The sequence below is a fragment of the Papaver somniferum genome, chromosome 4 (genome assembly GCF_003573695.1).
Source record: "Papaver somniferum cultivar HN1 chromosome 4, ASM357369v1, whole genome shotgun sequence".
Taxonomy (NCBI): domain Eukaryota; kingdom Viridiplantae; phylum Streptophyta; class Magnoliopsida; order Ranunculales; family Papaveraceae; genus Papaver; species Papaver somniferum.
The window spans coordinates 32,723,139-32,795,227 of record NC_039361.1 but is presented as its reverse complement, the minus strand read 5'-3'; the positions used below and the strand labels follow the sequence as shown (position 1 = coordinate 32,795,227).

The 72,089-nt window shown below is 36.6% G+C and overlaps 1 protein-coding gene and 1 pseudogene across 1 annotated transcript; both read right to left on the bottom strand.

The window, feature by feature from the left end:
* Positions 1 to 36,100: 36,100 nt before the first annotated feature.
* Positions 36,101 to 41,342, bottom strand: LOC113272300 (annotated as a pseudogene).
* Positions 41,343 to 42,295: 953 nt separating this feature from the next.
* Positions 42,296 to 50,814, bottom strand: LOC113275089 (kinesin-like protein KIN-UB). The gene is made up of 19 exons (XM_026524525.1): positions 50,421 to 50,814; positions 49,024 to 49,124; positions 48,779 to 48,901; positions 48,237 to 48,422; positions 47,872 to 48,093; positions 47,562 to 47,718; positions 47,214 to 47,363; positions 46,930 to 47,018; positions 46,396 to 46,599; positions 45,628 to 45,744; positions 45,130 to 45,264; positions 44,902 to 45,033; positions 44,460 to 44,598; positions 44,248 to 44,340; positions 44,043 to 44,168; positions 43,793 to 43,918; positions 43,541 to 43,684; positions 43,138 to 43,266; positions 42,296 to 42,829 (listed from the first exon to the last, which is right to left on the bottom strand). The coding sequence occupies exons 1-19, from the start codon at positions 50,629 to 50,631 to the stop codon at positions 42,669 to 42,671; spliced, it is 2,745 nt and encodes a 914-aa protein (XP_026380310.1). The 5' UTR covers positions 50,632 to 50,814; the 3' UTR covers positions 42,296 to 42,668.
* Positions 50,815 to 72,089: the final 21,275 nt, after the last annotated feature.

The window sequence follows — 72,089 nt, the reverse complement described above, 5'->3', positions numbered from 1 at the left end:
TTTTCTTGTTTAGGATGCAAAAGGTCAAGCAAGGAAAAAAAAGAATTATTACTTCTCCTTCAAAACCTCCTCGTGTAGGCGACAAAATCTTGACTGCAACAAATTGAAGAGAATTTGTTGAGCCGTGAACGGAATGATTCTCAGGGTCCACCTGAACCAAGTGATTCAGATGAAACTCCAGATGAAACTCCAATCAATTCCATCTAGCAGAAGAGGTAATGATGATGATGATCAAAGGACTCCGGATGCTAGAGTAGGTAATGATGGTGACGGGTGTTAGAGAACTGCTCGGTCGAACTTGCAAGCTTTGCTATCTCAAGCTTGTTTGTCAATGTTAGTGATCAAAAATATAAGTCTTGATTTCTAGTCTACTTATTGTAATGTCTCGGACTAGGATAGATTGTGTAGTTGAGCATTAGACTTCACGACGTTCATCAATTGAAGACGAAGAACTACTAAGGAGAGCTTGTGGAACTTCATCAACAAAAGGTATCTGGAGACTAAAACTCATCTATCACTTGGAAAGTCTATTTCTACTCTATCTCATATATTGAGACAAAAGTCGTGTTACTATATAGTATTCGATTATGCACATTTGAGATTTCGAGTTGAGTTTAACTCGCTTACATATTTCTCGAAATATGTAATGGTAAGCTTTCGCTTCAACCAAGTTCATCTTATATTCTTGACGAAAGTCAAAAGAAGATCATGTGAAAATCGTCGAGTAACATTTTACATGGTATGTGTGATACAATTATTTGGTGTAGACTTGGAATATTTCGTTATGATTATTTCAATAACTTGAAAATTTCTTTGATGCTAATAGTTCGTGAAAAACAGGCATTGTCATCCTCTAAGAAAGTTTCAATGATTGAAATAGAGTTTATAACACTTAACCATCATTGGATTATAAACATAGTATGCGTTCTTGTATTATGTGATCCATGACCGGAACTGTAATATGCATAATCGTATGCGTACTTGTTAGTTGTGAAATTCCGAGTACCTAAGTACACATACCCGTACGCGTACTGGCGAAGGGTTTGGGTCCGGAAACTTCTGCTGGGTTTGGAAGTATGCGTACCCGTTTGCATACTAGAGAACCCAAACTAAGACCGGCTACTTTAAGTGTGCGTACCCGTTTGCATACTTGAGTGGTTAAAGTTCTAAAATCGGTTTGTTCATGAACTAATACATTTATATAATAAAGAATGCATTCTTTGCAAACCGTGGCTATAATGTTCATGAATTGATTCGAGTGAATCAAACGGATTTTGCTTCAATTGTGTTCTTGTATACTTCTATGAGAATATAGCAATTGAACAACTTTATAACTAGTTTCATTTGATTCATTTAAACTAGTTGCGGTTAAGATGAATAAGGTTGATATGAGAGTGTTCATATAGCTAACTTCGGTTAACTACTGTTGAGCCAACATAGTGTACACGTTTAGGTACGATTACTCAAACCTAAATGAAGGTACATTTCATTTGTGTATAACGGTTGAAAGATATTAACTTGAATCTAATCATGTTTTCATCTAATGGTGAATATTGAATACTTTGTTACCAAGGTAACCTAGATTGCAAACCCTGATTTGAAAACTATATAAGGGAAAACTCTAGCAACTGGGAAACCTAATCCCCACACCTCATGTATGATACTAGTTGCGACTAGAGTCGATTCTCCTTTAACCTTAGGTTTTTCACGAAACCCTGTAGGTTAACGACTTAAAGACTTCATTGGGATTGTGAAGGCAGACCGAACTATTTTCTCTGTAGTTGCATGTTCTGATCTTACTTATACTATCGTGATTGAGTATTATTTTTGCTAAGATTTTCTTGAGATTTATCTCTGATAGGTAAGATTAAAAGTAGTCACAAATATATTCGTCTCATCGTTTGATAATACTAGGTTGTTTTCGGGAATATAAGTCTGGTTTATCAATTTGTTCATGTGCACCTTGATTTATCGAAAGACGGAACAAAACTCGTAGGTATTTCTGTGGGAGACAGATTTATCTATTCCATTAGACTTTTCTGTGTAAGACAGATTTGTTTATCAAGTCTTCGACTTTGGGTCGTAGCAACTCTTGGTTGTGGGTGAGATCAGCTAAGGGAATCAAGTGCGTAGAATCCTGCTGGGGTTCAGAAACATAAGGAGCGCAACTGTACCTTGATCATTGTGAGATTTATTAGGGCTCAACTACATTCCAATCTGAAGTTCATTGGTAGTAGGCTAGTGTCTGTAAAGGCTTAATACAGTGTGGTGTTCAAAGCTGGACTAGGTCCCGGGGGTTTTCTACATTTGCAGTTTTCCTCGTTAACAAAATTTCGGTGTCTGTGTTATTTCTTTTCCGCATTATATTTTGTTATATAATAAAATACCACAGGTTGTATGTTAAGATCAATCAGTTCTTGAATCCTACTTTTGGGTTGTTGATTGAATTGATTGACACTTGGGTATTGGTTTGTGATACCGTCCAAGTTATTTCTCTTATTCAATCGGGCTCGCAAATTCCTATTTGCTGATTGCAGATTGAATTGAGGAATTGAGATATAAACTCTTTGATACACTTTTCAATAGATTGAGTCTGACTGTCTAGTTGATTCTCTTGAAAGTATATTGGAGTTTGTCTATTCAGATTTCCGAACGACATATTGGGTGTGGTTGTTAGACCCCCGTTTTTTCAATTGGTATCAGAGCAGGAAAACGCGTTTAAGACCTCATAAGTCATGTGTTTGTAGCAATCTGATTTCTGTGTACCTAAGAAGTATCTCACAAACTACATACATCGAGATGTCTTCCAAAGTTTCTGATTATACCAAAAATCTTGGGTTTCACTCAAAGGATAACTCCTTAGCAGATTCTTCCGAATCCCGAGGGAAAAACGAGAAAATTGACATCATATCAGAATCTGAAATGGAACTCACCAGATCGTTAAAAAAATCTGCTGATATCATTGATTTCCAAGGTTCTAAAATCAAGACTCTTGAAGAAAAGAATGATCAGCTCACTTATGAATTCGAGAAATCTCTTGAAAGAGAATGTGAACTCTATTGATTTATTGAATCTCTCTCTAACAATATCGAAAAATTGATTCAAGAAACTACTCTACAACATTAAAAGATTAATATACTTGAATATATTATTAGAGAGGACTCAATTAGAGAAGAACGTTTAATCAAGGCTCATTCATCAGAAATAAACAGTCATCATGTTGAAAAGGAAAACTTGTTACATCTCTTCGATGTGCCTAAGAACAGTGTAACACCTTGAAAAAGGAAAACTATGTTTTGATGAGTAAGTTATCATATGTACCTCTTTCTGATATTCCCAAGGCTTTACCAAGCGTAAAGAAAATTCCCTCCAAGGAATTATCCAATATGAAGCACTTGCAAAATTCGCATGTGCCGGAAAAGGTTATGAGTCAAGGGAATTGTGTTTTTAATCCACGATGTTGTTCCTTCTGTGGGAAAAAGAATCATTATGCTCTTCATTGTTTTGCTAGAAAGAAACAAATTTCTGATATTCATAATTTGCTTCTTTTTACAGTCAACAGAGTAAATCGTCTGACGACATCTACAATGAGTTTCTTTCCTACAGAAAACCATAATTCTTATAAAAATGGTCCCTCTTCAAGAAATATTCACAGGTTGCAAGTTCCTCTTAATGGTATAAACTCTTGTGCCACTAATGAACACATTCCTTGTGGTTACAAGAATAAGTCTGGAAAGTCTAAGTCGAGAAGATGGAAATCCTTCAACTTTTCCCTTCTGGAACCGATCTCTAGAGGTCCTAGACTTTGTCCTCAGAAAAATCCTTCCAGTGGATTTTTTAAAGGGTTTATGAGTAATTCTTATGGAATTAGTTATAATCAATGGAAAGAAGGGAATACACGATACATACACACTAAATATTTGTACAACTATTCTCCCATAATTCATTGTGAGAATACTTCTCACTCCTTTACCTGATTCCAGGTAATTTCATCCTTGTATCTATCTTGAGAGTTGCAAGGATGATAATTATGGGAGTCTCAAGAATAGTTGTATGTTTTTATGCGTCTTTATGTTAATTATCCGAGTCATTCGATCATGCTGATCGTGTCTCGTGCTCTAATTTGAAGTCAAGTTTTCTAAATTATTGAGCCATGTTAACAAATATTGTGTTTTCTCTTGTTGAATCTTTTCTAAATCCATTCTTCATCTGTGACAGGTCCACGAACGTCCGTGTTCTCTTCATGTGAGTTCATAGGGTTTCCATAACAAGAGATTCCTTCTCCTGTTTATGAACATATATATTTTATATATTGTGTTGATACATCCCTAACAAAAAAAATTATATGGAGAACTCTTCAAGAACTCAAGAGATTGTGAGCCTTGACATGGAGGAGGACACTCAAGGACGTTATTCGATTTAATAACTTGTTCTGAAGAAGATGCTTGCAAGGAAAGAGTACAACTCCTGGATTGATGAATCTGTCAAGGATTTAACTCGTTTTCAGTATGATTCAAAGGTCGAGTTTGTGTTAGAGCATTGCTTGGTCGAACTCGCATGTGTTGCTATCTCAAGCATGTTTGTCAATGTTAGTGATCAAAACTATAAGTCTTGATTTCTAGTCTACTTATAACTAAGTCTCGGACTAGGATAGAAAGTGTAGTTGAGCTCAAGAATCCATGGAGATCATCATACAAAGACGAAGAACTACTCAAGGAACTGGTGGAACTTCATCGACTAAAAGGTATGTGGAGACTTGAACTTATCTATCTCTCAAAAGTCTATCTACTCTATCTCCTATCTCGAGACAAAAGTCATTTTTCTATATAGACTTTGATTATACACATTTGCTATTTCGAGCCGAGTTTATCTCGCTTATCTATTTCTCGAAATATGTGTTGGTAAGCTTTCGCTTTGGCCAAGCTCATCTTTACTAGTGACGAAAGTCATGATACGTTTCAATTACCTGAAAATGGCTTTGATGAAAAATGGTTTGTGAAATAACAATCATATAACGTCCTTTAAGAATGTTTCAATGATGAAAATGAGAGTTTAGATTATATGACCATGGTTGGATATAAACATTGTGAGGTAACTCATACATGTATAAGTCCTTATTCCTTGAACCAAAGTATGCGTACTTTGCTGCTCAGGAAAACTGGAACAAGAGTCCGCGAACCAAGTCCGCGTGTTGTATACCGATAATTTCTGTTGAAGTTTGTGAATTGAAAACAAACTTATTTCGGGTACTTAAGTCCGCGTACCAGTCCGCGTACTTAAGTTGGTTATTTTTTAAAAACGATTATTCGTGAACTTAAACTTATATAAACTAAGGAATGCAAGTTTGCAAACCGTGTCTATAAAGTTCATGAATCAATTCGAGCGAATCAAATCGTTTTTGTTTCAATTGTGTCTATTATAAAGATCTAAGCAATTGAACAACTCTCTAACTAGTTCATTTGAGTCATTTGAACTAGTTGTGGTAAAGAAGAATATGGTTGATATGAAAGTGCTCATATGGCTAACCATTTGGTTAGCTACTGTTGATCCAACTAGATGTACATGTTTGGGTACGGTCACACAAACCTAAAAACGTGCATTTAATTTGTGTGTAACAAGCTAAGTTTCGATCTAACGGTTGAAAGATATTAGCTTGAATCTAATCAGGTTTTCTTGTAACGGTGAATATTGAATGCTTTGTTACTAATCTAACATTGATTGCAAACCCTGATTTCAAAGACTATATAAGGGAGAACTCTGGCAACTGGGAAACCTAATCCCCACACCTCCTGTGTGATACTAGTTGTATTAGCTAGAGTCGATTCTCCTTTAACCTTAGGTTTCTTCTCGAGACCCTGTAGGTTAACGACTTGAAGACTTCATTGGGATTGTGAAGCCAGATCGATATTACTTTCTTGTAGTTATGTTATCTGATCTAGCTGTTTCTATCGTATTTGAGTACAATCGTAAGATTGGATTGAGATTGATATCTCCGATAGGTAAGATATAAAAGTAGTCACAAACACCTTCATCTCATCGTTTGTGATTCCACAATATCTTCTTTCGCTAGTCGATTAAGATTATTGTGAGGTGATTGATAATTCTAGGCTGTTCTTCGGGAATATAAGTCTGGGTTATCAATTGGTTCTTGTTCACCTTGATAAGACGGAACAAAAACTCGTAGGTATTTCTGTGGGAGACAGATTTATCTATTACCGTAGACTTTTCTGTGTGATACAGATTTGTTTATTAAAGTCTTTGACTTTGGGTCGTAGCAACTCTTAGTTGTGGGTGAGATCAGCTAAGGAAATCAAGTGTGTAGTATCCTGCTAGGATCAGAGACGTAAGGAGCGCAACTATACCTTCGATCAGCGTGAGATTGATTGGGGTTCAACTACAGTCCAGACCGAAGTTAGTTTGTAGTAGGCTAGTGTCTGTAGCGGCTTAATACAGTGTGTGTTCAATCTGGACTAGGTCCCGGGGTTTTTCTGCATTTGCGGTTTCCTCGTTAACAAAACTTCTGGTGTTTGTGCTATTTCTTTTCCGCATTATATTTTGTTATATAATTGAAATATCACAGGTTGTGCGTTGAATCGATCAATTGAGAAATCCAACCTTTGTTTGTTGATTGAAATTGATTGATCCTTGAACATTAGTCTTTGGTACCGTTCAAGTGATTTCTCTTGTATTCAATTAGACTCGCAGATTTCTATTTGCTTGAGTAAGTATTGAATCGAGAAAGAGAGATATAACTCTTTGATATACTTTTATTAAGATTGAGTCTGTATGTCTAGTTGATTCTCTTAGAAGTACATTGGAGTTAGTCCATACAGATCGATAAGCGAAATATTGGGTGTGGTTGTTAGACCCCCGCTTTTTCAATTGGTATCAGAGCAGGCAAACACGTTTAAAGACCTTACAAGTCTGTGTTTGTAGCGATCTGACTCTATGGACAAGAGTACTATCTCTGATAAACGCATCACCAGAAATAAAAGTCATGTCTCGACTATATTTATTAAAGAGAAAGATTCATCAATCTCAAATATAGACGAGCTTAGTGTTCGAACGAGACAGACAGACACCGACATGTGTCATTTCGATTACCCTTCAAAAGAGTCTATCTCTACTAATGAAAGGGAAATAGCTAAAGAGAGTAAACTGATTCTAAATCTTGTTAGAATCCAAGCTGATAGATTTAATCGGTTAAAAAAATATGTCGACGTTCTTCTTGGTGTAGTAAGAGACTGTAATTTCAAAGAAAATACTGAAGTTCATTCTTCACGTATCGTTCTCGAGGCAAGCCTCAAAAAGTATGCTTTGGAAATTGAACATCTCTTGAGTAACTCTCTATTCAAAGATGCTCTAAGCAGTCTAATATACCATGTACTTCTGCTGCAACTAAAGAATCCCCTTGTTTAGAAGTAAAATCAGAATCACTTCCTATTGGAAAAGATGTGTTAGTCACCTCCTCTAATCAAGGTTGTTCCACATCACATGGAAGGAAGAAATCTCCAAACGAGGTTGTTAAGACTTTACTATCTAATCACTCTGGTGATCAGAAAGTATGTCTCTTTTGTGAGGCAAAAGGTTCTGTTAAACAAAAGGGAAACTCTAGGTTGAATAAAAATTCCTTTATTCACTTCAACACACCTTAGACTTAATTATCAAAGGTGTAACTGACATTCGTATGTCTAAACCAATTGGTTTTCGTACTTACCCTGTGTATGCTACCAGGAAAGTCAGTTCAATGAGTTCCTCGAACGCTCAGAAGCAGAACAGATGTCTTAACAAAAATCATCTACGGAAATATAAAGTCTTCTCTTCTGTTAAAAGAGGAGATAACGTTGTCGTTGATGTGAATAAAATTCCAGGAGAAAGGAGCAAAAATGATGATATGAGAAATAACCTGAAGGAGATAATTGAAGGTTATAAAAAAATTGTCAACAGATTGTCAACCTTCTCAAATCAAAAGTCTCCTGCTAAGAACTCAAACTATGTCTCATATTTTGATGACAGTAAGTTTTATGATAATTTTTCACATCAAAAGAGATTATTTCTTAGACTTGAAAGGAAAAAGAAACTCAACCATGAACTTCGTTCATCTAATGAGCTGAGAGATCATTCTTGTGCTAATTAATCACAAGGGTTGAGAACTTACTCATAAAAATCCTATTGGGTAAGTTGTGTTAATAATCAGGTATACTTCTGTCAAAAATTGTTTTATGTTTAGTTGAGTTATTTACTTATCGTCTATAGCTAAACTATTGTCTACATACAACTTTGCTTAAGTATTTGTTGTGTCTAAAGAGGTTCTTCGTTTTGCCTTCTCGTTTTCAAAGAAGTTTTTCTTTGCAACTATGATTGCCTGCTACTCTTGTGCTCTAGATTATTTCTCTATGGAGATATAAAATTTATTGAGCCAAATTTCTTGTGATATTTCTCACATAGCAGAAGTTCTGTCTTGTCGTAAAAATACGACCGATTGCGTACCTTTGTTGTTGGGTCAAGATTGTGTTCGTACGAGTTTACTGTCACGAATCAATTTTTAGAAACCCTAAAAGTTACCTTCCCTAAGAAACCATTTAAATACCAAAACCCTTGAGTCTCGTACGCATACTCTGGAAATTTTGTTTGGTTTGTCAAGGATGTCTTCTTCTAACTCTAGCGGTTTTGGAAAAGGGTTTCTTGACCAAGGTATTGGTTTCGAGTCCAAGGGAAGGAAGAAAAGAACCCTAGTAGCAGATGATCATCCTAATGCCTCATGTTACTATGCCTATACACATCAGGATATTGAGAATGAGGATATGGTCTCTGCTGAAGTGGTTCATGACTTTCTTAAATATTTTGAGGAAGCAAAATTGCAGCTCATTGATACTTTGAAGAGTCTTGATGTATTAAGAACTGAGTTGAAAAAGGTTACTTCTGACCTTGGTCTCATAAAGACACATGTTAAAGATCTTCTCAATGAGGATATCTTCTCTGAAGAAGCAGTAGATGCTGTCAATCACAAGCTCAAAGACCTCAAGGCTCGTGAGGATTCTGAAACGTCTATTTGACTTCAGTTCGTGTTCGGATTTGGCATAGGAGTCTGTTTTTGTTCTTTAGCTTGTTGATTTTATTTTGTCTAGTAAATCTTCTTATGACAACTTTATTCTTGTGTTTTTAGGAAGAATAACTAGAGTTTGGAATAATAATTATTGTGATTACACATAGCTATGTCCAATGTTTTCATCTTTATTATTAGGTTTATTTGATTAAATTCTAAAATTGTTTGGAAGATGATTTTTGCAGTATTAATCTTTATGGTTTTATATATTGAAAATTTATTATGGGATATGTGTGTTTGCATCCGTGAACTATGATTGTCCCATACCTTGTCAAAAATTAAGTCTTTCGTATGTCGATATGCGAGTATTGATAAAAGAATGAATGAACTTTTGACATGACAAAAGTTTTAAGCCTATTATATGTCATTATGAAAATATTGATGGAAGATAGGATGAACTTTTGTTTACGAGGATTATGTCTATTGTATGTCATTGTGCAAATAGTGATGGAAAATAGAATGAATCCTTGTCTATTCCGCAATATTGATCTTCCCTGATCCATATTTTTTATGTGTATACTGTGTGGCTCCATAAAAACTCTTATGTTGAGCATTTCCGATCAAATTAATCATTGTTTTTCTTGTGGTTAATATAATTGAGTATTTTTTGATTCAAATTCATATTCGTATGTGATTTGTTATGTCCAAAGAAATCCTTTTTTTATTACGAAAGTTAGGTCGCTCTTGTTGTTCTTTCGAGAATGACATTTTATGGGGTAGAGTTCTTAATTGAACTTGTGCTTAATTGCTAAATCTTTGTGGGGAGTGCGGCTGTGGAATATTATAGGAGTTATCTTGTATTTTTATAGACTCTTTGATGAAAGCATTTAGCTTCGTCTATATGATTGCATCTAAAAAGTTGATATGTACTTTCTTTTGGTCATGAAATGTCTCTATGGAAATTTCTAGTTTTCGTACCTTTGCCAATTTTATTGACAAAAGGGGGGAGAATTAATGTGTAGTTCACACTAACTATATATGGTTTACGGATCATTATGTAAGGGGGAGTGGTTTCCATGTGAGATGGAGTATTGACTAAGGGGGAGTGATACATATCACCACAGTATTGTTGTCGAAGTTGTGATACAATTGAACTTTGATGTTGTATAATAATATTATGACACTGTTAACAATAATTGAGAATTCTTGTTTTCTCATTGTTATAGCTACGGATTTTCAACAACGATACTAAACTTACAACCTTTGGAATCATTGGAGTACTTGGAAGTGACGAAGATTTCGAGTAATGTTGAAGAACCAAGGAGATCATGCATGTGGAAGAGAAGCTGCAAAGTTTATTTATTTTGTATTCCATATGTATTGATAGTTTTGTCACTAAAATTGACAAAGGGGGAGATTGTTAGAGCACTGCTCGGTCGAATTCGCATGCGTTGCTATCTCAAGCATGTTTGTCAATGTTAGTGATCAAAACTATAAGTCTTGATTTCTAGTCTACTTATAGCTAAGTCTCGGACTAGGATAGAAAGTGTAGTTGAGCTCAAGACTCCATGGCGATCATAATAAAAAGACGAAGAACTACTCAAGGAACTGGTGGAACTTCATCGACTAAAAGGTATGTGGAGACTTGAACTTATCTATCACTCAAAAATCTATCTACTCTATCTCCTATCTTGAGACAAAAATCGTTTTGCGATATAGACTTTGATTATACACATTTGCTATTTCGAGCAGAGTTTATCTCGCTTATCTATTTCTCGAAATATGTGTTGGTAAGCTTTCGCTTTGGCCAAGTTCATCTTTACTAGTGACGAAAGTCATGATAAGTTTTAATTACTTGAAAATTGCTTGGACGAAAAATGGTTTGTGAATAACGGCTATATAACGTTTCAATTTATGTTGAATCTAATCATGTTTTCATGTAACGGTGAATATTGAATGTTTTGTTACTAAGCTAACATTGATTGCAACCCCTGATTTGAAAGACTATATAAGGGAGAACTCTAGCAACTGGGAAACCTAATCCCCACACCTCCTATGTGATACTAGTTGTATTATCTAGAGTCGATTCTCCTTTAACCTTAGGTTTCTTTTCGAGACCCTGTATGTTAACGACTTGAAGAATTCATTGGGATTGTGAAGCCAGACCGGTACTACTTTCTTGTAGTTGTGTGATCTGATCTTGTTGTTTCTATCGTATTTGAGTACAATCGTAAGATTGGCTTGAGATTGATATCTCCGATAGGCAAGATATAAAAGTAGTCACAAACACCTTCGTCTCATCGTTTGTGGTTCCACAATATCTTCTTTCGCTAGTCGATTAAGATTATTGTGAAGTGATTGATAATTCTAGGCTGTTCTTCGGGAATATAAGTCTGGGTTATCAATTGGTTCCTGTTCACCTTGATTTATCAAAAGACGGAACAAAAACTTCTAGGTATTTCTGTGGGAGATAGATTTATCTATTAACGTAGACTTTGATGTGTGATACAGATTTTTTTATTAAAGTCTTCGACTTTGGGTCGTAGCAACTCTTAGTTGTGGGTAAGATCAGCTAAGGGAATCAAGTGCGTAGTATCCCGCTGGGATCAAAGACGTAAGAAGCGTAATTGTACCTTGGATCAGTGTGAGATTGATTGGGGTTCAACTACAGTCCAGACCGAAGTTAGTTTGTAGTAGGCTAGTGTCTGTAGCGGCTTAATACAGTATGTGTTCAATCTGGACTAGGTCCCGGGGTTTTCTGCATTTGCGGTTTCCTCGTTAACAAAACTTCTGGTGTCTGTGTGATTTCTTTTCCGCAGTATATTTTGTTATACAATTGAAATATCACAGGTTGTGCGTTGAATCGATCAATTGGGAAATCCAACCTTTGGTTGTTGATTGAAATTGATTGATACTTGAACGTTGTTCTTTGGTACCGTTCAAGTGATTTCTCTTGTGTTCAATTAGACTCGCAGATATAACTCTTTGATATACTTTTATTAAGATTGAGTCTGACTGTCTAGTTGATTCTCTTAAAAGTATATTGGAGTTAGTCCATGCATATTGTTATGCGAAATATTGGGTGTGGTTGTTAGACCCCCGCTTTTTCAGTTTGCAAATATTCTCAGTTTGCAAATCTTCAACTGCAAATAAATCATCCTTTAGATGGTCAGGACAGAATCCTTGCTAATCAACAGATCTTGATACGAAATCAGAGGAAACTCATCGTGAACTGTGTTAAGGATAGACAACTTGCTCGTGTTGTTGATCGCAAAGTTAGTGTTCTAACTCATGAACATGGAGTTTCAACGGTCAAGAGAGTCAAGGAAATTAGTGACACCTTCTATGATGGATTCATTGAAAGGTATGAAGTTATCAAAGAACAGTAATTATTGTCTAGGAAACTTCTTATGAGAATTTATTCTTGTGTTTTTAAGAAGGATAACTAGGGTTTGGAATAGCCATTATTGTGAGTACACATAGGTATTTCCAACGTTTTCATCTTGCAATGTTTTTAGATTTATTTAAATTCTAAGTTATTTGGAAGATTATTTTTGCAGTATTAATCTTTATGGTTTTATATATTGCAAATTGTCATGGGATAGGTTGTTTACGTCCGTGAACCTTGACTGTCCCATACATGCTCAAAAGTTAGCTCTATTGTATGTCGCTATGAAAATATTGATAAAAGATAGAATGAACTTTTGACTACAAAAGTTAAGCCTATTATGTGTTTATACAAATATTGATGGAAGATAAGATGAACTTTTGTTTACAAAGATTAAGTCTATTATATGTCATTGTGCAAATAGTGATGAAAAATAGAATGAATCTTTGATTATTCCGCAGTATTGGTCTTTCCCTGATCCACATCTTTGTGTATGTACTGTGCGGCTCCATAAGTTCTCTTATGTGAGCATTTCCGATTAAATTAATCATGGGTTCTCTTGTGGTTAATTTAATTGAGTTTTTTTGATACGAATTCATGTTTCATGTGATTTGTTAATGTCCAAATAAATCCTTATTTTCTTGTAAAAGTAAGGTCGCTCTTGTTGTTCTTTCGTGAATGAAATTTTATGGGGGAGAGTTCTTATTTGAACTTGTGCTTGATTGCCAAATCTTTGTGGGGAGTATTCTCTTTTAACCTTAGGTTTTTCACGAAACCCTGTAGGTTAACGACTTAAAGACTTCATTGGGATTGTGAAGCCAGACCCAAATATTTTCTCTGTAGTTGCTTGTTCTAATCTTACTTTTACTATCGTGATTGAGTATTATCTTTGCTAAAATTTGCTTGAGATTTATTTCCAGTAGGTAAGATCAAAAGTAGTCACAGACCTCTTCGTATCATCGTTTGTGATTCCACAATATCATGTTTCACTTCCATTAGATTAAGATTATTGTGAGGTGATTGATAATACTAGGTTGTTCTTCGGGAATATAAGTCCGATTTATCAATTGGTTCCTGTGCACCTTGATTTATCAAAAGACGTAACAAAACTCGTAGGTATTTCTGTGGGAGACAGATTTATCTATTCCAATAGACTTTTCTGTGTGAGACAGATTTTTTTATCAAGTCTTCGACTTTAGGTCGTAACAACTCTTGGTTGTGGGTGAGATCAGCTAAGGGAATCAAGTGCGTAGAATCCTGCTGGGGTTCAGAAACATAAGGAGCGCAACTGTACCTTGATCATTGTGAGATTTATTAGGGCTCAACTACATTCCAATCTGAAGTTCATTGGTAGTAGGCTAGTGTATGTAACGGCTTAATACAGTGTGGTGTTCAAAGCTGGACTAGGTCCCGGGGGTTTTCTACATTTGCAGTTTTCCTCGTTAACAAAATTTCGGTGTCTGTGTTATTTCTTTTCCGCATTATATTTTGTTATATAATAAAATATCACAGGTTATGTGTGAAGATCAATCATTTCTTGAATCCAACCTTTGGGTTGTTGATTGAATTGATTGACACTTGGATATTCGTTTGTGATACCGTCTAAGTTATTTCTCTTATTCAATCGGGCTCGTAAATTCCTATTTGCTGATTGCAGACTGCATTGAGGAATTGAGATATAAACTCTTTGATATACTTTTATATAGATTGAGTCTGACTGTCTAGTTGATTCTCTTGAAAGTATATTGGAGTTTGTCTATTCAGATTGCCGAACGACATATTGGGTGTGGTTGTTAGACCCCCGTTTTTTTCAATTGGTATCGGAGCAGGCAAATACGTTTAAGACCTCATAAGTCTGTGTTTACAGGAATCTGATTTCTATGGACCTAAGAAGTATCTCACAAACTACGTACATCGAGATGTCTTCCAAAGTTTCTGATTATGCCAAAAATCTTGGGTTTCACTCAAAGGATAACTCCTTAGTAGATTCTTCCGAATCCCGAGGGAAAAACGATAAAATTGACATCGTATCAGAATCTAAAATGGAACTCACCAGATCGTTAAAAAAAATCTGCTGACATCATTGATATCCAAGGTTCTAAAATCAAGACTCTTGAAGAAAAGAATGATCAGCTCATTGATGAATTCGAGAAATCTCTTGAAAGAAAATGTGAACCCTATTGCTTTATTGAATCTCTATCTAACAATATCAAAAAATTGATTCAAGAAACTACTCTACAGCGTGAAAAGATTAGTATACTTGAAGATACTATTAGAGATGACTCAATTAGAGAAGAATGTTTAATCAAGGTTTATTCATCAAAAATAAACAGTCATCATGTTGAAAATGGGAAACTTGTTACATCTCTTCGATGTGCCCAAGAACAGTGTAACACCTTGAAAAGGGAAAACTCTATTTTGATGAGTAAGTTATCCTATGTACCTCTTTCTGATATTCGCAGGGCTTTACTAAGCTTAAAGAAAATTTCCTCCAAGGAATTATCCAATATAAAGCACTTGCAAAATTCGCATGTGCCGGAAAAGGTTATGAGTCAAGGGAATTGTGTTTATAATCCACGATGTTATTCCTTCTGTGGGAAAAAGAATCATTATGATCTTCATGTTTTGCTATAAAGAAACAAATTTCTGATCTTCATAATTTGCTTCTTTTTACAGTTAATAGAGTAAATCTTCTCACGACATCTACAGTGAATTTCTTTCCTAAAGAAAACCAGAATGCTTATAAAAATGGTCCCTCTTCAAGAAATCGTCACAGGTTACAAGTTCCTCTTAATGGTATAAACTCTTGTGCCACTAATGAACACATTCCCTGTGGTTATAAGAATAAGTCTAGAAAGTCTAAGTCGAGAAGATGGAAGTCCTTCAACTCTTCCCTTCTGGAACCGATCTCTAGAGGTCCTAGACATAGTCCTCAGAAAATTCCTTCCAATGGATTTTTTAAAGGGTTTATGACTAATTCTTATGGAATTAGTTATAATCAATGGAAAGAAGGGAATACACGATACAGACACACAAAAGATTTATACAACTCTTCTCCCATAATTCATTGTGAGAATACTTCTCACTCCTTTACCTGATTCCAGGTAATTTCATCCTTGTATATATCTTGAGAGTTGCAAGGATGATGATTATGGGACTCTCAAGAATAATTGTATGTTTTTATGTGTTTTTATGTTAATTATCTGAGTCATTCGATCCTGCTGATCGTGTCTCGTGCTCTAGTTTGAAGTCAAGTTTTCTAAATTATTGAGTCATGTTAACAAATATTGTGTTTTCTCTTGTTGGATCTTTTCTAAATCCATTCTTCATCTGTGACCGGTCCACGAACGTCCCTGTCCACTTCATGTGAGTTCATAGGGTTTCCATAACAAGAGATTCCTTCTCCTGTTTACAAACATATATATTTTCTACATTGTGTTGTTTAATACCTAACAAAAAAATTATATGAAGAAATCTTCAAAGATCTCAATAGATTGTGAGCCTTGACATGGAGGAGGACACTCAAGGACGTGATTCGATTCAATAACTTGTTCTGAAGAAGATGCTTGCAAGGAAAGAGTGCAACTTCTGGATTGATGAACCTGTCAAGGATTTAACTTGTTTTCAGGATGATTCAAAGGTCGAGTTTGCAAATCTTCAACTGCAAATAAATCATCTTTTAGATGGTCAGGCCAGAATCTTTGCTAATCAACAGATCTTGATACGAAATCAGAGGAAACTCTTCGTGGACTGTGTTAAGGCTAGACAACTTGCTCGTGTTGTTGATCGCAAAGTTAGTGTTCTAACTCATGAACATGGAGTTTCAACGGTCAAGAGAGTCAAGGAAATCAGTGACACCTTCTATGATGGATTCATTGAAAAGTATGAAGTTATCAAATAACAGTAATTATTGTCTAGGAAACTTCTTATGAGAATTTATGCTTGTGTTTTTAAGATGGATAACTAGGGTTTGGAATAGCCATTATTGTGAGTACACATAACTATTGCCAACGTTTTCATCTTGCAATGTTTTTAGATTTATTTAAATTCTAAGTTATTTGGAAGATGATTTTTGCAGTATTAATCTTTATGGTTTTATATATTGCAAATTGTTATGGGATAGGTTGTTTACGTCCGTGAACCTTGACTGTCCCATACATGCTCAAAAGTTAGCTCTATTGTATGTCGCTATGAAAATACTGATAAAAGATAGAATGAACTTTTGACTACAAAAGTTAAGCCTATTATGTGTTTATACAAATATTGATGGAAGATAGGATGAACTTTTGTTTACAAAGATTAAGTCTATTATATGTCATTGTGCAAATAGTGATGAAAAATAGAATGAATCTTTGATTATTCCGCAATATTGGTCTTTCCCTGATCCACATCTTTGTGTATGTACTGTGCGGCTCCATAAGTTCTCTTATGTGAGCATTCCCGATTAAATTAATCATGGGTTCTCTTGTGGTTAATTTAATTGAGTTTTTTGGATACAAATTCATGTTTCATGTGATTTGTTAATGACCAAAGAAATCCTTATTTTCTTGTAAAAGTAAGGTCGCTCTTGTTGTTCTTTCGGGAATGACATTTTATGGGGGAGAGTTCTTATTTGAACTTGTGCTTAATTGCCAAATCTTTGTGGGGAGTGCGGCTGTGGAATATTGTAGGATTTTTCTTGTATCTTTATAAACTCCTGGATGAATACACTAAGTTTCTACTATGTGAAATCATCGAAACAAGTTGGTATGTTGTTCTCTTTTGGTCATGAAGTATCTCTATGAAAATTTCATGAGGATACCACTAGTTTTCGTACCTTTGCCAATTTATATTGACAAAAAGGGGGAGAATTAATGTATAGTTCACACTCAAAATACATATGGTTTACGGATCATTATGTATGGGGGAGTGGTTTTCATTGTGAGATGAAGTATTGACTAAGGGGGGTGATACATATCACCATAGTATTGTTGTCAAAGTTGTGATACAATTGGACTTTGATGCTGTATAATAATACTATGACACTGTATAACAATGATTGAGAGAAATTGTTTTCTCATTGTTATAGATACAGATCTTCAAAAACTATGATACTAAGTTGAACACATATAGAATCATTTGAGTACTTGGAAGTGACGAAGATTTCGAGTAACATTGAAGAACCAAGGAGATCAAGCATTTGGATGAGAAGCTACAAAGTTTATTTATTTTGTAATCCATATGTATTGATAGTTTTGTCACTAAAATTGACAAAGGGGGAGATTGTTAGAGCACTGCTCGGTCGAACTCGCAAGCGTTGCTATCTCAATCTTGTTTGTCAATGTTAGTAATCAAAACTATAAGTCTTGATTTCTAGTATACTTATAGTAATGTCTCGGACTAGGATAGATTGTGTAGTTGAGAATTAGACTTCACGGTGTTCATCAATTGAAGACGAAAAACTACTAACAAGAGCTTGTGGAACTTCATCAACAAAAGGTATGTGGAGACTAAAACTCATCTATCACTTGGAAAGTGTATTTCTACTCTATCTCCTATATTGAGACAAAGGTCGTATTACTATATAGTATTCGATTATGCACATTTGAGATTTCGAGCTGAGTTTAACTCGCTTACATATTTCTCGAAATATGTGTTGATAAGCTTTCGCTTCAACCAAGTTCATCTTATATTCTTTATGAAAGTCAAAAGATGATCATGCGAAAATCGCCAAGTAACATCTTGCATGGTTTTTGTGATAAAATCATTTGGTGTAGACTTGGAATGTTTCGTTGTGATTATTTCAATAACCTGAAAATTGCTTTGATGCTAATAGTGTGTGAAAACGGCTATTTTCATCCTCTAAGAAAGTTTCAATGATTGAAATAGAGTTTATTTCAATGATTGGAATAAAGTTTCAATCATTGGATTATGAACATAGTGCGCGTTCTTGCATGTATGTGATCCATGACCGGAACTAAAGTATGCGTACTTGTAGTTGTGAAATTCCGTGTACCAAGTACACATACCGGTACGCATACTTGCGTAAGGTATAGGTCCGGGAGTTTCTGATGGGTTTTGGAAGTGTACTTAAGCATGCGTACCCGTTTACATACTGGCGAACCCAAACTCAGACCGGCTACTTAGGTATGCTTACCTGTGTGCATTCTTGAGTGGTTAAAGTTCTAAAATCGGTTAGCTCATGAACTAATACATTTATATATTAAGGAATGCATTCTTTGCAAACCGTGGATATAATATTCATGAATTGATTCGAGTGAATCAAACCGATTTTGCTTCAATTGTGTTCTTGTATACTTCTATGAGAATATAACAATTGAACAACTCCTTAACTAGTTTCATTTGACTCATTTGACCTAGTTATGGTTAAGATGAATAAGGTTGATATGAGAGTGCTCATAGCTAACGTTGGTTAACTACTGTTGAGCCAACATGGTGCACAGGTTTAGGTACGGTTACTTAAACCTAAATGAGGGTACATTTCATTCTTTTATAACAAGCTAAGTTCGATCTAACGGTTGAAAGATATTAGCTTGAATTTAATCAGGTTTCATTTAACGGTGAATATTGAATGCTTTGTTACCAAGGTAACCCAGATTACAAACCCTGATTTGAAAACCATGTAAGGGAGAACTCTAGCAACTGGGAAACCTAATCTCCACACCTCCTGTGTGATACTAGTTGCGACTACTGTCGATTCTCCTTTAACCTTAGGTTTTTCACGAAACCATGTAGGTTAACGACTTAAAGACTTCTTTGGGATTGTGAATCCAGACCCAACTATTTTCTCTGTAGTTGCGTGTTCTGATCTTAGTTATACTATCGTGATTGAGTATTATCTTTGCTAACATTTTCTTGAGATTTATCTCCGGTAGGTAAGATTAAAAGTATTCACAAACCTTTTCGTCTCATCGTTTGTGATTCCACAATATCTTGTTTCGCTTCCATTTGATTAAAATTATTGTGAGGTGATTGATAATACTAGGTTGTTCTTCGGGAATATAAATCTAGTTTATCATTGGTTCCTGTGCACCTTGATTTATCAAAAGACGGAACAAAACTCGTAGGTATTTCTGTGGGAGACATATTTATCTATTCCAATAGATTTTCTGTGTGAGACAGATTTTTTTATCAAGTCTTCGACTTTGCGTCGTAGCAACTCTTAGTTGTGGGTGAGATCAGCTACGGAAATCAAGTGCGTAGAATCCTGCCGGGGTTTAGAGACGTAAGGAGCGCAACTGTACCTCGATCAGTGTGAGATTGATTAGGGCTCAAGTACATTCCAATCTTAAGTTCATTGGTAGTAGGCTAGTATCTATAGCGGCTTAATACAGTGTGGTGTTCAAAGCTGGACTTGGTCCCGGGGTTTTTCTGCATTTGTGGTTTTCCTTGTTAACAAAATTCTGGTTTTTGTGTTATTTCTTTTCCGCATTATATTTTGTTATATAATAAAATATCACAGGTTGTGCGTTAAGATCAATCCGTTCTTGAATCCGACCTTTGGGTTGTTGATTGAATTGATTGACACTTGGATATTCATTTGTGATATCGTCCAAGTTATTTCTCTTATTCAATCGGGCTCGCAAATTCCTATTTGCTGATTGCAGATTGAATTGAGGAATTAATATATAAAATCTTTGATATACGTTTATATAGATTGAGTCTGAATGTATAGTTGATTCTCTTGAAAGTATATTGGATTTTGTTTATTCAGATTGCCGAACGAAATATTGGGTGTGGTTGTTAGACCCCCGCTTTTTCAACAGGGATGACATTCCAGTTACTGGAGGAGGTAATGATGATTGTAATAATGGTGATAAAGATGATGGACAAGGTGAAATTTTTGAAGAAGATGAATAAGAATATGGAGAAGAAAAGGGTAATGGTCAAGAGACAAGGGTTCAGGTTGGACAAGTACCTCAAGCTGTAACTACAACCGGAAAAAAGAAGGTTATCAATAAATCTATTGATTCCCACATGTCTCCCCCTTAAAGGAATAAGCTACAAAAAGCAGGTGACCTCTACTAGGGTTGCCCAAATATGGTGGAAATGTTCTTTTTGGATACAAAGACTCATGGGAGTATGGATACAAAGACTCATGGGAGTATGAAATCTATTCTATACTCGTAAGTAATCTCAATCTCACTTTGTTGTTATTTAAGACATTCTATCTTAAATTTGTTTCAAATGTTTGTATTTTTTATTTTTAATTGTGTGTTTTTTGTTTATGTTATTTAGGAAAATAAGAATGCCAACCGTCTTTTGAGGCGCCAAGCTTCAAATGCCATGATGCAGAAATGGCCACTTGATAAGGAATGTGACGCTGTGAAAGAGATTGTCAATAACTCTTGGTTGTGCATGCGATGAAGAGTTCGGTTGTTGAGTATGAAAAAGTTGATATATCTGCATTTTGTGAGAGGATTTATGGGAAGGAAAATACAATGCTCTTCCCATTCGGTGAGATGGAGATAACTCCCAATGACTGTCATCAAATTCTAGGCCTCGAGGTTGATGGATTCGGTGATCAAATTTTTTGAGAGGATCTCTTCAAATTGAACAAGATCTTGTTCGTTTTGGATGAGGAGCAGTCGGATTCTATGTTGATGGTAGATTTTTGACAAAGGTTAAAATCGTAAAATCATAATTTTACATATTTCTGACCTAGCTTCAGACACGTATGTGAAATTCCTATTTTAGGATTAGACGTGAAAGCTCATATCACAATCTCTGACGGAGCGTACAACCTCTCAGAGCAAGCATGAATGTGCAATCATTAAAGCCTCTCGGGTGAGCATTAAATATTTTTCACATCTCATCAACACTGAGAAATTTCAGTATTCACTTCTGTATAGAATCGATAGTGATTGGACGGCTCCTAGACATATTGCCTGCTAGTATAGAGCCATAACGTCTTCGGGATGTCGCAATGTTCCCTGACTATATAGAATAAATATTCAGAGCGAGTATGATGCTTATACTATCTCATACCTCGGCACTCGAATAAATATAACGCTCCTAGACAAATTTCCTGCTAGTATAGAGCCATTCATTGATTAATTCTAGCGCAATATTCATCAATTGAATTCTTAGAAAATAATCTATTTTTATCTCATTACTCTGTTTCATGGCTTTTCTCAGCTGAATTCCATGGATTAGTAATAGATATTCACTTTTCGGGCATTTGTGCCACCACCGAGTAAGCCCCGAGAAAATGGTGCGAGTGTACTTATCAATAATGCACGAACGAGCACCCAAAATATAGACGAACGACGAAATATGGAAACCTATGCAAAATAGAAAAGGATAATAAAAAAATAAAAATAATCAAGAGGCGCGCACAGGACCTGTCCCACCGGCCGGCCACGCCATCGTGGCCGGTCCCACGCCTGTTCATCTTTTCTTTAAACTTATTTTATTATTTTCCTCATATCTTGAAAACTCCCTTGTTTGAGCAAACTTCCTCGTTTGAGCAAAACTCCTAGTTTTCCATATTTTTTCACACAAGTTGAAAAATAATAATAAAAGTAGGGAAGAGCGTCACGGGACCAGGTCCATCGTCCGGCCATTCCACGGCCGTGCCCGGTCCCACGCCTCTCCAGTTCCTTATTTTATTATTATTGCTTCTCTCATCTCATGAAACTCCCTCGTTTGAGCAAACTTTTGGTTTCCATATTTCTCCAATATTTCTCAAATCTCTAAAAAAGTCAAATGGTCCCACGATCATCCGGGCTTCTCACCGCAAATATTAAAATATCATTATTTTAATACTCTTAAAATATTGGTCGCACGAGCAAAGTCATACTTTCTCATTCATGCAAAATTGAGAGTTTCAGTCAAGATCAAACTCTTCTTAAAATCCAGAATATTTCTCGAATGAGCAACAAAGATACCTAAAATTCTCAGAAATGCACGTGTGAAGGGTCATAGTGTCCCGTGCACACACATGACCGGACCTGGACGGTCCCTTGGCCATCATGGTCGGCTGGTCCCACGTCTCTCCATTATTATTTTAGTAATAATAATTCATATCTTTCATGATTCTCCTATAATGAATCCTCGTCCAGGGATACCTCTGCACGCTCGGACGTCCGTTCACCACCAATTGCCGGATCTCATACCCATTGGTTGGTCGACATTCCTTAACCCACATTGGACAAATCTTCATCAACCACGGTTCTCCAAAATTTGGATTTTCAATTTACGATAATTCGACAAACGTCGATAATTTTTATATTGATCCAACAATCAATATTTTTAATTAAATTTTAATGTTCGGTCTACCAACATTGTTTGATCGTACGAGAGCACCCTCGTTGGATGACCATCAACTTGGCCGATCATCCAATATTTCATTGGACGTCCATCCAATTGGACGTTCGATCATATAATATTCACTAATATTTTAATCCTACTTTGTCATTCGACAATTCATGACATAGTGGATCAGGAATGAGTACTCTAGATGATTCATAACTCAGGAACATCTGATTTCCTGTCGAATACTCGACATATTAGAATACGTCCATGATCGAGAAAGTAGGATTAAAATATGAATCCTCAACTGGTAAAATGATATATCACAATTCATCAATACTCAACGTCTGAGCATCATTAATGTCCTAGCAGACATCTTATTCTTAATTCATGAATCTCAGAGCATATCTCATTTGTTCATTATGCTTGACTCATTAAGACTACGACTCATAGTTTATCCAAGTCAATAATTGACCAATTAAATACATGTATGCCTTGAAGACTCCACATTCATGAGACATCAATCATGGCACATGGAGGGATATTCACTAGGGTTTTGGTATGTCGGCGTACGAAACGTGTGTACACGCACAATGAGAAATGTGAGTAAGTCGCGCAAGCAATTGAAGGAGTTAGCAAAGTAGTGGATGGACAATCAACTAATACTCTCACGCCGGTGGAACTGGTTAACCACGATTTCCCACTTTCCCACTCTTTCAGTCCAGCAACCGTCACACTTACTGAGGATCAATGTTTTTTAATATTCTTGCAATATAAATAAGTTTCTGGGTCCATTATTGAACAACAAGAATTCTCATATGAACGGTAACTCTCAATAGAGCAGAATTCAATCAATCAGAACTTATCTTCGAACTCAACAGTTCACAGAAAACTTGCAGAACTCTCCAACACATACACAATCCTTCGATCACCATTGATCTCACACACATTTCTTAGCTTCACTCCTACAAATCGACCCTCATCCCTCTTTGTGGTCGAATTGACTCTGGAACGACCATTTTCTTGGTTTAGGCTGGAGTCTTACAGATTGATCTCTCAAAATCAAAGCACTACTGTGCAGTGCATCTGTTTGCTAAAGGTTTAAGCAATTTTCTTGTTCAAGGGACCGACTGCTCGTCTCTCCCCTTTTCCTCAAAAAACAGCAAATTGTTTTCATCCATCAACATATTGGCGACCACAGTGGGAGATTAATCTCTCGGCTGCAATCCCAATTCAACAAAGATGGTCGACCTTAGGTCAGACTCAGTTACAAATCCTAACTCTAACCCAAACAGTACTAGCACTATCAATAATGGTAGTACTCCAGTCACTCTTTCAATTTCCAACAGCGACGCTACTGATACTACCCTTCAAACCAACAATACTAGTGTTCATGCTGAAACCAACACTGGTACAGGCAACAATCCTCTCTTCGGACGAGCTCCTGAAGAAATTAGAGCAAATCCACCTACCATAGCTGATCTCATGAAGGTTCAGGAAGTTCTCTCCAACAATCAAACAGACATGGCTACAACACAGAAAGAGTTACGTGTTTATCTCAAGACTCTCACAGACAAGTTGTCACCTGAAAAAGCTCAGACCCAACTCAGTCGGAAAAGGAAAATCTAAGGAAACATCCTTAGCCGCTGATCCTGAAATATCCCCAATCCACATCTTGGAAGATGATAAAGCCCGTAGTGCTGCAGACAACCCACCAGCGAATGAGCCATCAATTTCATCACTTGTGAAGATTTGGAGCGGTTTTTGGAGGATCATGGAAAAGACAAGACATCTTATGTCCATCATCACCAACCTCCATATCCTCTTGATACACAGAGAATTCCTCTTCCGAAAGTTTATGCTTCTCCAATGTTCACACTTTATAATGGAAAAGGAAATGCTCGAGAACATGTTTATCGATTCCTGGAATCATTGAGCGAACATCAGCACAACCATGTTGTCTGTCTAAAGGAATTTTCAAAGTCTCTGACAGGCATAGCATACACCCAGTACAATAACATCGCACCAGGAAGCATCGCCAGTTGGGGAGAAATGATTAATGCTTTCCACCGAAAATACTTTTTCGTTTCGGAACAAGTTACTCTATTTGATTTGGGAAGGATGTTTCAGAAGAACAATGAGCATATGAACGATTATGTGAAAAAGTTCAGAGTCCAAGCTTTGAATGTAGTGTTGACAAAGGCTTCAAGGTCACTAGTGAAGAAAGTTAAGGGGAATCTAAGTCGATTTCAGGTAATTCAATTGTCTAAATCATTTATATTTGCAAAATGTTTCTGTATTTAGTGTTTGGTGAGATAAGATTCTTACTATACTTTGTGTTTGCATAGATTTGGATATATGAGCACTTCTCGTCCTTTGTGAGAGACAACCCCAACATCAATGTCAAGACTGATCTTGCGAAGCACAAGACTAGAGGACGCAGGTACACTTTTACTGGTGGTCAGGATAAGGATATGCCTCAGTAATTTATCAACATGCGAGTTTCCTTGGAAAAGATGACTGCGGATGAGGTAATATTCGATCTGTATCGAGACGATAGAAAAGATAGAATAATCATAAGGAGAAATGATGTTGCATTTTACTACGGTACCTTGTTTTACCCCCAAGGATTTTCAATGTATGATCCATACCGGGTAATGCGACAAATTGGTTACGTACAAGAAGAACCCCATCCTGGTGATGAACCATTGTTTAAAGTGGTAAGGGAGGAGTGCAGCACATCCCAAAAAATTATTGACGTCGTTTACGCTCCACCACCAGAAATTTCTCATTGTGAAGAAAGATGTAACCATAGAATTGATTAGAGTCGTTTAGACAAGGTGGCCGAAGGTCATGAAGCTCATTAAAATTATATGCCATGGTACTCCGGTTTTGCTCGTCCTATGTGATTAGGGAAGAATTTGTTGACCAACTGGCTCGTAAGAAGATGAACACCTCGAAAGACCCAACAACAAGGCTTAATAATTTTGTAACTATTGTGTCTCTATTATTTTTTTAATATTTATGCAAATTATTGAATTTTAATTGATTGTTTTTTGTTTCTCTAAAGATAGAAGACCCTTGTGAAGATGATGTATTGCGCAAGAGATACTAGAGCCTTTGTCGGTTGAATAGCAAACTAAGCACATTGACTTTGCTAGAAATGTTTGATAATGAAGATGGCACATCAATGTTCCACCGAACAAATGATGAACTAAAGAGGTCTCGTAGTCGTGGAGGTGGAAGCCAACGAGGCGATGCTGCTAAACGAGGCCAGAGTGGTGGTCGTGGTCGTTGTCATGAGTGAATTTCTAGTTTATGGATATTTCTTTAAAGATAAGTATGTTATGGTTAATGGTTGGACATATGTTGTTTTATGGATGTTTGGAAAAATGTTTATTTTTTTGATGGACAAATGTTGGATGTTTTTTCCTTGTTGGACAAATGTTGGATTTATAGATGTTGAATGAATGGTTTGCTTAGGTATGTTAATTTTCAACAACTTAGTCGTCAAGGTTTTAATATTGATACAACGACGACCAGACCCGGGTCGGCACCCTTTTTTTCCCAGACTGACAACCCTGACACCAGAAATTGTGTGTTTACCAGGGTCGGCATGTTAAAAACATAAAGACCCGGACAACTACATGTTAGTCGACATCCTTTGAAACCACTACAATGTTGATTAAATATTGATGGATGTGACCATTTCCTGGTGCAAAATCGCTAATTTTCGACATGTAAATTACATAACGACCTAGACGACTACACATTAGTCGGCATCTGTGTAAACCACTACAGTGCTGACTAAATGCTGATGGATATGACCATTTCCTCTTTATGGAACTGGTGTTAGTCGGCATGTGTTTAACATTAAGACCCAAATGACTATATATTAGTCAGTGTTCTTGTAATAACTGTCGTGCCGACTAATGTTGATGGAAATGACCATTTTCCTGTTTGCAAATATGCTGATATTTGTCAGGTAACAAAACAACTATCCTGACGACTATAACTAGTCGGATTTTTAAGGAAACTTAAACCTTGACGGATAGTTCAAAATTCAAAATTTTACGAGTACAACTGCATTGATTCACTACCCCAACATCTAGATTCGGGAAGTATCCTATAAATACACTAGTTCTATCTACAAAACTACACACACCTCTTTTCAAATACTCTACAAAGCTCAATTCATCGTCTGCTCTTTCTAACTCTCTTCATACCTCTACATACATTCATGGCATCCTTTGACTCTCCCGAAAATTTGGTCATTATCAAAACATGGTATGCCGAAAGTCAAGTTGTCGATATCTCCTCCGTAAGGGTAAAACCCGGAACCTTTTGGGCGAAGATATATAAACAATATAGACAAGACTATGGGGATCTAAAGAGAAAAAGTCTTCAACAAGTTCATGATAGGTAATAAGTTATCCAAAAAGGCATATGTGATTTTATAGCTACCCAACAACGGATCTTCAATGCTAGCCGCTTTAGCTTGTCCCCTCAATAATTTGTAAGTATTTTTAGAGTTTCTTTCACATAAACTAAGTTGTTTGATCTTTTAATTAAACAACACTAACAAAGTAAGTTTGTGTTGTATTTTTGTAGCATGAAGTTGTAAAAGCGCGCTACTTGGAGGAAAAGAGGGAAGCATTCACATTTGATGAAAGCTATTATTTCATGGTATCCAAAGTTCTGGAGTATGAATCGCACGGATATTCTTTTGATTCGTCCAATGGAGATTGATAATTTTAAGACTTATAGTAGTAGATTTTTTGGGTAGATCTCTATGTAAAACCTCACAAGACTATAACTCATCCACTAGGGTCGTCTAGGGCTTCAAAGGCTTAATGCATGTGTCAAGTGCACCTGTGATGCCCACGAAAGTGATTAGAGTTTATGTTTCAAAGAATGTACGTACTAACCAGTATGGACTGAGTAAAGTTGATAACATCCATTCATATAAAATCCTTTTTTGTTGGGAGAAATACTGTCGGTGTGTTTTTAACATACATAACATGCTGACTAGGCATTCTCGTCATTCTCTAAAAATACAACCCTAACGACAACTTTATAGTCGGCAGGTTAAGAAATTAATACCTTGCTGACCAATGAAGCGTTTATAACACATTTCTCTGTATGTCAAAACTCATTTAGTCGGCATTATGTTTATTGCTAGCATGTCGTCTAGTTATGGTCGTTATCTTCTTTATTTATCGACCTTGCTGACTTTTCAAACTTCCAGTTCTGAAAATGTCGATTTCTACTATAATTTTGAGAATGAAACCCTCAATCATCATCGCAATTCCCCTTTTAGAAGTGAAAATGTCGATTTCCACCATAATTTTGAGAATGAAACCGTCAATCATCATCGCAATTCCCCTTTTAGAAGTGTTTGGTTAGTGTGGTTTCATTTCCGTTACAAACAAAAAAAATTTATCAAAACATAATTTCTTTTCCTCAGAAATCTCCCATATGGTATTGCAGTGAGTTTTAGAAAAGTGCTTTTCTGTTGTGCTGTGTTGTGCGTTGCTGTGCTGTAGAAATAAATCGACATGATGTTTGGTAAACTATAATTTAAAAAGCACTGTGAAATTAACAAACTGTAAATTCTGTTTGGTAAACTTGTATTTTAAAGTGCTGATGATGTAGTTAAGACGAAAACAGACATATTTCAAAAATTAGTTTTAAATACACTTTAATTAGAATAAATTATATTTTAATTCTAATATATTTAATAAAATATAACTAATATTTATTTTATTATTTTATTTATTTTATACAATTATTGTTATTATTTAATAAAAAAAATTATGATTATGTTTTCTTAAAAAAATATTATTATATTGTAATTATTATTTTAAAATGAAAAATGAAAAATAGATAAATAAAATAGAAATTAGAAATATAATGATAAGTGTACAATATTCAAGGGTAAAACATGTCTTTATAATAAAATAACAAGGTTAAAATAGAGAATCAATTAAATCAAATTATGTGGGTCCACAGCTTCTCCTTTTCCAGCTTTTAAAAACTAGTACTGAGTAGCTTTTAAAAGCCTGGCGTTTTTAGGGGCCACTCAAAAGGATTTAGGGGCCAACAATAAAACAAAAAAGGTCACCCAAAGGGAAAATGTAGCCAGCCCTTATCTCGCGTAATTCGTAAGGCGAAATTACCCTTATATATTCGGAGGATATGATAACATTGTTACCCTCCGAATGCAATCGGAAGCCAAAATCGTTCCCATACTTCCGATTGTAGTCGGTGCAGTATTAGAATGATTTGTGTTTCAATTTTTCCATTTCTTTTTAATTTTTGAGTTGTTAGAGTTATAGAGAAGAAGGTGAAGGAAAAAAAGAGAAAACCCATTTTATCACTACAAAAATGGATGGATACGAAGAAGAAGGTAAGAATCATGACGAAGAACAAAATGTTGAGGGTTCACGACCGTTTAGAGAAGAGGATTTGGGGTATATGTTGAATGATCCAAACTTTTGTGGAGAGGAAAACATAGACGACCCTTTCATGGAAGAAAATGGAGAATCGCATGATATTGAAGCTAACGATGCATGTAAAACACAGGTATTGTGTTAAGAAACTCAAATACTCGATTTGCATGCGTTTGTGTGCTTTTGTAAACAAGAAAAACCGATTATTGCATGCATTGAATGCCATGAACTACCCAGATTCGGTAGATAATTTCTAGATTAAACTTACGAATATAACACACTGAGTACCAAATATGTATATTCGGTAGTTACAAGATACTAGTTTACTGCCGAATATGAGAAAAACCCCAAACTGGTTTTCCAAAAATATCTACATTCGGTAGTTATGTAGAGTTATTTACCTCCGAATGGCCCCAAAAACGAATTCCTCAGAAAATTTCAAAACTCAGTATTCTTATCCTTTACAATCGGTAATAGTTTAACATTATTTGACTGCCGAATATAACAGTGGCCTCAAAATAAAATTTCCGAAAACTTGAAAATCGGATGTTTATCGATTAAAGTTATCTCCCGGTTATTTATATTTGGCTGTTTTACTATATATTTTAGCTTCCGATTATATCATTTTTTGCACTCAGTAAACTGTGCATTCATTTGCATAAATCGGGTGTTTTGGGTAACCGATAGGATTCCGAATATAAAGTATTCGGAAGTTTGACTTATTTCATTACCTCCGAATATATCATTTTTTTCACTCAGTAAACTGTGTACATTCATTTGCATAGATCGGGTGTTTTAGCCTTGATTTCCTCTTCCTCCTCCTTCGTTGCCACTAACGATGGTTTAATTTTTTTGGGTTGTTTGTTCCTTTTTTGTATTTCTTCTTCCCTTGCTGCAATTGATGTAGTTGTTCGCTTGCATCTTCGAAGTATGTTGTCGATTGATGATGGACTTGCCATTGAAAAGGTTTTTCATTCAGATTTGTTACTCAATAATAACTGAGAGGGGTTACCCTACTTATATAGATTAGAGTTCCAACGGATCTAATTTTTGAAAATATGGCCATTGAGGTTTCTGAAAATATGGCCGTTGAGGTTTCGTATCATTGGTGCACTACAATCGGTTGTTAACGATGCACGTATTACCTCCGAATAAGACATTCGGTGGAAAACTTAAATTCTTATCTACCGATTAAGTTGGTATTTCTAAACACGACTATATTATTCGGAGGATAATTTTTTTGTAAAGTTCCGAATGTACGATGGCCCAAAAATCAGAATTTGGGAAAAACTTATACTTTTCAAATTTTGAAATTGAAATAATCGGAAGTATAATTAGTTACCCAAACTTCCGAATATGGGTTGTCTAACATTCTATATTGGCCCTTGGAACCACCTAGAGCCAAGGCGTGGTTTGTTTTGAACTTGCTATATTCGGAGAATAATTGTTTTGTAAAGTCCCGAATGTACGATGACCCAAAAATCACAATTTGGGAAAAACTTATACTTTTCAAATTTTGAAATTGAAATAATCGGAAGTATAATTAGTTACCCAAACTTCCGAATATGGGCTGTCTAACATTCTATATTGGCCCTTGGAACCACCTAGAGCCAAGGCGTGGTTTGTTTTGAACTTGTTATATTCGGAGAATAATTGTTTTGTAAAGTCCCGAATGTACGATGGCCCAAAAATCAGAATTTGGGAAAAACTTATACTTTTCAAATTTTGAAATTGAAATAATCGGAAGTATATAACATTATATTGTCTTCCGAATAAATACTGGCCCCAAAATGGGATTTTTCCTATATCAGAAATTTTTAGATTTTTTTGAATATATATATATATATATATATATTCGGTAGTGAGTGTACTTCCGAATACTGTGTGTCTACTTAAATATATTCGGGAGACAAAAAATTCATTAAACTACCGATTATTACCAGTTTGTATCCAGGAAGATATGACCAACAATATTCGGCCGATAACCATCAAATATTTCTCCCGAATACTGTCGATGTTCTTGAGAAATGAAGAACACGACTACATTCGGAAGTAAAGGAGCATGAATATCGCCCGAATCTGGATAAATAACCGAAAACCCTAGAATTATTTTTTCTCGATTCGCCGAATTAAAGCGAAATAAACCCCAAAAATGATAGATTCTTACCTAATTGGGGCCATTTGACTTTGGAGCGGAATTTTTTTTTTTCTTCCACAATCGAAAGATAATAGGAAACTGGAAGAAGAAGAGTTGAAATGAGTAGAATTGTTTTTGATTTGGTTTTCATACAGTTTTACCATAAGGGCATTTATGTAACTTCAATATCATATAGGGTACCCCTTAACTAGAGTCTTTGGCTGGGTATAAATTGATGGCCCCTAAATCCTTTGGGGTGGCCCCTAAAAACGCTAGGTTTAAAAGCAGGCCTAAAATGAAAGTGATTCTCTCCAAAAGCACTTTGAAATTAGGCTCAGGCCCAACCCATGGATAACCCATAATATGAGGCCCTTAATTAAAAAAAGTTTAAATCTAGGCCCCGAGTTTTTAAAAGACCTTGATACCCTTATGCATATTGTCAAGCCCATAATTAAATAAAATTTAAATCTAGGCCCAAAATTATTAAATCTAGGCCCGAAATTATTAAAATACAGTGCGAAAGTGTAAACAGAAGTTACACATGCATATGGCATGTGTAACCAGAAGTTACACATCCTTATGATATGTGTAATGCAAAGTTACACTTGTATATATATGCAAATAAATAGACATCAAAAAAAAAAACACAAAAAAAAAGTTATTACTTTAATATTCATTTACAATAATTTCTTAGCATGTGTAACTAGAAGTTACACACGCATCTGTTTAGTGTAATTGAGAGTTACATATGTGTCTATCTAGTGTAACTGAGAGTTACGCATGCATATGACTTGTGTATTCAGCGTCAACTCCAGTTCCAGCGAGACCATTACCACGTTTAAGCAATTAGCTTTTCTGAAGTTATCTAAAACCTGAAATATAACAACAAGCAATCAGTATTTATACGAGTAAAATGAACAGTACATAAAACAATGTATATTTCAGTTTCACAAGCATCTGACTAGTGTAGCTAGCGGTTACACATGCATCTGAATTGTGTAACTGAGAGTTACACATGCATTTAACATGTGTAACTAGGAGATACACATTCATCTGGCTAGTGTAGCTAGCAGTTACACATGCATATGACTAGTGTAACTAGGAGTTACACATACATATTGATATGTGTACCCAAAATCAGTATGTGTAAGTAAAAGTTACACATCTAATTAACATGTGTAACTTGCAGATACACATGCATCTGAATTATGTAACTAGGAGTTACACATGCATCTGACTTAGATATGTCAACATAAAATCAGCAAATCCATCTCTAAATGAATAACACTAGCAAAAACGAGAGGTGACTATCAAGCAATTACCAGTCATAAAATAATACAGTTAACCTTGCAAGTGAATGAGAAGCTCTTAATTAAGATATCACTGCTTCAGCAGAAAGACGTTGTTAGCACTGTATTAACAGAAAGACGTTTTACAGCGCTAGTATAGATGTACCTAAGCCATTTTCATATTATCGATGACGAAGGACATTTTAAGCAACAGAAAGTAAAGCTTCAGACAGTAATTATACTGGCAGAATAATACAAACACCTGGGAACCTTGTGCTAGCACATTAATATCGCAAAAAATGATCACACAACTGATTCAGCAGGGTATAGATATGAACCCAGGAAAACAAAATGCATGTGTAATCAGTAGTTACACATGTAAACAATAGTTACACATGCATATTAGCATAAGTTACACATACAATCATCATGTGTAACTAGAAATTACACATCTAATTATTATGTGTAACTATAAGTATAACCTGCATCTAATTAGTCTAATCTGCATCCACTACTACTCCCTACTACTAGGACTTGATGTTCTTTTCTCAATTTCATAAATATAACCACTATAACATATCCCATCAAATTAGCATGTGTAACTATAAGTTACATATGCATATCCCATCAAATTAGCATGTGTAACTATAAGTTACACATCTAATTTGCATGTGTAACTAGTAGATACACATTTATTTGGCTTGTGTACCTAGAAGTTACATATTTAATTAGCATGTGTAACTACTAGTTACACATCCATAGTGCTCTGCTCAATGTAGTTAAACGTGCATTGTCGTGCATATGGCTTGTGTGTGTAGTTTGATGTGCAGTTAAAGATGTATGAGTTAAGTGAAACCATTCCAGACCTATATCCATATACTACCTTTCAAGAAAAAGAAGTAGCTAGTCGTAAGTAATCAAGAAGGCTTACTTGATAACGGTGTTCACTTTATCTGTCTGGATGTTGTACATCTTCTTGAAAGCATCCTTGTTTTCTTCTTGTTGTCTTCAATCTTCTTCATTGCGGACTCGGTGGTGAGTGGGTATTTCAGGATCTGGTAATGGTCCAGCTTGTTCCTTGGTAGTGCACTAATATATTGGTACTTGGGATTCCTTGCCTTCTGCAATGTCTTTGGCCTGTGAAATATGACTGATGTGCAGATATTCTTAGCCTTCTTCTTAATGGTTGATGCTCCAGCTTTGACAGCCTTGGAAGCTTTGTTAGCCAGCACCTTGGGGTCAGCCTTCTTAGTAACTACATGACAAGCAAATGATATCAGTACCATAGCAGCTAGAACACTTCTCATACAAATGAACAAAACAGGACATCCAAAAATCAAAAACCAATGGACACAGAATAGTCAAATCTATCTCATAACTGAATAAACTAGAGCAAGTATACAAAACTTAATAGTTCACCCTTACAGAGTTACAGACTCTACAAAAAAAGGTAAAATTAAAAATGTTACAGTTAGATAGAAGTTTCATATTAGGTTACATATGCATATACCATCAAATTAACATGTGTAACTATAAGTCACACATCTAATTTGCATGTGTAACTAGTAGATACACATTCATTTAGCTTGTGTACCTAGAAGTTACACATTTGATTAGATGTGTAACTACTAGTTACACATATATAGTCTGCCAATGCTAGTTAAATGTGCAAACTGTCATGCATATGGCTTGTCTAATGTGCAGTTAAACAGATGTAATGTGCAGACCTATATCCATATACTACCTTTTGATATACATTCATTCAACGGAAAGCATTGACCCCTTTGATATACATTACAAAATCCATATACTACCTTTACAAGGATGCATAAGTCAACAGTAAAAACCAATCATTGACAGGGATGCTACCGTAGTAAATTTATCAGAACAAGTTAACCTTGATCACAAAAAAAACATAAATATTTAAAAAAGAAGAGAACCTTGTGAAATCAGCTAATTACCTGTCACCACTAGCACCAGTAGTAGAAACTTAAAATAGTTCATCCTTTATCTTCTCATCATCTCCTTCAATTCATCAATTCTGAAAAACACCACCACTGACTTCAAAATCCTCCTTCAAACCTGCTCCAATACCACCACCTCTACCACCACATCCTCCTCATACTCCTCCAGATTCTGCATCTCCACCATCAACACCACCATAGATTCGTTAACCAAACTCAACATATATAGTCAAGATAAGCAACATAAAAACACCAACAAGAGTCCACAACTAGCTCCATTAGAATTATGAGAGATCAGCGTTTTTATTAAATGGAGAATTTAACTAGTATTATCAACAAATCGGCAGAAACAAACAACAAACCTAAACATACCTAGATTCAAAACCTGTTGATTCAATAAAAATAATGTTCTTCTCCAATCTGAATAAAGTCAACGAAACAAAAATCAGAACCTTATCAAACTAAGAAAGTAGAACTACTAAATCAGGAAAACCTATTGAATTAAATAGAAAACCTTACCTGAAGTAGCTTCGAAACAACAAATTAGAGTCAATTTTATTTTCGGGTCACATAACTAGGAATTTTAATTGAATTAAACAGGATTAGAAGGGAGAAACTTATCTTTCTCACTTTTTGTTGTTGAATCTTCAGATCTAATAGTTGATGACGAATTCCATTGTCTCTGCATCTCGATTTCGACTTATTCACAAACAAATGATGATCTACAAACATCATCAGTAGATACAGATACAGAAGTAGAGATTGATGTCATTTTTTCCTCTTCGACGTACATCGGCATCCATAGATGACATAGATCGAAAACCACTAAATTCTTTTAGCAGAAGATAGAGTAGAACAAAAATCTCTATACATAATTGATTCTTTCTAAATCACAGATCGATTTGCTTGCAAATTGTTGATGTGAAATCAAATCAGAAGATTAGATCTTGTACAACCGAATAGATAAAACCCTAGAAAATGAATCTATGAGAGCAACTCTGGTTTTAGACGGAGAAAGAAAATGAAATAGAAAATGAAAGTATCTTCTGTTATTCCTCTTGTATAAATATTAAAGGGTAGCCTTGGTATTATTAAAATTCGTAATAATTAATTATGGGCCAGATCTGAAGAAAATTTGATTTTTTGGGCCTAGTAATATCATTTTCTTAAAGTATGTAGTTGACAGTGGATGATCCATTTAGTGGGGCTTCTATATGTTTGAACCCATATAGTTGGGGGTTCTAGTATTTTTCACTTTTGATAAAAGTTTGTTACAAAGTGCTTTTGGTTGAAAAAAAAACAATCCCAAACAGGGCTATAGTCCATGAGTTCAATCCAACTAAAATGTTTCTTAGCTTTTAATCCTACTAATTAATCTATCAACATTAATTAAATTAAAAAAATTTATTAGTGCTAATTAATCATGAGTAGATTTGTCATTATGACAAGTATATGGATAAGGGGCTTCCGGTTTTGCTTCCTAATGATCCTATTTTGTTTCATTAGATGTACCCGAATTAATCAGTTAAGTGGTAACAAAATGCTTAGTCCAAAAATCATTTACGAATTGTCAGATTTTCCACCAACTGTTGAAGCTTTTTTTTGGTTTTCTTTTCTTTCGTTGCCGTGAAGGAGTTGTAAAACAACTTCTTTGGGCTGGAACCCCCAACCGGATCAAGTGTTTTTTGCACTCAATACGCAAGCGTCGAACTTCAGCTTGGAAAATAGGGCTGGAAGTTAGAGTTCGGTGGGCAATAGTTCTTACATCTGCTCGAGAGCTGTCTCGTGAAATACGAAGCAGCTCCCATAGCGCACCACCACTTATCATGTCCTTCGCATTTACTTCTGAAAACAGTAAGAAATATTGGTAAGAAATGATTGCACTATTTATTACATCAATGAAACCAATTACAAAACTCACCATTCTGTGCCAAATGGCAAAGTGCAAACTCAATATAGTGCCCGACTGGCGGGGCTTCATTGTTGGCATTCTGCACGATCCAAGGAAGAGCTCCATCATCAATCAGGAGAGACTTTCCAGATTTTGACCCTGTGGTGATTAACATCTCAGTATGACAGCAAATAGAGTGTAGATACATATTACTAACCCTTACCCTGAAGTAAATCGGTCACAATATGCTCAGGAGGGTCTCTACAGTTAATCCTCCACCAAATGTTGCCACCCAGCAACACCAGCAAGGGTAATTTTGAAGTGGAGAAAGACCAAATTCGCCGAAATAGTTTAATAAGGACCTAATGGCTAAGATGTCAACGGGAAATAGTGTTATTACCTTGAGTGGCAGCTCTGTATTCACATTTTGCAAAGTCTGCAATTCCACGTGCAACTTGCGCAAGAACGCCTGGATGTGCACACCTCGCCAATCCTAACAGAGCCTTTATGCCGCCTTCTGCACGTAATTCTGTCTGTATCTTATCTGGAACAAGACAACATAAAAATTGTTGATACTCAGAGAGCTAAATGTGACAGAAAACATAACCACACAAATAAGAGGAAGGAAGAAAGTGTACCATTCACGCATAGATTAGCAATGGCTCCTGCAACCATTCGAAGAGTTCTAGGGTCGTCAGAATCAGATGCTATGATTGACAATAAACTAATGCCTCCTTGAGACACTATAAGCTCCTGGTTGGTTTCTGCAAGAGTAACACAATGTTGCATTGTTGCACACTTTGAAATAAAATCTCATGAAGTATAACACGTAACTGTACCAATTCCACATAACTACCATTCATTGCAAGGTTCCCAATAGCAGCAGCAGCTACTCCACGTATCATTTTATCCTCTGAGCTTCTAAGAAGCATCAACAAGGATGTAAGACCACCAGCTTCTACAATCTGCTTCTGATTCGCTTCTGCAGACGAAAATGTAAGCATTCATCCCTCCAGAATAACTAATTTTGGGGATCAATACAAGAAGTTGAGTAGTGTACCTTCCGTTACTAGGTTTGCTACCACTTTTACTGCATGAATCCGAACATTGGCATCTTCTGATTCAAACATGGTCAAGATCTCATGCAGTCCCACTGTCATGGTATTTTCTTCCTCAAGTTTCTCCTTTTGGTGCGCCTCTTCTTCTAGCATCATAGGAAGCTTCAAAATCTCTGCATTTCCAGTAGTCTTGTCTCTCTGAGATTGTTCTTCTCTCAGCCTAAAGTTTATTTGTAGACAGTAGGAGCTTTAAACTTCGATAGCTTTGCCTTTGATGTCAAGGTTGGGGGAATTGAATTTTTCAGCAACACATGAGCTGTTTTTGAGAATATGCCGACTTTGTGCTATTTAAAAATTTCAAAAGAAAGAGTGGCTTCCATGTCCCTTGGAGCTATGTTGTCTGAGGCGCTAGGCGAGGCGAGGCGCCAAGCCCTTCGCCTCGCCTAGAGCCTGGGCGCCCAGAAAAGAAAATAAATGCTCACAGTTGACCGCCTTGGGAGTTTTTATTATCTAGGCGCCCCTTGCTTGACTCGTGCGCCTAGGAAAGCGCCTAGCTTGGCTTTAACAACATAGCCTTGGAGAAACGGGAACTTAATCAGCTTTGTCAGAACGAATGCTAATGAAATGACACATTCCTTTGCTTTAGCCAATTCCAGTTCTGACTGGTGGCTCCATTCCCCTCCTATAACTCAACTTCTGTTGGCAAGTGTTTTGGCCTTCTTTCTTATTAATGCATTTCTTTGGCTCGGGGATCGGAACCCCCTATTGAATCAAGTTTCATAACTTTAACACGAGTGTTAATCCACCAAAGCATTACACAAGAAGATACTGAGAAGAACCGAAGTAACCCGAAAGATTCTCGATAAATACTGGAGAAGTTTTTTTTTCTTTTCATCTATATTTCATTTCTGTCTCGTATAAAACTCAGAGAGACAAGGCATATATTAACCTCAAATTGGTTATAACACAAGCTACACACACATCAACAATGGTCTTGACCACACTTGACACATGAAGTATGAGTTCTCACATTGGAGCTACAAAGAAACAAGGATGAGCTTATGAACAGCAATAATATGACTCTAAGCTCCAGCCAAAATACACAGCTCTATAAAACAAGCAGCTTAAAGCAATGTGGAAATCAGCAGTCAATACGCAACCGTGGCATTTCAGCTTGGAATATAGGGCTTGACGTTAGAGTCCGGTGGGCAAGAGTTCTTACATCTGCTCGAGTGGAGTCCCGTGAAATACGAACCAGTTCCAACAGTGCACCACTACTACTCATGTCATTTGCATTTGCTTCTGAAAAATAAAGTAAGAAATTTTTGGTAAGATATTATGATTGCTGTGTTTGGGATAACTCAGTAAAACAACCAATCTGAAAAGAAAAATCTTTTGCTGAGTTGGTACTTTTTATTACACAAAATGCTGAGAACAAAAGCCGGAAATCCTGAGATATCAAGTACAAAACCAATGAAAAACTCACCATTTCGGGCCAAATTGCAGAGTGCAAGCTCAATTTGGCGCCTGATTGGCGAGGCTTCATTGTTGGCATTCTGCAAGATCCAATGAAGAGCTCCATTATCAATAAGGAGAGACTTCCCATATTTTGACCCTGTGGTAACTAACATCTCAGTAAAAAGTATTTTCAATTTTATAACCAAATTCCAGGACACATTACGTGCTCAACTATGGTCTCTAAATTTAAATAAATTATAATCCTCCACCATATGTTTCCATGAAAAAATTCAGGCCAGCCAGCAAGAAATAGTGTTATTACCTTGAGTGGCTGCTCTGGATTCACATTTTGCAAAGTTTGCAATTCCACGTGCAACCTGTGCTAGAACGTCCGGATGTACACACCTTACCATTTCTAGCAGAGCCTTTATGCAACCTTCTGCTTCTGCACGTAATTTTTTCTGTAGCTTATCTGGAACAAGACAATATAAAAGTTGTCGATACTCAGAGAGCTAAACGTGGCAGAAAACATAATCACAAAACTAAATAAGAATACGCAAGATAAAGACGGAAAAAAGTGTATGCAGTTTACCGTTCCCGCATAGATTAGCAAAGGCTCCTGCAACCATTCGAAGAGTTTGAGGGTCATCAGCATCAGATGCTATGTCTGACAATAAACTAATGCCTCCTTGAGACATTATAAGCTCCTGGTTGGTTTCTGCAAGAATAAAAACTTATAAAGTTAAATTAAGTAATGAGTTAGTGTAATAAGTAAATTAAAAATCAAAAAATGTACCAATTCCACATACTTACCACGCATTGCAAGGTTCGCAATAGCACCCGCAGCTACTCTACGTATGATATTATCCTTTGAGCTTCTTAGAAGCATGAACAAGGATGTAATGCCACCATCTTATACAATCTTATCCTGATTCGCTTCTGCAGATGAAAATGTAAGCATCCGTCTCTCTAAAATAACAAATATTGGGCGTCAGTATAAGAAGTTGAGTAGTGTACCATCCGCTGCTAGGTTCGCCAACGCTTTTACTGCACGAATCCGTACATCGGAATCTTCTGATTCAAACATGGTCAAGACCTCATGCAATCCCACTGTCATATCAGAGGATTCATCACAATATAGAATAAATTGATGTCTGAAACATAAACATTCAGCATTTGGTAAACATAATATTGACAGTAGATCAGATAGTTTAGCAGCTACCCTGGTCGAAGAGTTTGGCAGTTGATGCCTTTTCTCCATTTCTCTCATAAGCTCCATGACTCAATTGCAATAGCTGACTCTTCAAGATCATAATTTCCTTTTCAAAATTCTCCTTTTGGTGCGCCTCTTCTTCTAGCATCTTACGAAGCTTCAAAATCTCTAAATCTCCAGCAGCCTGGGACACGAAAAAGGGGTTACTTCACATTCCATGGGTCTATAACTTGGGAGTATGTAAAATAGACTGCTTGGTACTCAACTCAAATCACCATTGTAAACTATTGACGGTGAGATTATACCTCGGACTTTTTACACTGCGCCAGCTGAACTTTTACAGTGTTAGTCTCCTGCTCGGCAGCTTTCCTCAAATTAGTTTCATTCTGAAGAAATTGTTTGAGCTCTGCAATTTCTTCAGAAGCGGCTGCAGAAGGCCCCTGCGAAGCATAAAAGAAACAGGTTGCACTTCATTTGACAACAAAATCAAAGTTATAAAAGCAACATGTTAAGGATACCAATGCAGTACTTGGTTTTAAAAAAAAAAATCTGGGACATAAAGAAGTAAGAAACTGGCATTACAGGTCTCGCTGTGATTGAACATGCAACAAATGAATATACTGATTCTTTAAGCTGATAAACCATACAGTTATTAAAAACTTGATGCACTTGCTTGTCAAAGAAAAGAATTCACCTCCAATGCTTCTGAATAGTTCTTTTCAGCCTCGGAGACAAGATCTTGTGCTTCTACAACTATTCTCTGGATCTCATCAGGGAAAACTTTCTGCTGCATTTTAAGCTCTGCAATGAGTCCTTCTAGTTGTAAGTCAAGCCGCCTGGACAAGCTTTTATAGTCATATTCCTCCTTTATATTCACCATATTCTCCTCTTCCATAGCCTGAGAAAGAAAAAACTTATTTCTAGTATCCCAGTTCTCAGTTTCTCACCTATGCCTTGTCTCTCTGAGATTGTTCTCTCAGTCTCAGCCTAAGGTTTATCTGTAGACATTGTAAGCTTTAAACTTCAATGGCTTTGGTGAAGTCAAGGTTGGGGGAATTGAATTTTTCAGCAACACAAGAGCTTTTTTTTGAGAACATGCCGACTACTTATAATCAAGCAGAAAAGAACTAGGCAACTAGCAACTGATATTTTGAATTTTTCTTCGTAAGACTACCTCAATGACTTGCACCATGTTACTTAAGATTGCCGGAAGCCAGTCAATACAACATTACTGCTGGGGGAGATGTTCATTATGCTCTAAAATGGGTCAGCGCAAACACGAAATTCCAAACACCATGAAAACGTTATGCCTAATTTAACTCAATAATGAACCTTCTTAGGAATAGTGGGTTCTACACGAAAACTGAAACCAGCAACGAAATTGCATGCTTGAATCTAATTGTTTTTCATCTATGATACTTATGCTTTGAAATTGAAACTTGAGGTTATTTCAGCTGCATTGTCTATGGATCGGAGCACGGAAAGAGCCTTTGAATTTTTCAGGGAGGGGAAACAAAATTCTAGACTTCCCCACACCAGGTGAAGCAGCAACTCAATGGTGTTATCTTGGGTACTGAGTTAGTCGGCAGGGATTTTTGGATGTTAATTATGCTCTTGTGCCAGTTAAATTTCTCAAACAAAAGAGTGGTTTTCATGTCCCCTGGACTCCTAGAGAACTGGGAACTTTAACAGAATCCAAGATTTGAATATCTTGAGTTCACTTTGTCAAAAGGGATGCCAACGAAGTGGCTCTGCTTCCTTAGACTTTTTCCAGTTCGGTCTGGCGGCTCCATTCCCCTCCTATATAACTCCCCTTGTGCAGGCGGAGTGTTGTTAAGAAATGTTGAGAGGAGGCAAAAAAGATTGTCCTGCTTCAAGAGAAGGCAAACTACCTTCTAGTAAGATTGTCCAACTATTGTTGAAGTGTTATTTGCTCCTTTCCTTTTGTGGCCGTAAAAGAATCTGTTCCCGACTACAGGATTAAACCATTCATAACTTTAAACACTGTGTAAATCCACCAAACCAATACAGAGTGGATGGAGAATCATGATAAACAATAAAGAGCGGAGCAGAACAATGTACACAAGAAACTGAGAACAATCACAGTGAACTGAATGATTCTCAATAACAGTTTTTACAAGATACTGGGGAAACTTTTTTTTTTCTTTTTTCATTTTTGTTTCATATACAAATCAATTTCTACAATAATTAAGCTGGACTAATGTAGTCTACTGTAAATGAAGCTAGATGAACACCAACAGGGGGAGCAAAAAGAAATAATATAAAGAATGGAGACACTCGGTGAACATTTACTACCCTCAAATTGGTTACAACACATGCTACACACACGTCAACAATGATCTTGGCTGCACATCATACATGACGTATGAGTTCTTACATTGAAGCCACAACAAAAACAGGATGAGCTTCTGCACAACATTAAATTGCTTTTTGGATTTCGCAGAAGCTCCTGCCAAAATAAACTCTACAAAGCAAGCAGCTTAAAGCAAAACCGATATCAGCAGTCAATACGTAACCGTCGCAGTTCAGCTTGGAAAATAGGGCTTGAAGTTAGAGTCCGGTGGGCAAGAGTTCTTATATCAGCTCGAGAGCAGTCTCGTGAAATACGAACCAGTTCCCATAGCGCACCACCACTAATCATGTCCTTTGCATTTACTTCTGGAAAAGGAAACAAATGTTGAGTAAGAAGTGATTGCTATATTTGTGGTAACTCAGAAAATAATACCAATATTCCTAAAAACAGCAAATTTGAAATGAAAATCTGTTGGTGACTTGAAATCACTGCTAAAATTTTATTATTAAAACAAAAAGGACTTGTTTTCATAATAATTCCGGTTATATAAACATACCGTAAAAATGCTAAAAACACCCAGGCTTTCCAAATTCTAGAATAGGAAAATTAATTTTTAAATCATGAACCTGATGAAGTCTGATATATCAAGCACAAAACTAGTGCCAAAACTTACCATGCTGTGCCAAATGGCAGAGTGCAAGCTCGATATGGCGCCTGATTGGTGAGGCTTCATTGTTGGCGTTCTGCACTATCCAAGGAAGAGCTCCATCATCAATAAGGAGAGATTTCCCAGATTTTGACCCTGTGGTGATTAACATCTCAGTATATAGTATAGATACATAATAGTAAGCCTTACCTAAAGTATTTTTCAAATTATAATCAAATACTCGGCCACAACATGTTCAAGAGTCTCTCTAAAGTAGTAAATAATAATCCACCACCATATGTTGCCATAACCAGATTAAGGCCAGCCAGCAACAGCAAGGGTAAATATGAAAAGGAGAAAAACCATATTCGCAGAAACAGTGTACTAAGGACCTAATGGCTAAGACGTCAACAGAAAATAGTGTTATTACCTTGAGTGGCTGCTCTGGATTCACATTTTGCGAAGTTTGCTATTCCACGAGCAACTTGAGCAAGAACGTCTGGATGTGCACACCTCACCATGCCTAACAGAGCCTTAATCCCACCTTCTGCACGTAATTTTGTCTGTAGTTTATCTGGAACAAGACAATATAAAAATTGTTATACTCAAAGCTAATGACAGAAAAACATAACCGTACAAATAAATAAAAGAAAGAGGAAGGAAGAAAGTGTACGAAGTTTACCATTCCCACATAGATTAGCAATGGCTCCTGCAACCATTCGAAGAGTTTGAGGATCATCAGCATCGGATGCTGTGATCGACAATAAACTAATTCCTCCTTGAGACATTATAAGCTCCTGGTTGGTTTCTGCAAGAATAAACAATGAGGGACACCTTGAGAAAAAGCTTACAAAGTATAATCAAGTAATAAATAGAATCTAGTACAACAAGTAAATGAAAAAACAAAAAATGTATCAATTCCACATATTTACCATTCATTGCAAGGTTAGCAATAGCACCAGCAGCAACTCGACGTATCATCTCATCCTCTGAGCTTCTGAGGAGCATCAACAAGGATGTTAGGCCACCAGCTTCTACAATCTTCTCCTGATTTGCTTCTGTAGAGAAAATGTAAGCATCCGTCCCTCTACAATAACTAGTTTTGTGAATCAATATAAGAAGTCAAGTATTATGTACCTTCTGCTGCTAGGTTTGCCACCACTTTTACTGCATGAATCCGAACATCGGCGTCTTCTGATTCAAGCAAGGTCAAGATCTTCTGCAGTCCCACTGCCATATAAAGGGATCATCACAATGTAGAAAGAGGATAAAAACAAAAGTGATGTCCGAGCCATGAACATTCAGCATTTGGTAAATATAATATTAACAATAGATAGTTTAGGGCCTACCTTGTTCGAAGAGTTTGGCAATTGATCCCTTTTGTCCATTTCCTGATTCGTTGAGTTGTGACTGTCTAACTTGAGACACGAGAGAATCTAAACCAGTGAAGCCATTGCCAGATCCACCTTTATCCAGACCCCTCCTTGTCTAAATTAGAAAAAAAAGTTACAATGGATAAACAGCTAACATGGATTTAAGAAATCTAAAGAGCAGTGGCAATGCAAAAACATGGTTTGTGCTTGTGGTACTCTCCCACCATTTCGCACGAAGAGTCCTAGACACGTATTTGATAACTGATGAAATACCATGCACTAGCAATTTCAGGTCAGGACATGTGTTTTAGTACACCTACCAAAACATGAGTACTTATTAACCAGATACCAAAATTTGACTAAGTTTATACTTGTACAAATGCATTAATATATAGCAAGACACATAAATCAAGTCTACCTCATCAGCTTCATAACTCAATTGCAATAGCTGGCTCCTCAGGATCGTAATTTCTTCCTCAAGTTTCTCCTTTTGGTGTGCCTCTTCTTCCAGCATCTTACGAAGCTTCAAAATCTCTGCATTTCCAGCAGCCTAGGGCACGGAAAGGGGGTTAATTTACATTCTACAGGTCTGTCAGTTGGGAGTTGCAAAATAGACTGCTTGGTACTAGGGATTGTGAAATTATACCTCGGACCTTTTCCACTGCGCCAGCTGAGCTTTAACAGTGTTGGTCTCCTGCTCAGCAGCTTTCCTAGAATTAATTTCATTCTGAAGCAATTGTTTGAGCTCTGCAATTTCCTCAGAAGCAGCTGCAGAAGGCCCCTGTGCAGCAGAAAGGAAACCGGTTGCACTTTATTTTACGACATAATTGAAGTTATAAAAGCAACATGTTAAAGAAACTAATACTTGGATCAAAAGAAAATCTAGGACACAAAGAAGTAAGAAACCAGCATTACAAGTTTCCATTATATGTTTTGGTCGACCAAATACACAAGCTAATAACATTAAGGAGAAGAAAGTTTTTCGAAAGGTATATTGAAGTTTTTAGTAACTTCCGTATTCTTCTCTACTGGTTAATTTACTCAACCGGTATATTTTTTTCGAATAATAGTAACCATAAGTATGGCAATAAGAAAGAGATCTAAACAGGGAGAAGATTATATCATAAAAAGGGAAGGAACGAACCGCTCTAGCTTCCAAATCTTTATTTTCTTTATCGCATTTTTGTTGATTCAACGCCCATTGCTCTTCAAGCTTCTTTATTGATTCCTTATAATCTTTTTGGTGTTGAAGTCTCTCATTCTACAAAATAACAAAGTATGAAGACAACTTACAGTAGCTTGAAAGGCAATAAAAGCAGCATACACTATAAGAGTACCATGTTCTTTCACAGCACCTTCTAGAGAGTATAAAGTACTTAAAACAATCATTTCAACTTTCTTTTCTGAAACTAGTGAGTATTATTGGCTACGATGCCACGTGAGTCATCAGAATATTTCATCCTAAACAGGCAAGTCACCTCTTGTGATATGGTGATCACCAAACATGATCATTACTTACACCACCTCATGAATGTGCCTATCAGAGTGAAAGTTAAGCATTACAGATACAGCATCATTTTTCACCCACTTGGGTCTAAAAGGAATATGTAAGAAAAACTGTCTAGCACACCTGTCTCACTGTGCTTGAACAGTTTACAATTAAGCTTCAAAATTTTGGGACTACTGCAACTTTTTTTTCTGTGGGTCAGAAACAAGGAAAAGTCCAGAGCAAATGGGAGGTATTATTTCTTGATATGTATGCCTCTTCAGAAAGAAAAGGCAACAAATGAATATACTGACTACGTAAGCTAAGAAACCATTGAACATACATGTAGTTCACGTGAACTCAGTTCAGTTATTAAAAAAATGACGAACTTGCTTGTCAAAGTAACCAAAATGCTATATAATTCACCTCCAATGCTTCTGAATATTTCCTTTCAGCCACAGAGACACGATCTTCTGCTTCTGCAGCTATTTTTTCAAGTTCATCACGGAAAACTTTCTGCTGCCTTTCATGCTCTGCAATAAGTCTGTCTAGTTGTATGTCAAGCCGTCTGGACAAACTTTTATAATCAAATTCTTCCTTTATTTTCACCATATTCTCCACTTTCATGGCCTGAGTTAAGATGAATGTTAGAAAACCTCCAAGTTCTGATACAGTTAACTGAGTATAAGAAAGGACATCAAGCATTTACATAAAAGCTTGTAAAGCTGTGGCAATATAAGAAGGCACATTATAATTAAGCATAACTTAAAAATCCACAAGGACCATGACTGCTGGGGACATAGTATCTTAAGTTTAACTAATAAGGTTTACACACGAAGACTCCAGTGCCAGTTATTTTCGTTTTAATTTAAGGATTGCAAGACGTGAAATATAACTACAAGTCTACGACCATGCAATTAGAGGAACTTCACATGGAGATAATGCAGTTGAGTAACCCACCCGTTGTCCAAACATGATTGTACTTGAAGTCTCTCCCCGATGGCGTGGAGATGGCCCGATGGTTACAATCAATGAGGTTCTTGCGGTGCCTGGTACAAATAGAAGAAACAATTATAATCACGTATTAACAGGCATATGAAACTTAAATTGCAGATAAAAATCAGTGCACAAGAGTAGTAGATCAATCAGAACATCCAACTAAAGTGTGAAGCGAGTAAGAGTTATCCTCCAGTAGCTTAATGAAAGGCAAATTGAAACAACAAAATACCCTAAGAACGGATTACCTCCAAAAGAATCTCGAAGCAACCTTGTGAGTTTCGAGTCACGAACAGGAACATGTGGACTGTTTTCTGCTAGGGCGTTTATGCACTTTCCTAATGCACTTAACGAGAGATTAATGGATTTGGCTTCCTCTAGTGTGTGGCCTTCACTTCCTGTTTAAAAGGAAAATAACATAAGAAATCCTTGTGAAAATGTTGGGAGGGTAGCAATACAAGAAGATTGAAAGCTGTCTTCATACTTCCACGATACTTCTAGAAGAGCAAGGGGATAGATCATAGATATGATGTTATGATGCTGAAACAACCAACCGAGAAAGTCACTTTTTGACTGCTATAAATTGTGTTTAGTACCTGATTTATCAATACGTTCTGAACCCGCAAGATCTACTACAACCAACTTCCCTTTCCGAACAACGCCTGGCTTTGAATTCTTGACCAGGTGAGAGGTGTTTCCATTCTCACTCGAAATGGCTGCTTCCCTTCCCTTGACAGACCTTCTGACATTCACCTGCCGCAACAGAGCAAAATTAGCTCACCGCCTCTTAACAAATCCTACAAGGTTTTTTAGTTTCCTTCTATTTATTTTTAGGATGCATCTGTTTTTGTGGTGGTGGATGGATTTTGCACGTATAGAGAACATACAAAAGACCAGATAATGTACCATCAAAATAGCATGACTCCGGGAAGACTCCGTATTCATCTTAGTGTTTGCAGCAAACCGATGAGCTTCCCCTAATGATAGCAACTCAATGAAACTATGCTGATCCCTGATATCTACAAGGGTTGCCCCAGGTAACGAAACATCTCCAGTTCTTGGATCCTCCACAATGGATATGTTATCATTTGAGGGATCAAGGAGGTCTTGAATGGTTTCCATATACAACTGCATATATTTGGGATGAGAAAGAATGTAAGGCTACCATGTGTGACACGGCTTTAATCTGTTCACTAAATGTGATTAGCAAACAAACCCAGCAAACAGGAACTGAAACTGAAACCAAAAACCGAAAAATTGAGGCTAACAACCTGCAAGAAAGAAACTGACACAGAATCCACTTCTGGAGAAACATCAGCTAAAATATCCTCCATCGCTCGAACCATAATACCACGAGCTGCAGTATCTTCCTCCCCGAGCCGTCCAAGAGTAAATGTCTTTCCTGTGCCAGTCTGTCCATAAGCCATCACCGTCCCATTGTACCCCTCTAGGACACTCTACAGAAAGAATCTAAGCATCAGAAAACTCCGAAGATATTTCTTAATTTTACCGAAGCTACCTTAGACTGTTTAACTAGTTTATTTAATTTGTAAAACGCAGTACTTCTAAAAGAGTTATTCATAATTTTTACCAAATCTTCTATTATACAACCAGTGAAAAATGAGCTATTCGAAGTATTTAAACTTTATTACATGAGTAAAACATCTAAGAGAGTTACAATCGCAATATTAGAACACTCCATAATACAGAAATTCAATGAAAACATATGATTCATACAGTTTATTCAGCAACCAATTCATGAGTAACTCGAGAATGTTTGTACAGAACCAAGAGATTATTCTTTAATACACACCTCAACGACAGGTTTAGCCACTACTTCATACACACGCTTTTGTGAGGCGAACTCAGTCAGAACTTCATCAAACTCAAAGGTGTCTGAGTCCCAGTTGTTTTTGCGAAGCTTCAACCTTTTCAGCTAAGATAAAGGAAACAAAGCATGAGTTTATCATTTACATATAGCAGTCTTTTCATGAAAAATCAGAGAGAACGCCACTATAGTAGAATGTGCAAATCAAAAGATATAGGAACAGAAATTACCTCAGGCTGCAATTCAACACAATCAGCAAAATCTGCATCTGCTACCATTTCTTCCCCATTCCGTGGTCGCAGTCTTACAGCAACTCGAACCCTTCCTGGAACTGCCCAGAACATTGTTATTAAAATTAACCCAAAAACAGCATGCATGACAATGAGCAATTACTAGGGAAGTTGGCATTATGGGAAAAAGCCCAAGTCGAAAACATATGTTATTGTTAAACGCTAACAGAATAAAGCCTGCAATTGAATAAACCTAATGTTTCTCGATTAAAATTAGAAGGAAACACTAAATAGGGTGTGCAGCAAAAGATCTTGATGTTCTCATGTATTACAACTTAAACGGTTCATACCCAAAAGAGTTGCTGTTTGGCAATTATGCCATTTAAGATATGTAACTGAATTCTAACACTTTTATGATCTGTTTTGATATGTAACTGAATTCTTTTATGATCTGTTTTGCTTTTTTTGATTGGCAAATTAGTGTGTAAACGATTTCGACTTCAGGTCGAGGGTATCAACACCCAATGACTTTACCACCTAATCTAAGGCATCTACCAATTCGGTGAATCTAACGATTATACTCTTAGTGTATACCCAAAACATCATTTTGATACGACCAAGAACCAGTTAGGAGGTGAATTGTAAATGCCTCTCTAATAGGGTGATAAAGTCGTTGGGTGATAATACCCATTGCCTGAGGTCGAAACTCGTCTACATCCTAATTTACCCATCAAAAAATAAACAAGATGCAAAATCCCTAAGACTGTATCTTTAATTACTTTACACATTGGCTACTGCATGATAAATTTATCAGTGCCAGTTAATCTGCTAAAATCCATTTAAAGAACACTTAGTTCACAGATAATACGTGAAAACGTTGAAGGCTATAGATATAAACAAATTCAAAAGATAAAATTAGGTGACGAGGAATCATTTACTGTTTTGCTCTTCTGTTTACTTTCGCAAATTTTCCTTGTAAGTTTGATTAAGAAACTAGTATCTAGTGATTGTCTTCAAGCTTTCTTTAACCAACCATTATCAAGGAAATTATATAGTTTATCAAGTTGCAAACAGCATTGAACTTCCAACCTCTAAAAAAGTAGTTCTACAAATCAGTAGAACATTCTGCCTTTAGCAAACATAATTGAAACTCTACTGATAATCACAGTGACAACTGAGAAATTGAAAAACATGACTGAAATTGAAGAAAAAAAAATCAGCCTATTTCCCCTAAATGAACAATCCAAAAAAAAAAATCAAAAAATCAATAGATATCAGGTCCTTACTAAAACCTAAAACTGAAATCTCATGAAACAAAGCCCAAACAGATGAAAAAATACAAATTTACATTAAAAAAAAAATCAAATAAATTGAATAAATAAATGATTACTACTAACCTCCAGAATCATCTTTAATAGTAGTATTTCCCCCACATAGAGAACCAGGACTACTTCTTCTAAGATTAGATGTTGAAGTTGTTAATTTAGATTTATTATTTGAAGATTTCACATTTGAATTCAAAGCAAAAGGTCTTTCAACTTTTATACTACTAGATCCCCCCTTTGGTACACCACCACCATTTCTGTATATCCCATTCGGAGTAGCCATAATCACTCACTTCACTCCACCACCATTAACTTAAAGATTAAGATCCTTCCACCACTGAAAATCAAATCAAAATAAACGTTTAATTTAGGGTTTTTTTCTGAAGCGGTTTTTGAAAACCAAATAGCGGTAGAGAGAGAGAGAAAGAGGGAGGTTGCTTTTGGAAGTAAGTAAAAAACAGTGCTCGAGTGTGGTGAGAAAATATGGAAGAAGAAGAAAGAGGAGAAGGGATGGACTGAGGCTTTTAGTGGGTCCCGCGGGTTTTCTTCCTTTTTTGATATTTTTGTGATGTGACGGAGATATCCTTGTGAGGACTGAGGAGGTGATTTTACTCGTGAGGATCTTAAATTACGGTGACTATCTTTGTTTAGTGGGTTAAGTGGGGTTTGTTTAGGATGTCCTAATTACCCTTACAGAGGGTTAAACCATGATCCCCACTCCACGAGGAAATGGTCAAGTAACCAACATTGCTAATGTGGAGTAGCAGATTACTAGAGACCGTACAAAAACATATACCGTATAAGATAACCTTTTAGTTTATCTAATATGGATAGAGGGATTTACTGTTTAGTCCACAAAATCCGACCCGGATTACTGGCTAGTTCAGTGCCAAAAAATATTTACTCCCTAGTCCAAAAAAAATTTAAAAAGAGTAAAATTACTCTACTAACCCTATTATATAACATTACATATAATAATACATATGTTGCTACATATTACATATGTAGTATACTAGTAGTAATTAGTAGTAACTAGTATGTACTATGTAGTAATAACATACGTAGTATGTAGTAATAATATATATAGTATGTAGTATACTAGTAGTAACTAGTATACTAGTAGTAATATGTTATGTATTGATACTACATATTGACATGTAGTATGTTATATATTGATATGTAGTATAATAATACATATGTTACTACATATTACATATGTAGTATACTAGTAGTAATTAGTAGTAACTAGTATGTAGTATGTAGTAATAACATATATAGTATGTAGTATACTAGTAGTAATATGTTATGTATTGATACTACATATTGATATGTAGTATGTTATGTATTGATACTACATATTGACATGTAGTATGTTATATATTGATATGTAGTATGTTTGATATGTAATATGTTATATTGATATGTAGTACGTTATGTATTGATACTACATATTGATATGTAGTATGTTTGATATGTAATATGTTTGATATGTAGTATGTTTGATATTGGTACTACATATTGATATGTAGTATGTTATGTATTGATACTACATATCAAAAAAAATTGTTATGTATTGATACTACATATTTTACTACTAGTACTAGTTACTACTAGTTTACTATTAATATGTACTATACTATACTATAGGAGTATAGTACATATTAATGTGTACTATACTATAGGAGTATACTAGTTTACTAGTCTAGTAAACTAGTATAGTATAGTAAAGTAGTTACACAATTTACTAGTAACAATAAGATATTTTTGTTACTACTAGTACAGTACATATTAATATGTAGTATCACCGTATTGATACTAATATGTAGTAACATACTACTAGTAACATTTACATGTGTTGATACTAATTAGACCTGGAAGGGTGTTTTAGGAATTTATAAAATACACTTTATAGTCTCCACGAAGTTTTTGGACTAGAGAGTAAATCTTTTCCACGGGTGGACTAGCCATTAACTGGGTCGCTAGAACTGGACTAGCCAGTAATTCCTACATATGGATTTTGGTATTCTTCCCACTAAACTGGTACCTACATTAAAAGCTATCGAAATAACTGCATGGTAGTAATATGGTATAATGTATTATCTCGTCAATTTGATTTTTTTTTTTGAAGCATGAAATTAATTAAAAGGAAAATAGTTTACTATTTGTCGTGGGTATGTGGTACCCACAATCATGAAATAGAATTTTGACTAATAAAATATGGGATCGCTTGGTCCCATATTTTGGTTGATAAACTCCCCGCTTGACTTCCATCTGCCGCATGATTGGCTAATCCGTCTGCCGCTTGATTTCCTTCCGTGTAATTGTGCTGAATAGCAGGCTGTGGGATCTGTCGAAATCTGATTTATATTTCCTCGATCATCCCTGATATGTGCCAAGGTGGAGGGGTAGAGGAAGTGATGAAACGCAGAAGGTTCTCTGAATCGGTTTCAAAAAGAACGCTTGGCCATTGCCTTTTTGTTGTTGTTCTTGATGCCAATGAAAGAGCCCAAGTTTTTGCAGTTAATGCAGTCGTAATTCCTAGTGGCTAAGATAGAGCCATTAAAGTTGTGCATCAGAATCTCTGCACATGAACCCTGCCCCGCAAATCCTGGGTAACCTCTGACTGCTCCATTTGTGTTAATTTGATGTTCTGATTTTGCGATTAACTTCTATTTTTGACATTGTAAATAAGGCAATATATTCATGGGAGGTATTTAGTCTTAATCTGTCATGTGTTCTAAAAGGCATGGATACAATGGTTTTGTTAAAAAAAATTAAGGCAATATTCATTATTTTTAGAAAATATTAACTTCGAAAAGTGATATTTTAACTCTTTTATTTTTGATTAAAAATAAGTCAAACTGAAAACGTGAACGTATCATTTTTTCTGGTGTTAGATAACTATCCAAACAAAATCGTGAAAACTTATTTATCCGTATACTAGTTATATCATCGTCGTTAGATTTTAATGTAAATAAATTGAGTTTGAAATGATTTTAATATAAATAAATTGAGTTTGAAATTTATCAGTATCAAAATTTATAATAATTATGTGAGGAAAGCTATTTCAAAATGATTATTAAAATATTCCGATTTTTTTAACCTAGCTCCCTCTTCTCTAAACGAAAACCTTCCCCTCTCCGGCCGTCTCCTGCTCAGATTGGCCATGTTACCTAGTTCATCAGCCTCTTTTATCTATATTAACTAGATGTAGTTTTCCTTTATGTTATGCTTTAATCTATGTTCCTTGTGGTTTAGCTGTTGCTGAGATGCAATTTTGGTTTTGTTTGTTTGGGTTTTGGGGTGGTATGGAAACTATGGGTGTGGATCTGATGAAGAAAAGTGACTGAAGTTTACCACCATGTTCATCTCGGATCAATGAGCAAATCGATGTTTCAGCCTCAACTCCGGCGTCTTTGTTTAGATCGGTGATTAACAGCCCTAGATATCCTCTGATTTTTTTCATTAGGGGTTATCTTTGATTTATTTTCAAATAGATCGATTTTTATTTCGGCTGTTAGTTTTAGTTTTATGTTAATCAGGTCTGCTTTGGTGTTTTCTTTGATGGGTTTGGTGTTAATCTATGTATTCTGGATCTTATGTTCGGGTCACTTTCTATTACTGATGGATACTCCCCCCAAGTTTGGTGATGATCTCTGCAGGAAAAAACAACAACTCCGACGATTTTTCAGGCGAGTTTTTATAGTTCCGGCAGGCGAAGTATCTGATAAACAGTTCTTGGAAGGTCAGGGTTTTCAGATAAAAATTAAAAATGTTTCTAGGGTTGTGGATCACGCTTCAATGATCCAATCTCTCCCGTATGTAAGCGGGTGCTACTGTTACTATTATTACCGGTCTCTCCCGTGTTTAATCGGGGGTTACCACTGTTACTGGATTCTGGTATACATGATTCTGTTAACTGAGATTCTGATACTGGAGATTTGTCACTTGGTCCTGTTAGAAGATTACTTGCAGTCAGTCATGTTGTTTTTACTTTGTGGTGTCCAGTAACTCCAGGTTTTAATGCCCGTTTTATCTATTAAAAAAAAAAGATCAAAAAAGTAAGCAGTATTATTTATTTACTTTTGATCAATACAACAGCAAAAAATTTATAGATGAGTGAAACGGAAGCAGCAGTACTATGTAATCTCAAAATTTTAAGTCATTTCAAGTCATTCTTTAGTCGCATTGGAACTGCCCAAATGGCTAAAATTGTATATATAATTTGAGTACGAAACACTGTCTCCAGAATGAAAGTTAGGCCAAAAGCTTCAATTCTAGAGCTCCTGGCCCCCGACCAATAGACATTGAGGATTACCAATATACGGTAATACAAAACATAACCTATCACTCCTACCTGAAGAATAGAGACGAGTGTTTCCATTCTTTCTTGGAATGTTCGATCCACATGAAACACCAGTGGCGATGATTACCACTCTACCTTAAGTCTAATCTCTAAACCGTACAACATTTTACTGCTTCTTGTACAACATTTTACTGCTTCCTTTGATTTCAATTGCATCTTCCATCGCTCCTCTAAACCGTACAACATTTTACTGCTTCCTTTGATTTCAATTGCATCTTCCATCGCTCAATGTAACAAATAGTGCAGAGACACGGTCTATCTTCTTCGATTTCAATTGCATCTTTTATTGCTGGATATAACTCAATCGCATCTTCTGTTGCTAGACATAACCAATGACACAGAGACGCGACCATGTTAATGGGTTCAACTGTTATTGGCAGATGCACATATTGAATCCCGTCGTTTGTTTGTCGACCCTAATCCGGTTCAACTGTTATTGGCAGATGCACATATTGAATCCCGTCGTTTGTTTGTAGACCCTAATCCCATTATTTATTGATATATTTTTTTTTGCTATTTTTTTTACTGGATTTTTGTTGTGTTTAGGGTTTCCCTATGCTGAAGAGAAAAGGGCACTAGCGATGACCTTGCAACTTCAAAACTGTGGGAAGCTGATATGGTTGTGACTCACTATGCTGCTGGACTGATCTTAAACATACTTTGGTCAGTAACACTTTTAGTTTTTTGACACTGTTTATTTTTTAAATTAAGGGTGTTTTATTCATCAAGTTGTTCTTAAGTTTATATATATTTGATACCTATTCTGTGGCATTAGCCATGACCTTGCAACTTTGAAACTGTGGGAAGCTGATATGAGCTTGCAGTGGCTTCGAGATGCGGAAATATTTTTGTAATTAACTTTCCTTGAACAAATGATGTTAATAGTAGATTAAGATTGTATTTGTTAAGTTGCTTTTTCTTTTATTGTTATTGTATATATTCATATGGTTAACATTCTTTTCTATCTGAAGCTATTACGATAGCAAAGCTAAGGAGAGCACAATTTATTACCAATAGCCACTCCTCCTTGGGCTTCGTAACCTGGAAGATCCTTACCATCATCTTCTTCTCTAGCTTTAGATGTATTATTAGACTCCAAATAATAATCTTGAACCTGCTGATTGTAAGTAGGTCACAATAACATCATCGCGTGGTGGTGGTAGTAAATCTGATGGGGAGGACTTGGCGATAGAACTGGGGAGTCTTTAGTAGTTTCATCCTAAAACGAAATATTATAGCATTAGTAAGGCTAAAAACACTACTTTCTAAATAAATTCTATTAAAATTTAGCTATAAATAGAAATAATATAATAATACACAACCAACCCAAAAACATCTCACCATTTCTAATGCTTTTGTATTATATCTTATTGGAGGAAATATTTGTCTCTGGCGTCTTCCATCCTTATTTGAACGTCATTGCCCGCTGATCTTCAAAAGGAAAGAATGCTTAGTGCCCCCACTAGATGGTTCGAGCTCATCAATTAAGCTTAAGAGGAAAAATGGATATTGGTGTAGGTAATGTTTAGATTGATCTTTATGCAGTTTTATGGAAATTATACTATTTCATTCCAGGTAATGTGAGGTATTTAACTGGTGTTGTTCCTTCGAGTTTTGTTTGCCTGGAGGTATGTACCTTATAATTCCATTGACAAGCAGTAGCAATGTTACGTCTAGATAACATCCAATTCTTGCTGGCATTTTACTTCCCTATGTTCTTATTACGTCCAAGGATTATTTGTCTGCGGATATGTATGTACCTTATAATTGGAATAACAAGCAGTAGTGTTGTGTCCATCTGGCATCCAATTCTTGCTGGCATTTTACTTCCTTAGATTAGTAAAGTTTTACCTATCACAGCTTTCATTTTTTCTATTCAGTTGGTTTTTCAGCCAAAGTTCGCCTATGACAACTTTCAATTTTTCCTTGGATGTTCACAATTAGTAAAGTTTGTGTTTCTAAATTATTGTGTTTTTTAATTCTTAAATTTATATATTAAGTATACTTCTCTTATGGATCAATTGATAGGTATAGGGCTGTTCATGAGCACTTCTTTTATGGATCAGTGTTTTGAATGGAACCATTTTTATAAATTGTTTGAATAAGGCAACAAGCTCAGCTTGCCACATAAATAAAAACCACTTAGCTTGACAGAACCTGCAATTAATGAAGAGTGACAATGTCTATGGCTGAAGTATACAATAGTTCTGTAATTTTTGTGCCAAAGAAATAGTGCAATTGCTTGAAAGAACCGGCAATGAGGACGGTTGGTGCAATCAAAATGCACCGTTGTTTCTTATGGTTTAATTGCGACAAAGGTTATGACTAGAGACTCCCCATGTTTCTGCAATTTTTTTTTAATCTTCTTACTAATTTATTATTTGGTTTTGTTTGTTAGATACATCGTGATTTATGTGCAAAGGATTTAGAACCTGTATCACTTGTTGTTTGGTGGCAAGGAGGAACAATTATTAGTGGGATTGTGGGGATCCCTCTTTGCATTATATATTTGCTTATCTAGCTCTCTTTTGTACTGAGAAACTTTATTGTATTTAGAATTTATAAAGCCAGGAGAGTGTGACGAGATTCCACCATTGAAGATGAAGAGCAGGGCGAAGACAACAATGAAGTTGAAGAAACCTAACGTAAGTTGATGAATGGGGATCACGAGGTTGAATTAGACAATGCATTTTTGAGGCAATACTGATTTTTTATAGGATTTTAAATATTTTAAATTTGTAATATATCCTTGCATTTAATTGAGGTCCGTTTATAACAGCGTTGGGTTTACATGTCAAGGAAAAAAATTATAAGGAGTTACAACAAATTATGTTGAATAGGTACTTCTGCAAGGAAATATAATTGTACTCATCGTTGTAGGTTTTACCCAAGGTTAGAGTGGTGCCGGCTAAATTTATGTTGTGCGTCAAATAGTTGACACTGCTTTGTGTTCAAAGTTAAGTCCACTGTTTGAATTTATTTGGTGGAATGTCTGAAGCTAATGAGTTTGGGTGGAAGACTTGAGAAGTATCCCAGACTATTAGATTTTACAAGGTTAAAAAATAAAAGATCACCACCTTAACTGATTTTCTTGCTGGTATAGGTCAGTGCTGAAGGTGGGACAAGACAGAAAATACGGTGCTCATTGTTATAGGTCAGTGCTGAAGCATACTGTCGAAGAACACCTTAAAAGTACACTTTGCTGTCGGAAAATATTGATTTATGAACACAAAACACTTTAATATCGAAGCATACTGATTCATGAACACATTATATAACGGTTAGTACGTTCCTTTATTGTTTCGATCGGTGGCTGTGTAACAAACATGACCACCAACCAAGACCCCGTGCAACACACGGGCAAATCACTAGTTACACTAGTTTATCAGGAACCTAAATTGACCTTCTAGGAGTTAACCCCAATGACCCAGCGGTGTACTCCTATATCCCATAAATGCAGATTAGATCACTGTACATTCTACGATCATCTGCCTGTACTAATAAGATCATTAATATAAACCGTGTAGGGCAAAGTAGAAAGCCAAAAATAGCTCACTAACCTGACATATCGACTCATGAATGTCCTTCTACACACGCACAAGAAAAATATTTTAATATCATCATTTTTTTTTCCATATAATAATGTCTATAAATCAGTAACTACGTTACTATCAATGTGAGGTATGAAAAAGAAAAAAAAAAAGCATTTGCGTGTAATCAATTGTTTCCTACATTGGCAAAAAGAAGCAAGTGCTCTTTTGTTTAGAGACAAGCAGATTATTAATACATGATTAGTGCATCATTGCCAGCAATTACATAACTTAATTATACAACCCATATGGAACCACGAGGAACAGAGACCATGGGAATTGAACTGATTGGCTCCCAGAAGGAGCCATGCATGGGCAAGCTGCAAGTAGGTGTTAAAACAAATTGATATGGATCCGGCAGGTCTGCCCGGGGGCACCCCACTGCCCAGTTCTGATACCCATTGCTCATGCCGGAAACATGCATAGTGGTTATATTTTACTTACCATGACGGTATTTACTGCGGCATGGATTAGTGGGGCTGGTTCCGTTGGATACCTTAACTGCTTGATGCCAAGATACCTCGTTGTTTCAAACCACGTGATCGTGATCGAGGCAAGACAGTTCCTTGTTGTTTGTCCAGCTGAAATAAAATTTAGAGCCCGGACAACTTTTCTTTCAGAGTTAATATTTAAGTTTTAACGTTTATCCATTTTTTGGTGAGATCAGATTGGAAATGTCAAGAGGATTAAGTTAGTGATTATGATTGCTGTCAACACTCATAGGTGTGAGTGTGAGAACAACAAAACTAGTATAATAAATGTTGTTTCCCTTTTGGCTATGTGGTCCATGATTTGGGAGGACCGGAAAAATGGAATAATCAGGGGACTAATTAAACAACCGAAGATTCCATTGTTGTTGTGTGAAATAGGTTTTGTTTGGCCCCTTGATATGGTACGGTCATCATGGATCTTCGAAACCGTAAAAAAAGAGGTAGGATTGTTAATCAAGAATCAGGGGCAGAAAAACCTTAACTAATTATATTGATGATAACAACCCGAGTTGAATCGGGCACAGTTATATGACTCGTTACGGGACTGACTTAGTACATGATTTCCAGTCGTTTTTGATAAATCAAACGGATGACAAATAACATAATAATAACAAACCAAGAACTTAATAAACCAGTTACATGCTCTAATTTGATGGAGAGTTCTATCCGTTGGCAGTAACAATAGCAGGATAAGGATAAATTTGAATGGTCCTTTCTAGATGAAAAGTGGCATATTCAAAATAATTAACAACTCAACAATCAGTAGACATGTTAGGATCAAAAAGATCCAACCATTTTTCTAGGTTTTTTTGTTTTTTTGTTTTTTTTATTATAAACATAGTAACAAAGATAACATGAATCGATTATCTTGAATCGGAATTTGTCGAAGTTGGTCGGAGTTTTCATCATCGATCTTCGATAACAGTTTGCTAGTTGTTGGTGTCTTTTGTAGTCTTGTTGTTGTAACCTTGATCTTCTTCATTAAACTGAGTGTAATATCAGTTCTAGGAACCTATCAGGACCCCAAATCATAACATTAAAAAAGAAACTAAGAAACATTTAATATCCTTAGATCACAGTAGAAATAATGAGATAATTAGGGTTTAATCTGACTAACTCATATTCAAAACCAAGACTTTAATATAAAAACTAAAATCAAAGCATTGTGGGTCTTATGGAAATTGGTGACATAAATTTCCCGAATAAGGTTATTTGGAGTCGGTCTTACCCATGTAAGCTTCTCTTTCAATAATAATAAAAAAAAACCCATGTAAGCTGAATTTCTTTCTTTGGCTTTTTTATCATGAAAGATTGATGACAACCGATGAATTAAATAGAAGGGGTATTAATGTGAATAGGTTGTGCCGGTTTTGTGAGGAGCAAGATGGAACAAGTGCTCATTTGTTTTACGGTTGTCGGAGAACTAAGAGAATTTGGACATACTTTGCCGAAGGATGTAGCTTTCAATGGAACTACAACACTAATATCGCCACAACTATAAAAACTTGGAAGCATGAATGGGGTGATGAGCGTCTTAATCGCATTTGGAACAACTTACTGGTTGCTATATGGTGGTGCACTTGGAATGAAAGAAATGCTAGGATCTTCAACAACAAAAAGAGAAATTTGGCAAGTTTGATTAGAGATATCAAGATTCAAGCTTTCTTTTGGGCGGAGTCTAACACTAAAATGTTAGGATTAACGGCCAACACGGTGATAGCATAGTGAGACACAAATATTTATCATTCTCATTGATTTGGATTTTCAAAAGTAAGACCGTCGGATTTATACTTTGTTTTTTTTTTCTTTTTTTTCCTTTCTTAGGTGACCGAATCCCCTTTTCCTTTTCTTTTTTATTTGTTTATTTATTTATTTATTTATATTTTCGGTTGTATTTATCGGGTTGAGGTACCCCTTAAGTACCTTTTTTCAATGAATTTTTCTATTGACCGATCAAAAAAACAAACATAAATAGACGAAAATGGAGAGATTGAAGATAAGTTTGAGTTGTTTTACTCAGGTCTACTCTCAAAGGAGCAGATCTGAACAATAGAGATTTCAGGCGGCTGTTTTGTCGTTGAGACTTTGGGAATGTACTATGTAACTTGAAGTCCTCTCTCGCTCACTCCTTCATCTTTTTCCACAAAATCATCAACAACAACCCTTCTCTGCTCATATCTGATCCATTTGGGACCGGATTTGAGCAGATTTCTTCAGTATTTCTTGCTTTCTAGGTTAGTTAGTAGTTATATCTTAGTTCTAATGGTGGTTTTATCTACTCTTTTGAGGTTCAACTTAGTTGTAATAGTGGTTCTTGGTTATTGGGTTGGGTTTTAAGCTCAATAATGATGCTCTCCAACGATAAAATCTTCATCTTTGTTGTCTCCAGCGAAGGAATATGCATAGGTGATTTGTTTGACAACGAAAGCTTCATCACTAGTTACAAGAGAAATCACTCCTATTTTGGGAGCACATTTTTCTAAAGAAGAAAAACAAACTAAATGGTTGGTTGGAATTTAATTCCGAGTAAAATCATTATTCCTCTGAATGGTTTACAACCCCTATTGCAACTGTCAATTGGCTCATTCGTAAAAGATAAATTTTGAGGGATGTTCAAAGTTTGCTTGCAGATGTTCGAAGTTTTTCTTTGTTCAAAGTTTGGTTGCAATATTTATAACGCTTTGCTTGCAGATGTTCAAAAATTTTCTTTTTTTCATTATTTCTCTGAAGGTAATTCTCAAATTGTAGGGAACAGCTCTGTACAAGACAACACATGCGGAGTTCGACTCAAATTATTTTGTTTCTCTTTATGTTGTTGTTTTGTCTGGCATTTCAGTTCTTCGTCCAGGAAACAAAATAGCTGGATTGTAAAATTCTATTCACGAAGTGAGATTATTAATTTATTTTATTCGAATACCAATGTATGTAGATTGGTACTATATTATAATAGGAAATTTTTATTCTTATTTTTTGATGAAGTATTATGTTTTAGATTATACACAAATATCGTAGTGGTGATAATAATGCTTACACTCAAACAGTTGATACAAATTTTACGACCTGAAAGTGCTTAGTCGGAATGTCATGCAATACCTATCGAGCGAAACGGTCCAGCGATATTATCGAAGGAGGAAATAACATGGTTATGTATTACCTGGCTAAATTGGGGCCTATGCCACTTAATTGGGGCCTATGGATTTTTTCATCCACCCGATAAAGAATGATAAGGGTGTCTGAGTTTGATGAAACTACCATTTTACCCTCTATCAAATATTAATATTACTAATTTGTCCCCATCAAATCCTAATCATAAAATTAAAAACTAAAATCAAAATCAAAATCATAAAACTGAAATCATAAAATTTAAAAACTAAAATCAAAATCAAAATCAAAAAACTAAAATCATAAAATTAAAAACTAAAATCAAAATCAAATTCATTTCCATCTCCACTTCAATTGATTCTTCTTCTTTTCTTCTCAACCCAATCCTATAAACTAGGTTTTGGTAACATAAAATTGCTCAAGAATTGAAAATTTTGAAGTCAAATTATTCCTGGTTTATCAGAATCGGTTAACGTTAATGTATATGTGATCCGATTGCAAATAGAAACGGTTTATGTTCATGCCCACAAAGACCGATTGTCCTTGATATGTTTTCTGGTTCGAGAAATTTGAACCAGAATCGGATTATATTAGCATTTATAAAAACCGATTGTTGATGTATAATGTTAGAATCGGATTTTATATGTGTGTCGAGTAAACCGATTGTCGTTCTCAATTTTTCTGTATCTTTTTTTTGTTAGAATCGGATTACGTGAGCATTCTTATAAACCGATTCCTGTTGTGCAATGTCAGGAATCGGTTTTTATATATGTATCGTATAAACCGATTCTGGCTAACCCTAAATAATTTTGCATGATTTTACCCAATTTGAAAACGAGTATAATTATATACTCGATTTGAAAACGAGTATAACTGTATACTCGATTTCAGAACGAGTACAACTTCTTAATTTGAGTATAACTTTATACTCGTTTTCAAAACGAGTACAACTTCTTAATTTGAGTATGAAGTTGAGTATAACTTTATACTCGTTTTCAAAACGAGTACAACTTCAAAACGATTTACATGTACCTATATGTAATCTGATTCTGACAGTTTCCCAAAGGTTCAGTTTCAGAATCGGTTTACATGTATATATATGTAACCCGATTTCTAAGAAGAAAAGTTCTGTAACTTTAAGAATCAGATTATATAGATATATATAAACACCGATTTTAGGAATCGGTTTATGTGGGTATTGATGAAACTCCGATTCTGGGTATACATCGTGACTTGGAGAAACCCCAACCCAGAATAGGTTTACAAATGCACTAACATAAATCGATTTTGGATCGAGTCTTTTGAAAAAAAAATTAAAATTTTTACAAGTGGTGATTCATAGTTAATCTCAGGATTATCTTGATTAAACACTTTTTAATTTTTCGAATTAACACAAATTGTACAAGGATATATTAGGCATTAACAAAAATAATGGATGAAAAATTTTCATAAATTACTTCTTAACGACTCTATTTTGTCATGTAGTTATAGGCCCCAATTAAATGACATAGAATTTAGCCCGGGTGTATTACACTACTCCACAAAATCGAAACACGCAAAAGCTCATAAAGATGTCGGATAGATAAAAACCTTTGGGCCAATATCATCCAAAACTCAGATGGACAACCTCTTTTTATGTGTGCACTAGGAAAAGCAGTTCAAAACCCCAAGAAATTCACTCGGTTTCCAAAATTTCCAAGTAAGCATGATAACGGGGTTCCTTGGATCACTGGAGTGGTTACTTAAAAAGAAGTGAACGAGTGTAGATATGCAATAAGAACTTTCCATTTTGTGGATCAGAGTGACATGAACAACTACTTTAATACTTGTGATAGTATCAATTTTCATACACATCCAGATAGATTTGATGATGTATTTTCCTACCTGCTTCATCATACTGTCGGTTGTTCTCCTCCATCAATACACAAAGCCAAAACTCAATACATTATTTGGGGCTTTCCCTGTGTGCCCATAAATGCAGATATTTCTAGACGAAATTTAAAAACTCACCGTAGAACTGTAAAAAAAGAGAGATAAAACACGTTATATAAAGCAAACGGAAATAATAGAAGATACTTTGTCTTATTTACGGTCACAGGATATTTTCCTTAATTGACCAAAATCATAATAATATATATGGCTATTATCTCTCGAAAGAGGGGAAGGCGTGTTATACCAAAACTCTGATATGGTATCAACCTACTAGCCGATCCTCCTCTTCTTCTTCATCTTCTTCACCAACAACAACAATGGCAGGAGATAAAAAGACAGTTCATCCGGCGTTTGCTATTACCAACATCAAAACCCTAATCCCTATTATCCTAGACATCAAACATGATGAATACTCATCTTGGGTTTTTCTGTTTGAACTCCATCTTCAGGCTCATCGCCTTCTTTTTCTCATCAATGGAGACAAACCCCCACCAGATGTTGACGCCGACACCGTTCTCCAACTTGACGCTCTCTGTCGTCAATGGATGTTCTCCACCATGGACAAGGATTTAATGCTCACCGTCCTAAAATCTGGCAAAACTGCTAAAGAGATTTGGAATCATCTCAACAAAACTCTTTCAAGACAACAAAGGTAACCGCGCTGCGACTCTTGAACGTAAGTTTGTCAATCTTAAGTTTATTGATTGCACTAGTATTGATGATTACTGCGATAAGCTTAAATCCCTGTCCGATCGATTACTTGATCTTGACTTTCCCATGGATGATAAACGACTTGTGATTCAACTTGTCAACGGCCTTCCGGAGGAATACAACACGGTAGCCTCTTTTATCCAACAATCAATGCCGACGTTTGATGCTGCTCGATCCCAGCTGCATACCGAAGAGATTCGCCGCTCCCAACAACAATCTCAGTATGCACCTACTGCTCTTGCCGCTGCAGCTCCACCCACAGACCGCAGCAACCAGCGCTCACAGCGTGGTGGTCATGCCAGACGCGGTGGCCATCGCTCCTCTGCTCCAGCCACAGAACCGCCCCTGCTGCCAACGCCACCGCACCCCTACCAGCTCTACGGTGCACCCCATCCAACGTACAACATCCACTGTCCACCACAATGGGCAGTGCCACCTTGTCCGTACCCTACAGCACCTCCGGCAACACCTTGGCAGCCACCTCCCAGCCGCGGTTCCTTCCATCACCGTTGCCGTAATGGTCAGTCTCGCGGTCGAACCTCTGGCGTTGGACGTGCACAGGCATATCTAACTCCATCCACGGAATATCTTCAACCCATTGACATTGCCGAAGTGTACAGCTCCATGAGTTTATACTCACCTGACGATGCTTTCTATATGGATACCGGTGCCACATCGCATCTCACTGCGGATTCAGGTACTTTAAATACTGTTTTTAATACTAGTAATATTCATTCCATCTTAGTTGGCAATGGTCACAGTATTCCAGTCACTGCCTCTGGTACCAAGTTCATAGATATTCCATCCCACACCCTAAAGCTCAAAGATACTCTTGTTGCTCCCGACATAATCAAAAACTTGGTTTCTGTTCGTAAATTCACCACTGATAATCATGTGTCTGTTGAATTTGATCCGTCTGGTTTTTCTGTGAAGGATTTGAATTCGAGGAATATTCTCCTTCGATGTAACAGTTCCGGGGAGCTTTACCCTATTACTTCTTCTGCCGTATCACCCTCAACATCGTCTCTGTCTCGTCCTATATCCCTTGCCGTGTACTCTCATGATATTTGGCACAACCGCCTTGGCCACCCAGGGAAAGCTATCTTAGATAATTTACGTGCAAACTCTTCAATTCAATGTAATAAAAATCAGTCTACCAAACTTTGTCATTCCTGTCAAGTTAGTAAACATGTTCTTCTGCCATTTTTTGAATCAAATTCTGTTACTTTTGCTCATTTTGATATCATTCATAGCGACTTATGGACCTCACCATTACATGTTGAGACTGGTTTTAACTACTATCTTATATTGTTAGACGACTTCACAAATTATCTATGGATCTATCCTCTCAAATTAAAATCCCAAGTTTATACAAGTTCTTGGAATTTCGTTTTTTCGTTAAAACTCAGTTTGAACGAGAAATCAAATCTTTTCAGTGTGACATGGGTCGTGAATTCGACAACTCATCTTTTCATGATTTTGCTCACAAAAATGGGTTAGTTTTCCGTTTTTCATGCCCTCATACCTCCTCTCAAAACGGCAAAGCTGAGCGAATGATTCGTCGTGTCAATGACATCACTCGCATGCTTATGTCTCATGCATCGGTCCCTCCCAAATATTGGGCCGACTCCCTATATATGGCCGTCTACCTCCACAACATTCTTCCTTCCAAAATCCTAAATTTCTCTTCTCCGGTGTCCATTCTCTATCAACGTCAACCAACGTACTCTCATATTCGTACTTTTGGTTGCCTTTGCTATCCCAATCTTTCCGCTACCACTATTCATAAGCTTTCTCCTCGTTCCACTAGGTGTGTTTTTCTTGGCTTTCCAATTCATCACCGTGGATATCGATGTCTCGACTTAACCACTAACAAAATCATCTTGTCTCGTCATGTGACGTTTGATGAAAAGTTTTTCCATTCAAGGACAATGTTTCCATTCCATCAAACTATCAAGACTCTCCCTCCACACCATCTTCCACTCTTCTTTCCATTCGCTTCTGTTACCCAACATCTCCTCATCCTCCGCTCCTAATCCCTCCTGTCCAGCCACCTTCCGCCACTACGTCAGTTTTTTCTTCCGCTACACAGCAGCGCCCAGTCGTTGCTCCACCATCTTCCGCCACTTCACATGCACCTTTTCCTGCAGTAAATCCCTACACACCTCCTCATCGTCGTTCTACTACAACACCTCACCTCCACATTCCCCCACAGCAGCAGTCAGCTCCCACAGCTCCTGACAGCAACACTTCAGTGCGTACTGTCACTGCAACAGCGCCTGACTGCACTATCCAGGCGGTCACACCTCCATCTTCCGCTCAGCCTGGCACTTCGGCCAACTCCTCTCTCCCTGTTACTCGTGCCTTCGTGGAATCTTCCGTCCCATTCACCGATTGAATCTCAATGTTCAGACACAACAACATATCTCCAATCTGCCAAAATCTCACCTTTATGCTCTTAGGGATCCCAACTGGACCAAGGCCATGCTAGATGAGTTTATTGCTATGTTAAAAACTAACACTTGGGACTTAGTACCACGACCTATTGGATCTCATGTTATTCGTTCCATGTGGTTATTTCGTCACAAGTTTAATGCAGATGGTACATTGCAGCGATACAATGCCCGTCTTGTTGCCAATGGTAAATCTCAACAGGTTGGAGTTGATTGTTTTGAGACTTTCAGTCCGGTTGTTAAGCCTGCCACCATTCGTACCGTTCTCAGCATTGCCACATCAAGATCTTGGCCGATTCACCAATTGGACGTCAAGAATGCTTTTCTACATGGGGACTTGTCTGAGACAGTTTATATGCATCAACCTCCGGGATTTGTTGACCCTGCTCGACCTGATTATGTTTGTCGTCTTCGCCGATCTCTTTATGGTCTCAAACAGGCGCCTCGGGCGTGGTTCCATAGGTTTGCGACTTTCATCACAGGTTGTGGTTTTCGGGGTAGTGTTTGTGATCCATCTCTTTTTATTTACCGGTCCGGCCGGGAAACTGCGTATTTATTACTATATGTTGATGATATCATACTCACTGCCTCTACTGATGCTCTCCTAGCCCGCTTTATCGACATGATGAAACTGGAATTTTCTATGACTGATCTTGGGCCGTTACATCATTTTTTGGGTATTACTGCTTCTCGTTCTTCCTCAGGGTTGTTTTTATCTCAGTCACTCTACACAAAGGACATCATTGCTCGTGCATCCATGACGAACTGCAATCCAGTAGCAACTCCGGTCGACACGCACTCTAAGATCAGTGCTACTTCTGGACCATCACTTTCGGATTCTACTTTATACTGCAGTCTGGCCGGAGCGTTACAATACCTCACTTTCACTCGATCGGATATATCTTATGCGGTTCAGCAGGTATGTTTATTTATGCATGACCCTCGGGAGCCACACATGCAAGCCATTAAGCGCATTATTCGATACCTTTAGGGCACTATTGATCATGGTTTGTCTCTATCGGTTTCGAATATTTCTGGCCTCACCGCCTATTCTGATGCTGATTGGGCGGGCTGTCCTGACTCACGCCGATCAACATCTGGTTACTGCATTTTTCTTGGAGACAATCTTGTCTCTTGGTCTTCCAAACGTCAAGCAACGGTGTCCCGCTCCAGCGCTGAAGCAGAATACAGGGGTTCTCTAATGCTGTGGCTGAAACAACCTGGCTACGGAATTTACTTCTTGAGTTACATATGCCATTACAGAGGGCTACTCTGGTGTATTGTGACAATGTGAGTGCTGTCTACATGTCTGGTGATCCGGTTCAACATCAACGCACAAAACATGTAGAGATTGACATTCATTTTGTTCGTGAACGAGTTCGTATTGGTGATATTCGTGTCTTGCACATCCCTTCCGAACATCAATATGCTGATATCTTCACTAAGGGTCTTCCAAGACAATTATTTATTAATTTTCGTTCTAGTCTTAGCGCTTGTTCCTCTCCCGCTCAGACTAAGGAGGTGTAATAGAAGATACTTTGCCTTATTTACGATCACAGGATATTCTCCTTAGTTGACCAAAATCATAATAATATATATGGCCATTATCTCTCGAAAGAGGGGAAGGCGTGTTATACCAAAACTCTGACAGGAAAAATGGGTCATTTGTCCAAATATTTTTAAAACATTGTTCAAATAGACGATTAAAAATTATTATGGGTGAAATGGACACCAAAAAAATAGCAAGGATGAAATTGGATTCATCCTGACTTAAACTTAAAAAATAGCAAGGATGAAACTGGATGCATCCTGATGTAAATTAAAAATAAGAAAAAATATTTGAAAATGGGTAGGATGAAACTGTTTACATCCTGACTATTTTTACATTTTTGTCCATCTAAACAATATCAAAATCTAAATATCATTTTCACCCAGGAATTGTTGATTTTGGTCTTTTTAACCAATTTTGTGTAAAACAAATACGTTTGTGTTTGAGTGCCTTTTCCAGATACATATACTCGCACGGCACGAATACTAATGCATCGCCTTTTGATGCTTCAACCAAAAAAAAAAGAAATACCACCTTTTTGATGTGGAACCGCAGTAGTGTGAATCTTACATACTTTGTTCAGGGTATCGTCACCGCGCATGTCTGAACTAAATCCGGTCACTGACAGACCATTTGGTTAAGGGATCCAATTGTTTTGGTGGGTAAAGGGTCCATCATGATTTCGTACGTTATTTCTTTTGCTTTATTTCTGTTTGGCTCTTTTGGGAGGTTAATGCTACATTTTCTCGCGGTCTTTCTCGCTTGTTGCATGGACTCATTGTTTTATGTCTTTGGGTTCTAAAGTGAGTGGAAGATTGCACGAATCTTAATTATTTGAGTTCTTATATCAACTTCATAGAGAAGTGGTACCACGAATAGATGCCGAATTGGTCATCTTCACGGTGTGTCTCAAGTTTGAAGAAAGAAAGTGATATTACTGACATAAAAGAAGGTGGAAAAAAAAAGACATTGGTCCATTGCAGTCTGTGGCCAGTAGTACACACACCTTGATTATAAATTACATTACAATGGTCCTTCAAAGAAAACCATCTCGTTCGATTCAAAACATGCATTATCATGGTCGTCAAAATCTAATCACCTGTCTCATTGATTGCCATTGGCATCAAAATTCAACTCTGATATCATTATCATGCACACTTATGTTTATCGGAGAGAAGATGTATGCATAAGGGAAGAATCTATAGGAGGTAAAATCTTAGGAGGAATACAGGAGTTCTACATAAAACAATTATGAAAGAGAGACTAAAATAAAAAGTGATTGCATCTCTTTTTCAAAACAGAGGGAGTTTAAATTTTGTGATACAAAAAATTTCGATTTCTGAAACTATTTGACAAACACGCTCTAAATGTCTGCAACTTCTCTAAAAAAAGTATCTACCCTTCGAATCGAATCCCCATTAAAATCTCTCATGTGGTCTAGTGACTAAACTTGTATGAAAAAGCAGTGTCTTGGTGACATATAATGTCTCACCTACAAAACAGTGAACTTCTTTTTAAAATTCACCGGGAGCGAGGTAGAGAGGGAAAACAAGAGAAAACAAAGTGGCAGCCAATTGATCGGACTTGTGATCTAACTAAGATATGACTAATTTTATACTTGTTAATGAGATCCAAAACATTTGTAATTTTGTACAGTCATCATTCAAGAAGAGGTGAAATCAGGTGATGCATCATTAAAAGGACAAAACCTCAAAGGCATTAATGCTGTGTTTTGATGCATGCTTTTGCAGGTAGGAGGAGACATGATCTCATGACCTTCATGCTATGTGTTGTATAGTTTTGTTTGACCCTTGTGAATTCCATAACATGTGCCACTAGGCAATGAATCCAAACTCCAGAAACCAAGGTCTACATCATAATCGTCACGGTAAACAGACTACAGCTTTTAACCACCGGCATAGAGATGGGTATAATTTTATTGGACGTGTACACATTGTGTGCCACGGCAGTGGCATCACAACCACCAGAACAAGTCTTCAACTCACAGTCCGAGTCTTATGTTATTGTTAAAACTTCCCTGTATTCTAGTCAGAGTTTGTTTAGATTATGAAACATATCTTTTAGATATTCTGTATACATAAATCTCTATATATATCACATGTAAAGAACAAAAAGATATCAATTCAAAATATATTCTTCACAGAGATCTTTGAAACTTTAAGATGGTATCCTTGTAGATCCTAGGAAACATATCTTCCCTTCCGCTTCATCTCTGCCGCCGTCTCCTTTTATCATTCATATTTTTTTATCATGTCTGGCTCTAATCCATCTTCTCCCAACTCTCCAGTGCATGATAACATCTCTTCCCAAAACAATGAAACTCTGATCAATTCTTCAGCTCTTCCTAGAACTCTAGACCCTTATATCATTCATCCCAGTGAGAACCCTGCAACTGTGCTATCCTCTCCTCTTTTACAAGGAGACAAATACGGTTCCTGGGTTAGGGGAATCACCAAGTCTCTGAATGCCAAGGGCAAGCTTGGTTTCGTTGATGGCTCCCTTCCTCCTCCAACAGATCCGTTGTAGTTTCAATGCTGGAAGAGATGTGATGATCTCGTGGGAAGTTGGCTTCTAAACTCTTGTCAACCAGATATCAGGGCTAGCTGCCTGTATGCTGCCAACTCTCATGCTATCTGGAAAGATCTGCAAATCAGGTTTTGTGTCTCCAATGCCCCTATTATGTTTCGTTTAAAATCTTCAATTGCTTCAATCAAACAGGAATCAATGTCTGTGTCTCTTTACTATACCAAAATAAAAACTCTTTGGGATCAATATGACTCCCTGGTTACTTCTACGGAAGCATGTATCTGTGGTGCTGGCAAGCACATGCTTGAAAGACTCGAAAGAGAGCGTGCCATGGAGTTTTTGCAGGGATTACATGACAGGTTTTCCAACCTTCTTAGTCAGATACTCACTATGGATCCCTTCCCAAGTGCACTTCGTATCTTCGATCTTGTTCAGCAGGAGGAGGAACAACAACATATAACCCATACTCCTCTGCCAACTGTTGATGCTGCTGCTCTTGCTTCGACTCGAAATTTCCAGTCCAGCTCTCGTCCGCCATCCAATCAGAACAAGCGTCAGCATCCCTTTTGCGACTATTGTAACAGACTAGGCCATGTTCGAGACAAGTGCTACAGGCTCCATGGTTTTCCCCCTGCCAACAGTTCTCAACAGCAGCCTTTGGCTAATGCAAATCTGCACATGACTGTTGCTGCTGCAGCTCTGTCAACTGACCCATCTGCTGCACCACACGCTCTTCCCTCCCTGTCTGCCGATCAGTATGCTCGCCTTTTGGCCTTGATCAACCCTGCACCAGACTCTGCACAACCTGATACTCGTGCCAATTTTGCAGGTAACATTCTCTCCACCTCTGTTGTTGATCCATGGTTTGTGGACAGTGGTGCAACGCACCACATCTGCAACTCACTGCATTACTTTACATCTTACATACCTGTTCAATCATCAATTCTCATGCAACTCCCGGATGGCTCATTCTCCGTGGTTAACCATATTGGCGAGGTTG

Coding starts and splice junctions, on each gene's coding strand:
- LOC113275089 (XM_026524525.1), bottom strand. CDS start 50,631: ATGGCTACTCCGAATGGGATATACAGAAATGGTGGTGGTGTACCAAAG. Junction 47,364..47,561: donor AGAACGTATTGATAAATCAG/GTACTAAACACA, acceptor CCTTTTAAACAG/GAAGTGAAGGCCACACACTA. Junction 43,919..44,042: donor TGCTAACCTTGCAATGAATG/GTAAATATGTGG, acceptor TTATTCTTGCAG/AAACCAACCAGGAGCTTATA.